Source organism: Gopherus evgoodei, chromosome 1 (genome assembly GCF_007399415.2).
Source record: "Gopherus evgoodei ecotype Sinaloan lineage chromosome 1, rGopEvg1_v1.p, whole genome shotgun sequence".
Lineage (NCBI taxonomy): Eukaryota > Metazoa > Chordata > Testudines > Testudinidae > Gopherus > Gopherus evgoodei.
Window position 1 is genome coordinate 331,694,944 of NC_044322.1, and position 72,089 is coordinate 331,767,032.

The 72,089-nt window shown below is 42.0% G+C and overlaps 1 long non-coding RNA gene across 1 annotated transcript; it reads right to left on the reverse strand.

Annotated features, from left to right (window-relative positions):
• Positions 1 to 34,041: 34,041 nt before the first annotated feature.
• LOC115647522 lies at positions 34,042 to 50,934 on the reverse strand. Its single transcript, XR_003999343.1, has 3 exons — positions 50,799 to 50,934; positions 37,798 to 37,805; positions 34,042 to 34,052 (listed from the first exon to the last, which is right to left on the reverse strand). It is a non-coding gene; the product is annotated as an uncharacterized LOC115647522 (long non-coding RNA).
• Positions 50,935 to 72,089: the final 21,155 nt, after the last annotated feature.

Consider the following 72,089-nt stretch of genomic DNA (forward strand, 5'->3'; position numbering starts at 1 on the left):
AAACGTATGCTTCAGTAGCTAGATAACACTGTGACATGCTATGTCTTTAAAGTACATTAGTTATATAACTGGAAAAAATAGTCCATGATGACCAGGTAATGATGTCTTCTGAACTTGCATAACTCTGCGGCTAGCCTCTTTCAAGGTCTGTCTGGTAGTGATGTTCTTATTAGAGGTTCTTTGTGTTGTTTTAGTTTGTTAGTTCTGCAGTTTTAACATTGCAGATATTTTATTCTTTATATCCTTGCTGATGCCTGGCCACCACAACTGGTGGTTCATTCATGGTAGTTAGTTAATCCCTGAAGTCCTTCATGGTTGATATTTAAGATTTCTCTTCCCATTTCATTTGGAATTATAATGCAGTTGCCTTAAATCATGAGTTCATTTGACTTAATTGTCCACGCACCACAAAATAGTCTCTTGTCACTTCCTTAATGTCCTGTATATACTTAGGCCAGCTGCCCCTAGTGTAACTAAGAACTCCCAGAAGTTGCATGTCTGTCAAGGTTGCTTTTTGTACCTGGAATAGTCTCTTTTCTGACACTGATTTGTATGTGCCCACAGCATCCACACATGCCTTTACATCATCTTTGAACTCATGACACTTCTGACACCATGTCATGTACTTCTATACCTGATATGGATTGGCTACAGAGCTTGCTTATATGCACAAGATTTGTTCATAATATCCTTTAATGCTCTGCCAGATAGGGTGAGGTTTGTTTATAAAAAGGGTATTTTACACACACTGCCATCTAGTGGATCAACAGGTACACATTAGCATTACATTACATAAGGTAATGCTAAAGAAAGCTCTACGCTGATTTCATCTGAGAGAAGAGTAAATAAGTGCAACCATGCATGGGCATAGAGAACAGCTGTTATAACCAGCAAATGAGGATGTTAAACATCAGCTCAATACAAATATTGATTTAAAGCAAGACTAAAACAGTGGAATGTGGTTCCCAAAGAAGCTGGTGTTCATCAGGGAGTGACTTTGGTTTATTTAGTTGCCTTTGATGTACAACCAGGGGAATGATATATTAAGTAGTAGGACATAGCTTATATGTCAGCCAGAAATGGCAGGTGGCTTGTTCTGCAGGATTAGTTGCCAAGGAGCGGGGATGGGTGGGGAACAGGAGGAGTTGTGTAATGCTGTGAGGAGATAAGGCCAAACATTATTTATTGGTTTATTTATCTTAGTATAGCTAGCAAGTGAACAATCAATATGGTTAGTCAGAAGTGAATTGAACACTAGTTACCTCTCACTATCTGAGCAGCTTGTGTGGAGATAATCAGCACAACCTGTCTTAACTCAATTAGTGTTTAAAAGAAGATGTAGATAGAAGAAAAGAGCACATTATTTTCTCATATTATCTTGCTCTACATCATGGTATCACACACACACACCGAGAAAGTTCACTACATTGCTGTGGTACGGTTTTATGTACATTATTTTAAAAAAGTGTTAGAAAAGACTATAATTGAAAGAATATGATAAGAACTAAATCTACAAAACCAAACATTATAAGACCAGCAATAAAATAATGAATGACAAAGAACTATTTCTCTATGGCTACCTGAAAAGTTTTATACCTAATGAGAAAAAAAGTTTTACATAAATTCTTTGCTAGTTCAACAAAAAAGTTTTTAAAAGTAGAACAGTGTGGTTTCCCTCTAGTCTGGAATGGGCCAAAATGAAAATTGTGTGACACACAACAGAAGGCGGGTTTGATCCATCCATAAACACTAAGAATCATGCTGAGGACAGCAGAGCAATGTGCAATGCAAAGGAAGCCATTGAAGATACATCAACAGTGGAATAGGAGATTCATGGCTAGCTAGGGTCACCTGATGTGGGCTGCAGAGCTAAAAATTGCTGTGTAGACATTTAAGCTCAGGCTGGAGCCTAGCATCTGGGACCTTCCCCCTGTTGTGGAGTCACAGAGCTCAGACTCCAGCCGAAACCAGAACATCTACACAGCAATTTTGCAGCCCAGCAGCCCGAATCAGCTGATGCAGGCCAGCTGTGGGTGTTTAATTGCTGTGAAGATGTACCTGGAGACTGCCTTCTGCTGTGAAGAGGGAGTGTGCGATCAAAAGAGACATTTGTCTTTTGTTTTCATGAGATGAAATGATCCTTTACAATCAGTAGTGCTTAGAGTGAAAGAGGAAGGGAATTCAAACGGATTATCAAGGCAACGGGAATGATGAAAAATACTTACAAAATTCAGATCACAGAAGGGGCTAAATCTTCAGTCATGAGCTGGCTGCCTTCTGCCATTCCAGTAGCGCAAGACTGCTATGACGGCTGTGAATCTGCCCCTCTGTGGATTCCCTTAGAACACCCCTATATTCACACTATTGCAATAACCCTCTTACAAAGTATGCCTTTCAAGGTATCATTTGAAAACTGATAATTTGCTAATCAGTATTATCCTGGTAAAATGTGTGGCAACATTGTATAAGTTATAAGATACCTCTGTATGATGTTATTAACACATATTGCAAACTCCACAGCCCTGCCGAGGCAGAAGTCAGGTGTGTGATAAATAATGGAGGGAATTGTGTTTGCCTTAATTTGTATTTAAGGAGTAAATAGAGTCATCAAGCAGAGAGGGAAAATAAAGGAGGTGGGAATAGGTAAATGACAGCAGGAAATATCCTTCCACATAGACTCTTTGTCTTCTGGGTCCCAGCTGGCAATATTTTTCAAGAGGTGGGCTGAAACTATAAAAAGGACGGACAAACACCCCAAGACACTCACCTCTCTCTCCCTGCCCATTGCGTTCACTGCATCTGAAGAGACAAAGGAAGTAGCTGTTGGGCTTTAGGGGAGGGGTCCTGACCTAAAGTTTGGTTAGTAAGACTGCTGATGAAGCATGTGATGAGAAAACTTCACTTTGTTAAGTTAAACATCAGTAAACATTTTACTTTTATTTTTCTTGTATCCATTTCTGATTTTTATGCATCACTACTTGTACTCACTTAAAATATATTTCTTTGTAGTAAATATACTTGTTTAATTGTTTTACCTAATCCAGTGTCTTTGAATTGAAGTGTCTGGGTAACTCCATTTGAGATAAAAATTGTGTGAATATTATTCTCTTAAAAGAATAGCAGACTTAATATATTGGTACTTCCCAGGAGAGGACTGGGCTGTAAAGGACATAAGTTTCCAGAGGTGGTAAATCTGAGACTAGGGGTATGTTGGGGTCACCCTGTGATAATTTTATTGCTAATAAGAGCCAAGGTGTGATTGGCTGGCTGCAGCACACACAGATGTAATTGGGAGTGACTTACATGCTGGAGGCTGTTTGTGAGCAGCAAGGCATTGTAAAGGGCACACTAGGTTATGGGCAGGGGTAACACATCTACTCATTAGTCTGGATTGTACCCTAGTAAGTCACAATAGAGACTACATCACCCCATCTGCTGGCTCTCAGCACTGGTAGTATTCCCAGTGGAAAGAACCCTTTCACCTTGGTGATCCCCAGGGAGTGGAATGGCCATTTAGGTCTGTTGTAATTTACAACAGAGACCAGACCAGTTCTTGGAGAGTACAAGGATTTAGAGACTATAAATGTAACTTGAAGTATTTTTTGCCCCTACAGTCACAGAGTTCAGCAAGCCTGCAGGATCAGGTAGTGAACATCACCTAGTGTCATATACTCAGGAGAGATGAGCACACAGTTACAGACAGGTAACTGAGATCCAGTTCCTCAGAAGTATTTGCGTGCTTAACTCTCATTGATTTCAATGGGAGATAGGCATCTGACTAAGGGAGATTTAGGTTGGACATTAGGAAAAAGTTCCTAACTGTCAGGGTAGTTAAACACTGGAATAGATTGCCTAGGGAAGTTGTGGAATCTCCATCTCTGGAGATATTTAAGAGTAGGTTAGATAAATGTCTATTAGGGATGGTCTAGACAATATTTGGTCCTGCCATGAGGGCAGAGGACTGGACTCGATGACCTCTCGAGGTCCCTTCCAGTCCTGGAGTCTATGAGTCTATGAGTCTATAACTTTGTGCATCTGGCGTGAGCCCACAAATTGTGAAATATCATTTTATCTGTTTTATCTTTATGTAAGCATGTCCTGGTGGAAAAGCATCAGCCATCATATCATCCTTTCCTTAGAAGCTCATACTCTGGCCACTTTTGCCTAGCTCAGGCTTTCTTGAACTTTAGTTTAAAGTTTGTGGCTAAGCCTCTTCGACACCCCAAAACCACAAACATCAACAAAGACTGAGTTGATGCAATCTAACACATACCCTGAAAATCTAGCTACATGGATATAATATATTGTGTAAATATGCCCATTATAAATGGGGAAAATATTGAAAGTTATCTTGTTAATTAATTCAACCCTTCTTTTACCAAAGTCAAAGCTCCACCTTAACAAGGCTATACATTCATTTCTTTGTTTTTGTTGTGCTGTTTGGTCCCATATATTTTCCTTATAATCCTCCAGTGTCATTTATTGTTTGCTTGTGGAGAAGGACCATCAGCATCAATCATATCACAAAGTAGGAACTATGCATGGGTCTGGCCCTGAGTCTAGTTGCAATTATAGTCTAAGTCACACACTGTAGGCAAATTCCTGCTCACAATTACACTAATATAATCCATTAAATCGAGTGACTTCAGAAAATTTTGCCCCAATGCAAGTATAAAAGTTGTCCTTTTATCTCTAAATCTTTTTCTATCTTGTTATGATGACACAGAACAGCTTCTGGAAACAAACCTTGTAGTATTGTCAGACAGTTTACTTAACAGCACAGATAAACTGAAATTAAAGAGATGTATTTTCAGAGCCTTGTGTGGTGATTTGGCTATAGGACTCCCCTGCATTTTAATGGGCGTTGCACAGGAAAATCCATGGTGACATGGAGAAGGCAAGCAGAGATAAAAACATGCATTTTACATATTGTAATGTTTTGCTTTTTACAGCTAGTTCTGCTTTATTAATGATAATAAATATTAGTGAGATCCCTCAGGAATTTGGAAACCTCTCTTGTTTGTACTTCTTGAAAATGAGGAAATATGCAATTATTAAAGTATGCTGATGACTTCAATGCTGGCAGTAAAACAAATAATGGAAAAAACAGTACACGCGTAGTTTTGATATTTTAAGTGACTGAATCAGCAAATAAAAGTATTTTAATTAGGTAAAAAATAAATATTGAGACAAATGAAGAGTACACATTAAATAGAACCTTTGCAGGCATATTAATCAGGAGAAATACTAAAGAATTGTGATCAGGGTTATGATAAATATACAAACTGTTTTCAGTTTGTACATAAATCCAGATATTAACCCAGAAAAGTGTATAGGAACTCCCAGAGCTGCAGTCTCATGCACTGTGTATGATACTCATAGATTTACCCCCTGCTATCACCATGAAATGGCACACATTAATAAGGATTGATTACTTTCTGCTGCAGCTTCTCTTTCAGGTCATTAGGGACTGTAGCATCAGCTATAGTTCAGACAATAGCAGCTACCTCTCATTCTCCCCTGACCCAGCTCTCCATGCCTATGCTATTTCTCACACACCTGCCTTCTATAGGAAACTTAAAACACTGAGAAACTCTCATTTTGGGAGCTGTGTGCATGCTTGTCTTCAAGTTTCTCATTCTCATGTTACCTAAAACCCTATAATTGTTCTTTGTAATATCAAGGAAACAACATATTCCTCAACTGTAATGGCTCCAGAAAAGAGTGTGTTTTGAGAGCTCAAACAGGAGCCATCTCTCTTTCATGGGGCTACTCCATTCTACATCATGTTCACATCTGCAGCACTAGAAAACCCGAGGTTTTCACTACCACATATATGGTATGTCTAAAAATCATGAGATTGGCCAAAAAAATATCAGGAGATTTTAATAAACTTCACTTTGAGAATTAACAACAAAAAAATGAATTATCCAGAAAGAGGCAAGAGACTTGGCATTTAGTCTGCAGCAATCTGGGGTGTGAATCTATCCCACACTAGTCTGCAGTAGACTAACTGTCCAGATGAATACTAATGATACACATTAAAAGTTAGTTTGTGTGCTTTGATCCAGTGCATTAACTGTTAATGAGTGTCAGCAGGGTCCACATGGGCAGTTAGTCTGCAGCAGGATACCGCAAGGTAGATTCATACCCCATTTTATCTGGAACTAAATGTTCAAGTAGACAATCCCATACTTTCTCACTAACACTCATCCACAATATAATATTGCAAGAGAAAACAATGAAGAATCTTGGATGGAAACTTGTAGAAGAATATAAGATTTATATAAAAGTGGGAAATGTATGTCCACGGAAATTAAGAAACATTTTAATCTGGGAAATACTAATGTTAGATATCACAACTTCTGATAACAAACACAAGAACTTGTTTTGCTCTAATACCTTGAAAACACTGCCACCATACTGTTTTCTGAGCCCTACTGATCTCCTTGAGTGCACTCCTCAGGTGTTGGTCCTCAAGCTATTACATGAGAATCACACTATTCGTATTTTCGTACTGGGCCCTGGGCTATAGGCCCCTTCAATCAACCACAATTTTTTTGAAAAGGGAGGAAGTGCTTCCTTGTATAGCAAAGATATATATACTTGCACTGAGGTAGAGATAGAAGTGGGAGTAAGGCCTATTGAAAGTCTCAGGGTAAGGATGAAAGGGGTAAAAACACATGGGTGATGTAATGGTAGGTGCTTTCTCTAGAATAACTAAGCAGGAAGAAGAGGTGGATGAGGCTTTTTTTGAATAACAAAATCATCCAAGACATAAGACTTGGTTGTGATGAGGGACTTCAACTAAACAGACATCCATTGGGAAAATAGTACAGCAGGGCACAGATTATCCAACATCATCTTGGAATGCATTGGAGACACCTTTTTATTACAAAAGGTGAAGAAAGACACTAGGGGAGAGGCTACTCTAGATTTGATTTTGACAGCAAACCGCAGCCAGTGGGAGCTGTGATCAGCGGAACCTGCTGATGGGGCAGGTAAACAAACTGGCCCAGCCTGCTAGGGGCTTTCCCTACACAAGCGGTGTCCGAAGTATGGGAAACATCTGCCTAGATGAACCTACTATAAAGTAGGTGTACAGCTGGTTGGAAAAGCTGTCATAAACAGATAGCTAAGGGTTAATGTTCTTTTACCTGGAAAGGAGTAACCTGAAACACCTGACCAGAGGACCAATCAGGAAACAAGACTTTTTCAAATCTGGGTGGAGGGAAATTCGTGTCTGAGTTCTTTATTCTAGTGTTCTGCCTCTCTGTCCCTCTCAGCGATAGGAAGGATTTTTCTGCCTCCTGCTTTTCTAATCTTCTGTTTCCAAGTTGTAAGTACAAAGATAGGAAGACCATAGGTTTTTTTTGTATTTACATGTGTGTAGTTGCTAGAGTGCTTTGAATTGTATTCTTTTTGAATAAGGCTGTTTATTCAATATTCTTTTAAGCAATTGACCCTGTATTTGTCACCTTAATACGGAGAGACCAATTTTATGTATTTTTCTTTCTTTTTACATAAAGCTTTCTTTTTAAGACCTGTTGGAGTTTTTCTTTAGTGGGGAACTCCAGGGAATTGAGTCTGTAGCTCACCAGGGACTTGGTGGGAGGAAGAAGTCAGGGGGAAATCTGTGTGTGTTAGATTTACTAGCCTGACTTTGCATACCCTCTGGGTGAAGAGGGAAGTGCTTGTGTTTCCAGGACTGGAAATAGGAGAGGGTGGAGTCCCTCTGTTTAGATTCACGGAGCTTGCTTCTGTGTATCTCTCCAGGAACCCAGGGAGGGAACACCTGGAGGGGGGAAGGGAAATGGTTTATTCCCCTTTGTTGTGAGACTCAAGGAATTTGGGTCTTGGGGTCCCCAGGGAAGGTTTTTGGGGGGACCAGAGTGCCCCAAAACACTCTTATTTTTTGGGTGGTGGCAGCTTTACCAGGTCCAAGCTGGTAACTAAGCTTGGAGGTTTTCATGCTAACACCCATATTTTGGACGCTAAGGTCCAAATCTGGGAATAGGTTATGACATGGTGTGCAGTGGTGAGATAGATAGAATCCAGAAGTCAGTAGGAATATTATATTTTTCTTTTCTCTGCTAGGGGCTTTTTCTGCTCTCTCTGGCAGTTGTGGCTTGCATATTAAGCAAGGAACCATTAAGGAACTATTAAGGGTCTTTTGTCACACAATAGCACTCCCATTGTGAGACAAGTATCCAGCAATACACATGCAAATAAAGTGGTTTTTCTGGTTTACTTTACATTTAAAAGATTAGCTAGAGGAAGAAAGGGAAAAAGGCACTGTTGCTAGGCAGACCCCATGAGGCAACAGAGAACCTGCAGTTCAGACAACAAACACCGGAGGGCACCCCAACACAAGAAAACAGGATGTCATGAAAACCAGACGCAGTACAGCTCGAAGCAATGGAAAAACAGATAGAACTGCTCAGAACACAAATGGCCAGAGATGAGGCAACTCACAAACAAGAGATGGAAAGGCTACAAAAAGAACAAGATGCCAAAAATGCAGCCCACCACAGGAAACAAGAAGAAGAAGAGGCAGCCTACAGAAGACAGATAGAACTCCAGAGGGAGACCCACCGACAGGCCATGGAATTAGAAAAGGCTAAGCAACAGGCTCCAGCCAATCCTAACAACCCTTCGCCAATTATGATTCCACATCACAGGAAATTTCCCACCTACAAGGCAGGTGATGACACTGAGGCCTTCTTGGAAAATTTTGAAAGAGCCTGTCTTGGGTACAACATCCCTGAAGACCAGTACATGGTAGAATTGAGGCCACAGCTCAGTGGACCTTTAGCAGAGGTGGCAGCTGAAATGCCTAAGGAGAACATGAACGACTATAAACTTTTTCAAACCAAGGCCAGATACAGAATGGGGATAACCCCAGATCATGCCCATTGGCGTTTCAGAACCCAAAAGTGGAAACCAGATGTGTCATTTCCCAAACACGCCTACTACGTTGGGAAAAATTATGAGGCCTGGATATCAGGACACAATGTTAAATCATTGGAAGAACTGCACCTCCTCATACAAATGGAGCAGTTCTTGGATTGTGTTCCTGAGGACATAACACGATAATTTCAAGATGGAAAACCCAAAAATCTCACCGAGGCGGGGGAGATTGGAGCCAGATGGATGGAAGTGGCAGAAAGCAAGAAAGCTACTGTTGAGGGGAACGAATACCCCAGAGGGCACACCGACAATAAACCCTACAACCGAGGGCAACCAAACACCCCACCTACCACCCAAGGAAAGCCACAGACACACTATTCTTCCACCTCACCAGTCTCCAGTAACCCACCTCGACCCAGTGACCAGTCAGATGGAAGATGCTTTAAGTGTAATGAACTGGGACATATCAAGGCCAACTGCCCAAAGACCGCCAACCAAGTGCAGTTCATTACACCACCATCACCCAAAAGTTCCCCAGGCCCAGATGCCTCTCAAATACCCTTGGAGCGAAGGGAAAATTTGAGAGTGGGCAGAAAGAAGGTTACTGCATGGAAAGACACGGGGGCACAAGTGTCAGCTATCCACCAATCCTTCATAGACCCCAAATTCATCAACCCAATGGCCCAAGTGACAATTTACCCCTTCATGTCACAAGCTGTAGACTTGCCTACAGCTGAACTGCCTGTCCAGTACAAAGGCTGGTCAGGAATGTGGACTTTTGCAGTCTATGACAACTATCCCATGCCCATGCTACTGGAGGAAGACTTGGCCAACCAGGTGAAGTGGGCCAAGCGAGTGGGAATGGTTACACGTAGCCAAACCAGGCAAGCTTCCAGGCCCATTCCTGTTCCTGAGCCATCCACAGACGCCCGGTCTGTGTTACCAGAGCCCCAAAAAGAGGTAGTGGACCTGGATACCATGCCAACCACTGAAACAGCCACAGCACCTCCAGTCCCAGGCCTGGAACTGGAACAGCAATCAGCACCAGCAATTGCAACCACATCTTCAAACTCAACGCCAGAGGGCACCAGCGAGCCAGAACTGGCAGAAGCAACAGACAGCCATACCCAAAAGGCTCAGCCAGAGCCTGAAATACCTTCAGGTGCACCAGCAGAAAGCGGAACACCAGCAACGGAAACAATCCCATCACCTACATCGCTTCCAGAAGGACCAAGTCCAAGTCCCCAGTCTGAGGAAGAACTGGTGACCCCAGCCTCAAGGGAACAGTTCCAGACTGAGCAGGAAGCAGATGACAGCCTTCAGAAAGCATGGGCGGCGGCACGGAGCACCCCACTGCCTCTCAGATCTTCTAATCGATCCCGGTTTGTTATAGACGAAGGATTTTTATACAAGGAGATTCTTTCTGGTGGACACCGGGAAGAATGGCAGCCGCAAAAACAATTGGTGGTTCCAACTAAGTACCGGGGGAAGCTCTTAAGCTTAGCCCATGATCATCCCAGTAGCCATGCTGGGGTGAACAGAACGAAGGACCGGTTGGGGAAGTCCTTCCACTGGGAGGGGATGGGCAAGGATGTTGCCAAGTATGTCCGGTCTTGTGAGGTATGCCAAAGAGTGGGAAAGCCCCAAGACCAGGTCAAGGCCCCTCTTCAGCCACTCCCCATAATTGAGGTCCCATTTCAGCGAGTAGCTGTGGATATTCTGGGTCCTTTCCCAAAAAAGACGCCCAGAGGAAAGCAGGAGGTACTGACTTTCGTGGACTTTGCTATCCAATGGCCGGAAGCAGTAGCTCTAGGCAACACCAGGGCTAACACTGTGTGCCTGGCCCTAACAGACATTTTTGCCAGGGTAGGTTGGCCCTCCGACATCCTTACAGATTCAGGATCTAATTTCCTGGCAGGGACCATGAAAGAACTGTGGGAAACTCATGGGGTGAACCACTTGGTTGCCACCTCATACCACCATCAAACCAATGGCCTGGTGGACAGGTTTAATGGGACTTTGGGGGCCATGATACGTAAATTTGTCAACGAACACTCCAATAATTGGGACCTAGTGTTGCAGCAGTTGCAGTTTCCCTACAGGGCTGTACCACATCCCAGTTTAGGGTTTTCACCGTTTGAACTTGTGTATGGTCACGAGGTTAAGGGAAATAGGAGAGGGTGGAGTCCCTCTGTTTAGATTCACGGAGCTTGCTTCTGTGTATCTCTCCAGGAACCCAGGGAGGGAACACCTGGAGGGGGGAAGGGAAATGGTTTATTCCCCTTTGTTGTGAGACTCAAGGAATTTGGGTCTTGGGGTCCCCAGGGAAGGTTTTTGGGGGGACCAGAGTGCCCCAAAACACTCTTATTTTTTGGGTGGTGGCAGCTTTACCAGGTCCAAGCTGGTAACTAAGCTTGGAGGTTTTCATGCTAACACCCATATTTTGGACGCTAAGGTCCAAATCTGGGAATAAGTTATGATAAAAGCATATTCAGAGAGTAGTTCACAATCAGGCCAGAAAGGCATATCAAGTAAGGTCCCACAGGGATCTGTCCTGCTTCCAATTCTATTCAATATTTTCAGAAATGAGGTGGATAATGGCATAGGGAATATATGTAGAAAGTTTGCAGACAATACCAAGCTGGGAGGGGTTACAAGTACATTGGAGGACATGATCAGATTTCAAAATGATCTTGACATAGAGAAATGGTCTGAAATAAATAGGATAAAATTCAATAAGGACAAATGCAAAGTACCACATTTAGGAAGAAATAATCAATTGCACACATACAAAATGGGAAGTGACTGCTGAGGATGGAGTACTGCAGAAAAGGATCTGGGGTTATAATGGATCACTAACTGAATATGAGTCAATAATGTAATACTGTTGGAAAAAAGTGAACATCCTGATGGGATGAATTAGCAGGAATGTTATAAGCAAGATTTGAGAAGCAATTCTTCCTCTCTACTCAGCACTGATAAGTCCTCGACTGGAGTATTGTGTCCAGTTCTGAGCACCACATTTTGGGAAAGATGTGCGTAAACTGGAGAAAGTCCAAAGGAGACCAACACAAATGGTTAAAGGTGTAAAAACATGACTTATGAGGAAAGACTGAAAAAAAGGGAGTTGTTTAGTCTAGAGGAGAGACATAACAGTTTTCAGGTACGGGGGGTGAGGGATAGCTTAGTGGTTTGAGCATTAGCCTGCTAAACCTAGGTTGTGAGTTCAATCCTTGAGAAGGCCACTTAGAGATCTGGGACAAAATCAGTACTTGTTCCTGTTAATGAAGGCAGGGGGCTAGACTCAATGATCTTTCAGGGTCTCTTCTAGTTCTATGAGATAGGTATAGCTCCATTTATTATACAGAAAAGGTTGTTGTTAAACAGGAAGGTGACAAATTCTTCTCCTTAACCATTGAAGACAGGACAAGAAGTAATAGGCTTAAACTGTAGCAAGGTAGATTTAGGTTAGCTATTAGGAAAAACTTCTTAATTGTAAGGATAGTTAAACACTGGAATAAATTACCCAAGGAGGTTGTGGAACCTCTGTCATTGGAATTTTTAAGAACAGGTTATAGAAACACCTCTCAGGGATGATCTATATAATACTTAGTCCTGACTCAGTGTAGGGGACTGCACTAGATGCCTATGGAGGTCCCTTTCAGTCCTACATTTCTATGATTCTATCTTCAGTCCCTGAAGTCCTTTCACCTCCAGCAGTTATGAGAATGGTATTTAGTAACCAAACAGACTTATTAGAGAAAAGAACTATTTATTTAGAAAACAGATATTATAACAATCAAACAGTCTATATTCATGCCTGCCTACCCCTAAAGCTACCATCCCTGGATCTATGGAACATTCAACTTCTCTAGACTCCCTCTGCAGAACTTGTCTCTGCATCAGTCTGTCTTCCTAGACAGCCCTAACAGTTGGCCCAGCCTTCACCTCCTGAAAGGGTCTATTTAATTGATCGGTGCTCTTTTGCTTTCTGTGCTCCCAGCCTGGCAAAACAAGACTTGCATCTTCACAGGGGAGAGAAGACTGAGGCTCCTCAAAGCTTTCCTCATTATCTTCAAAGTGTGAGCCAAGATTATTATTTTTTAATCTGAGGAGCCACTATATTGACTTCCTGCTTGTTTTTACAACTGCCTCAATGAATTGGCATATAATTAACATTCCACTAACCCTTATCTAGTTATACAGTATATTTCAATAACTAGGCCAAATACAGTTTTAATAAAACCAGTACATAGCAACATTGCAGTTTCATGGTAACTGCACCTGTATTCCCAACAATGGTCCACTTTAGGAGTGCCCAGTCAAATTTTAGGACTCCTTCAATCCCTCAGCAAGTTTGGGAACCCCTTGGAACTAAAGTTCCTGCCCATTTGCTGAGTTGAGAGGAAGACTCCAAGTCTGTTTAAACTCAGCCTTTATGTATTCTAAGTTATTTCTTTGTCTCTTAGGGCTTGTCTTCAGTGGTGCCGCTGTAGTGCTTTAGTGAAGGTGCTCCTATGCCAACGGGAGAGTTTCTCCTGTCAGCATAGTAAATCCACCTCCCCAACAGGAGGTAACTATGACAATTGCAGACCCTCTCCTGTCAACACAGCATCGTCTATACAGAAGGTTAGGGCCGGTATAACTATTTTTCACACCCCTTAGCAATGTAGTGTAGACTTGGTCTCTTGCAATCACAGTTTGAATCAGTATATGCAAGCCAATCCAAGGATGGTAACTCTCTGAAATAGTTTACTGGTTTAGCGACTTGCCTTAATCACACAGTGACAATCAGAGTCCAGGTACCTCAAGGGGAGAACAGAGGGAAACCGCAAAGAATAATCAATTGAATCAATTGGTTGTATACAATGTTATTGTGTGTTTATATAAAATCAGGTGCAGTCTTTTATGAAAGCATATAATGTTATGAACTTGATGGTCATTAGGAGATATCTGTACAGTTTATGGTTACAAATGTACACATGTATATATGTGTAGAAAATTGTAATTGTAACTAGGGTTGTCAAACAATTAAAAAAATTAATTGTGATTAATCATGTGATTAATCGTGCTGTTAAACAATAATAGAATATCATTTAAATATTTTGGATGTTTTCTACATTTTCAGATATATTGATTTCAATTACAACATAAAATACAAAGTGTACAGTGCTCATTTTATATTTTTATTACAAATATTTGCACTGTAAAAAAAAAGAAATAATATTTTTCAATTCCCCATTACAGGTACTGTAGTGCAATCTCTTTATCGTGAAAGTTGAACTTACAAATGTAGAATTATGTAAAAAAAAGACTGCATTCAAAAACAAAACAATGTAAAACTGTAAATCCTACAAGTCCACTCAGTTCTACTTCTTGTTCAGCCAATCGTTCAGAGAAACAAGTGTGTTCAATTTGCAGGAGATAATGCTGCTCGCTTCTTGTTTACAATGTCACCTGAAAGTGCGAACAACATTCGCAAGGCACTATTGTATCCAGAATCATAAGATATTTATATGCCAGATGCACTAAAGATTTATATGTACCTTCATGCTTCAACCCCTATTCCAGAGGACGTGTCCATGATGATGATGGGTTCTGCTCGATAATGATCCAAGGTAGTATGGACTGACGCATGTTCATTTTCATCATCTGAGTCAGATGCCACCAGCAGATAGTTGATTTTCTTTTTTGGTGTTTCGGGTTATGTAGTTTCTGCATCAGAGTGTTGCTCTTTTAAGACTTCTGAAAGCATGCTTCACACCTCATCCCTCTTAGATTTTGGAAGGCACTTCAGATTCTTAAACCTTGGGTCAAGTGCTGTATCTTTAGAAATTTCACATTGATAACTTCTTTGTGTTTTGTCAAATCTGCAATGAAAGTGTTCTTAAAATGAACAACATTTGCTGGGTCATCATCCAGACATCTATATCATGAAATATATGGCAGAATGTGGGTAAAACAGAGCAGGAGACATACAATTATCCCCCAAGAAATTCCATCACAAATTTAATTAGTGAATTTTTTTTTAATGAGCATCATCAGCATGGAAGCATGTCCTGTGGAATGGTGGCCAAAGTTTGAAGGGGTATACAAATGTATAGCATATCTGGTACATAAATACTTTCAATGCTATCTTCAAATGTGCCATGCGAATGCCTGTTCTCACTTTTAGGTGACATTCTAAATAAGAAGTAGGCAGCAATATCTCCCGTAAATATAAACAAACATGTTTCTCTTAGTGATTGGCTAAAGAAGGACTGAGTGGACTTGTAGGTTCTGAAGTTTTACATTGTTTTGTTTTTGAGTGTGGTTATGTAACAACAAAAAATCTATATTTGTAAGTTGCACTTTCACGATAAAGAGATTGCACTACAGTACTTTTATGAGGTGAATTAAAATACTTTTTCTTTTATAATTTTTACAATGCAAACCTTTCTAATAAAAATAATAATATAAAGTGAGCACTGTACACTTTCTATTCTGTGTTATAACTGAAATCAACATATTTGAAAATGTAGAAAAGCATGCAAAAATATTTAATACATTTCAATTGGCATTCTATTGTTTAACAGTGCAATTAAAGCTGCAATTAATCACGGTTAATTTTTAAAATCATGATTCATTTGTTTGAGTTAATCATGTGAGTTAACTGCGATTAATCAATACCCCTAACTGTAACCAAGGTGCAGCTACAGCAGGGGTGGGCAAACTATAGCCCAGGGGCTGCGTTTGTCCCTCCAGACCTTTTAATCCAGCCCTTGAGCTCCCACTCGGGAATGGGGTCTTGGGCTTGCCCTGCTCTGGTTCTCCAACCAGGGAGCAGGGTCAGGGACTTACCCCACTGCGCACGCCTCCCGGAAGCAGCAGCATGTCTCCTCTCCAGCTCCTACATACAGGGGTAGCCAGGTAGCCAGGGGGTTCTGCATGCTGCCCCCGTCCCAAGCTCTGCCCCTGCAGCTCCCATTGGCTGGGAACCACAGCCAATGGAGCTGCAGGAGCAGAGCCTGCAGACAGGGCAGCGCACAGAGCCTTCTGGTCATGCCTCCTCACTGAAACAAGAGTGGGGACATGCCGCTGCTTCTGGGAGCTGCCTGAGGTAAGCACTGCTCAGAGCCAGAACTCTGACCCCCCTCCCATGCCCCAAACTCCTGCCCCAGCCCTGATCCCCTCTTGCCTTCTGAACCCCTCGGTCCCCAGCCCGGAGCACTGTCCTGCACCCTGAATCCCTCATCCCCAGACCCACCCCAGAGCTTGCATCTCCAGCCGGAGTCCTCACTCCCCACACACATACATCCCAACCGCCTGCATCAGTCCAGAGCCCCTTCCCACATCCGGAACCCATTTCTGGCCCCACTCGAGAGCCAGCACCCCCAGCCACAGCCCACACCCCAACCCCCAATTTCGTGAACATTCATGGCCCGCCATACAATTTCCATACTCAGATGTGGCCCTTGGGCCAAAAATTTGTCCATCCCTGAACTACAGCATCACCTCACAGCACTGTGGGGAAGCAAACAAGTGGGGACAGGGGAGACATTTCCAAGGCTAATTATTTACACTACTCCAAGCATCTAATATTGTACCACCTGGGGAAAGACCATGAAAGTTATTGGTAAAGGCATTGAAATTGAAAAGAAAACCCCAGTCTTGGAAAACTAGCAAAGGAGAGAGTTTCTCCTATTCTGTGGAACCATGAATTACTATAGTCTGAGAGAGAGAAAAAATCTGCAAATCCTGTTAAAAGGGCAGAGATTGTAAATGAAGGCTATCAGAAATGCAGTCTGGGAAACACAGGATCCCTTATAGGACAGAGGGGACACTGGGGAACTGTTAAGAGGCAACAAGTAACTTGTATGAGAGAAGGGAATTTAGCTTATATAGAGGTATAAGCCTGAGGTTGCGTCTTTATGGCTATTTTCTGTGTAACTTCTATGTGTTTGCTTTTCCTTACTATTTTATCTTTGAATCTGATTTTACCCTAAGCCAAGGGCTCTCAAACTTCATTGCACTGCGACCACTATGACCGCAGGAGGACGGACCGAAGCCTGAGCCCCCCGAGTTCTGCAGCCCCAGGCAGGAGAGTCAGAGCCTAAGGTTGAGCCCTATTGTTCCGGGCAAGGGGGCCAAAGTCAAAGCCCAAAGGCTTCAGCCCCAACTGGGGTCCTGTACCCTTGAGCCCTGCCACCCAGGGCTGAAGCCCTTGGACTTTGGCTTTGGCTATGGCCCCGGGCCCCAGCAAGTCTAACACCAGCCCTGGTTATCCCATTGAACACAATCATATATAAACCATTCATACATTTAATACAATAGTCCCCAATTTCATGGAATTGAAATTTCTGTCACAAACAGCCCCACATCCTCCACAAATCTTATAACCGCTTAAGAACCTCATCCAACTTCCAGTGAAGTCACTTAAGACCTATATATCTGCACAATTATTACAAATAGAGGAAAGAGGATTGGTAAAAGCTATTACAATTAATATTGATGTGTAAAAATAACTCGGTCAAAACTGAAGGACTGATTCTCCTCCAGTATTTGAGTGTTGTCCAAAATCTGGGATATAGAAAGCAATTGAACATCACATAGATAAAAGAAAAGGCTGAGTCCTGCTGTGACTAGTTTACTTTTCCAGCCCATTAAGTGTTGGTGGAATTTAAATTGGGATTTCCTTCCTTCCTTCTGTAATCCTGATGGACTCTAACTCAGTCATGTTTATCAGGATTTTCCACATATTTGAAGTTCTAATAATCCCATAATGCATTCAATCTGAAATTGAAATTGTAGGCTTATTTATCTGTGTGTATTGCAGTAGCACCTAAAGGCATCAGGGCCTTGTGCGGTAGTCACTGTACTTACTCACATACACTGAAAATATGGTACATGACTTAAAGAGTACACAATCTGAAAATAAGACAAGACACAACTAATGGATATAATTTCACACAACACATAGTCAACCTGTGGAACTCTTTGCCAGAGGATGTTCCGAAGGCCAAGACTATAACAGGATTCAAGAAAGAACTAGATAAATCCATGGAGGATAGATCCATTGAAGGCTATTAGCTAGGATGGGTAGGAATGCAAAACCATGCTCTGAAGTGTCCCTAGCCTCTGTTTGCCAGTACCTTAGAATGGATGATAGAGGATGGATCACTTGATGAATACCTACTCTGTTAATTTGCTCTGAAGCACCAGAAATTGGCCACTGTATTAGGACAGGATACTGGGATAGATGGACCATTGGTCTGACCCAGTATGGCCATTCTTATGTTCTAACAAACAGGTGGAAAGCAAGGCCATTAAGATTGGTGGAATAAGCAGCTGTTACATGAAACCATCTGTCAGGCATTTTTAGGCAGCATATCAGAAGTGAAATTTAAGGAGAGATTTCAAGGATAATGCAGTGGCATCATGGAGTTTTACAGGGGCCGTGTTCTTTTCAGCAGGAGAAAGTGCAACAGTGCTTGGGACAAAATGTAACTAATGGGCAATGAAGGCTAGCATCACTGGTGAAGCCAAGGTAGGTGCCACTGGCTCAATAATTTATGAAAGATGATAGGTAGGCTAGAATGTTAAGCCGCAAATGGCCTTAAAAATGAAGACAAGTAGTTTGTGTTTATTAGAGTGAAAAAGGGGAGTCAGCAGAAGGGGGCCAGGAGGGTCAAAGCAAAAAGCCAGGTTGAAGACCTTTTGCCAGAAGCAAAGGCTGCAAGGAAATGTTATTTTATTGTGATACATTTTATGGTTCGTAATGCTTTGTTTTAAATCTTGGCTTTTTTACATAAATTATTGTGTTGATCGTTGGAAACATTAATAATAAATTCAAATGGCTGACATGGGAATTTTTTTTCTATTACACAAAAAAAAATATTTGAAGGAAATGTATCAAGATGGCAAAAGTTGCATTTTTTATCAAGTCCACTTTCAAGCTATTTAGTACAAAATCCCATTATACCATTCCTTTCGTTGAATAAAATGGAATGACTCGATCACAGCGAGCTTTGTAAGATCTTGAGATAATTCCCTGTGTAACAACAGTGCGTCTCCATGCTGAAAGAAGAACAGAAGTACTTGTGGCACCTTAGAGACTAACAGATTTATTTCAGCATAAGCTTTCATGGGCTACAGCTCACTTCTTCGGATGCATAGAATGGAACACACAGCCAGGAGATATTTATACATACAGAGAACATGAAAAGGTGGAAGTATGCATACCAACTGGAAAAGCTAAGAGTGTATTCAAGTTTATAAAGAGTAGTGATTGTTTATAACTTGATAAAGTGTTCATACTGGTGATGATGTCAAAAGCCAGGGGACAATGTGTGAAAGTTAGGAAGTTAAATAAAAAAATAGGGTTCATATAATTTATGTTTAAAGCATAGTTAATATATGGAGTACATTGGCAAATAACACATTACATAAAAAACACCACCCATGGATTTGAAAGATTGCTGGATATTGGTATAGAAGGTATGGACTGAAAAAAGTATTGTCAAAATTAGAAAGGTATAACTGAGATAAACTGGTCATTATAAGTTTGTATAGACAAATGATCTTTTCTTCCCAGGACATTTTAGATGCCTTTATCCCTGTATTACCTCTATAAATATCACAGTCTTTGTGCACATAGAGATAAAAAGAAAGTTTTATTCATTTATTGTTTCCTGAGGTGATTCTTACTAAATCTAAGCAGCCATTACAATGTCGGTGTTGAAATAATGGAATTAAAGTGTCATCACAGTCCACGTCTATTAATTCTCTCTTAAAGGGTCAGTGCTTTTCAACACAGAAATGACAGGTACAGCTCTTGTCTTACTCATGGTGTTTTAAACAGAGTTGATGCATTTCACACAATATTATTCAAATGTAACCCAACTATGCTAACACTGAATTTATGATGGGTCAATACAATACTTATTCATACAATGCTACTTCCCTCTTTTTGGTTTGCTTAATTGAGAACAAAAGAAAGGAAACAATTTTGCTGAGAAAATATATTAAAGTCACTCTTTAAATGGACTACATATAAATGAACCATTGATATAAAGTGTGGCAGTATATTAAAGTGGAATGCATTTCCTTTCAAAGTGAAGCTGAGAATTTGGCCTCCCACACCAAGAGACTGAAATGTTTGTAGAATATGTTTATTTTCTTTTCTAATTTTTGTGTGAGATTATCACTGCATCTGATGCCCATTGGCTGTCTTCCAACGACCCTCCACACAAGCCCTGGCATAGGAGTTATGACATAGATGTATCAGCAATGCTGTGGGAATTCTGAGCTGCCCATAGGCAGCGAGGTTAAGCTCCTTCCTGCAACTTAGACAGCCATGTAGAGCTGCCTGTGTTATTTCAAGAGCTGTTTTGGCCCCAGGAGCAGCCCAGAACCAGCCACTTTATCCCCCTCTCCCTGGGATGGGACTTCTGTACTGCACCTCTTAAAAGGTGCAAACCAGAATCACCCCCTTTATTTTGATACATACTGTTTTTATTACCATCGTCAGTGTGTTCATCCCTGTACAAAGCATTATTAAACATCCCAGACTCTGACCCAAAAGTTTACGATCTAAACTGGATACAGACAATATGTTCCCAACATATTACACATAAATACATACTATACTTAGGCTGAAAGTCAAACAATTATTAGGTCAACATACTTTCCCCTATATATTAATTTATACTCATGACTATGTTTATGTGGCAGGTCAGTATTAGGAGAGGTGGCTCTAGGCAAGTATGTTAATGAGAGAAATTTGAAAGTTGAGAAGGAGGTAGCTCTGAGTGCGCTATGGAAGAAGGTGAAAAAATTAGAGTAGAAGGAGACAATGGCTTTAGGTGAAGAATCTGAGAGAAGCAGAGTCAGTAGCTAGGGGGCAATAGGCAGGGACTCTAGAGTCTATTTAACATCTCTGACTTGAGTGGTAGGTGCTCAGGGCTGCTGAGACTCAGGCCATTTATTTAGGTGCCTATGTATAGGTGACAAATCATGTTTTTTCCACAAGCCCCATTTAAAGGGGCCGCCTGAGCAGATGTGGAACTCACTCACAGTCTAGTTTCCAGACTCCTATTGCTCTAGTGGGAAGTAACGTGTGACAGTCCTAAATTTGACACAGATTTCTTCCCTTGGAATGCTGGCCAATGTGTTTGGGGTATGGGGGGGGGAGAGGGGAGCACAGAGCCTTGGATCTGTCCATCCTCCACCCCTGCTTGTCCGCATGTGCGAGAGGGAGTGGTGTGTGAATGTGTGTGTGTGTGGGGGGGTGGCCCTGGAGATGATGCATTTTTCCCCCATTGTTGTTGCCAGTAATAGGGGTAGCCAGTTCAGGGAAGTAAGAGGTTACCTCATGCTCGTCTATGCCACAGCTAGTCACATCTAGCCCAGACTTAGGAGCCTAATGTTAAGTAACCAGGTTTGAATTTTTGGCCATGATAACAGTGAAATTCATTAAGAAGTTTCAATACTTTATGTTTAATCCATGTAAACTCAGTGTTATGTATATAAATATTTAGGGGCCAATTCTGATCTTATTAAAGGCAGTGATGCATTTTACATTAAGTACAATGGTAACAGGATAGGTCCCTAGAGATATTCAACATTCTTAATTTTTAAAAATAATTCCCCTTGAATAAAACTGTTCAGATGATTAAAAAGATATTTCTTCTTTTGACCTTCGGGTGGGAGGGCAATAGTGTCTATTAGTTGTCATCACTCACATGTGCTGTGTCAGTTTGAAAAGCACTACCAGTAGCAACAAGTGCCAATTACATACCTCCTGACTCCCCCTAGAACAGGGCTTCTCAACCTTTTTCTTTCTGAGGCCCACCCAACATGCCATAAAAAATCCACAGCCAGTCTGTGCCACGGTTTTTCTGCATATCCAGTAGATTAAAATCAAGGGCCAGCATTAGTGGGGCAGCAGGAAGGGGAATAGCCTGGGGCCTGACACAACAGGCAGCCCTGCGAAGTTAATTTGCTGGGACTTTGACTTCAACTCTGGGCAGTGGGGCTTGGGCTTGGGCTTGGGCTTCAATCCTGGGCGGTAGGGCTCGGGCTTCAGCTTTCTGCCCTGGGCCCCAACAAATACAATGCCGGCCCTGCATTCTGGTTTATTTTGGAGGACCCCTTGAAACCTACTCAGGGTCCCCAAGGGACCCTCAGACCCCGAGTTGAGAACCACTGTCCTATACAAAGATCCTCAAAAACGTATTGATTGCTTCCAGCGTCTCTGCAGGCTGGGTCGGATGTTCACTTGGCAGGAAGGGGAACTCAGCTGGAGTCACAACCTGAAACGATTAAGGGAAGGGTGCTTTGCTGCCCTGCAATGACTATTTAGCACTAAGGTGATGGGTGCATAGATTAGAGAGGCACTCTTTCTTAGTAAATTCCTGCTGGGGCTAGGCAGAAGCTGCACCCCCACATGCTGCCCCTTCTCAGCCCAAGGCAGCTCTAGCTGGAAGGACAAACCTCCAGAATTTTCCAGTTCTCCCCTGAACATTGCTTCTGCTTTGGTAAAGCAGCAGAAGGTGAAGGCAGCCCCAATGAGTACAGACTGGCTCTGAAAGAACGAACCAGGGCGGGAAATAGCCCCTGTGGAAAAATAGTTCTTTCCATTTTGTAATATTGCCCAGGCCTTCAACTTCAGGCAGGAGCTGTAACATAGGAACTTTATTGACTTTCAAGTAATATTTTAAAGCTATTGTCCTCAGTCACTATTTGTATACTGTACATTTGCTGCAATTGATATTGAGTGGCATTCATGTATTCTTTAAGGAACCACATCCAGTCTCTCAGCTCCAGAGAGCTTTACCTTGAGGTAGGCCATTTATTGAGTGTGGTGATGGTGAATAAAGCAAATGAAATGGAGGGATTATCTCCTTCCACCTCCAAACACTAAACATATATAAAGTGTCAAGCAGTAAAATTTCCCAACGCAAGGCTGGGGAAATGTTGCATATTTACTTGCTAAAGCCTCAACGACTGAAGAAGCATCTGGATTCTATGCACCTGGGTGCCTTACGTCAACAGTATATCCGATCATTTTGGTTCTTGCAGCTATTGTGGATAATAAAATTACACACACATCGCCTAAACTCTTCTCATCCTGGAGGACAAGGATAAGTATAAAGTGCATCAATTAAATGTAATGAGTGTGGGAGAGCTTCAGTTCAAATATTGTACAGTCTCTATCTTTGCATGTCACAAGAGCACACAAGGAAAAAAAATAAAATCTTACTTTTTCTTCTTTTTAATAGCATGATATAGGCAACAAAAAAGTGGATCTTCAGTTAATTTCTCCCTTGCTGCTTCTACAGTATTCTTATAATGAGAGAGATTAGTGTTTTTATTTATTGTTATTTGCTAAGTATCATAACTGAGGTAAGTGCTCTACGATTTATAAAAAGAAGTTAGCGATGCCTTTAGAAGCTTACAGCTTAAATGGACAAAAACAAAGAAACAACGAGAAACCCAGAGAATGAGGTGAGCTGCTTAATTTAATGGAACTGTCATAGCTTTTGTTGCAATAAGTTATATTTAGAGATCTTTGGAAGAAAGGATTTTTCAGGAAGGTTATCAGTGAATATCATGTGGATCCCTGGAGACTGACCAAAATACCCTTTAAAGTGAATGGAAGCACCGACTTCAATGGACATTAGATCAGGACAATGGTGCACAGGAATAGGAAAAGAGGCCCAGAATTATGGAGAAGCATAGAAAAAAAGTACAGAAATGAGGTTTGGAAAAAGAAAAAAGGGTTTGGTGAGGCAGACTGTATTAATTGAATGATGTGATAACAAGAACACAGAATCCAATGTGGAAGATGTGTGGAAGAGCAATGGACAACAGAAGGGCATAAAAAAGTAGACATAGCAAATATCAGATGTATGATATACATTACTTTTATTTACATTAGCAAGCAGATATGAAAAGTGGTTCTCATTCACTTTGTCATCTTGAACTAGACAAATAATTTGTACAGGGAAATTATTTACATTTTTGCACTTTTTTATTTGCCAATATTATGCTTTTTCTTGTGTGTTTACAATTATTCATTGAATAATTTAATGCAAATTATTGGCATATAACTCAGAACTCTTCTGAGAAGTGGGAGACCCCTGTTCAAATCCTTCCTTCCCCTCTGTCAGAAAGGGGGGAAATGAATCTGAGTCTCCCACATCTCAGGCAAGTGCTCTAACCACCAGGATAAAAGTTATAAAGTGCACAGCCACACTACTACCTTCTCCTCCTGCTGCCACCATTTTGTGTAGAGTGAATGAGTGAGACAAGAACCTAACTCATTTCCTCACAAAGCATCCTAGGCTCCTCAGCGCCTAACTCCAAGCAGTGGTTTCCCATCTGTGAATCACTATGATGATCACTATCTCTGAGAGGGGGTGGGGATTAGGACACAACCCTCTCATTAGCATCTCCTACTGGCCATTTTAGGTGGCTCCAAACTTAGCATTCTGGCATTTGTGGATTACATTCTTAGGTTCCTATCTCTCCTATTTGTTGCATAGGGAGCACAGGCACCTAACTCAGCTTTGTGGATCACAGCATTGTTCCTGTGGTTTTCTACGAAATAGGGCTCAGCGTTGCAATTCCTGAGTCACTTCATGGTTCTCACTCTGAGTATGGTGACTAGATATCCCATTTTTAAAGGGACAGTCCTAGTTTTGGGAACTTTTTCTTATATGGGTGCCTATTGCCCTCCACTCCCTGTCCCTTTTTTTCACGGTTGCCATCTGGTAACCCTAGCTCTGAGTGACCTGCCCAACAGGGAAGTTTGCAGAGGAAGAAGGAACTGAAGCCAAGTCTTGTAAGTCCCTAGCCAGTACCCTAACCCCCAGATCATCTTTCCTCTCAGCTACTATGAAATATAAGTTTTGGAATACTTGATTATGTTCTGTATTGATGTTACCAGGCCTTTGCAAGCTTAACCATACCTTCTTTTATAGTGTTTATATGGTTTAAAAAAAATCTCTATCACACACATACATACATACTCGCACACACACAGAAATAATGGATCTTGTCTTATTTCTGTCATTTTCCCCTCTCGCTGATCTAAATGAATCCCAACCCCCCAATGTCCATGCTACACTTGTGACATCATAGTCTCACCTCTCATTTTATAGATTTCTTATATTGTTTTCTTGAGAAACACAATGCTCATTCTTCAGTTATTTTCTTGCTCTCTTTTACACTTATTTTCAGTTTTCCATGCAAATAAATGAAAGGAATGTATAGCAGGAAAGGAGAAGGACAATCAGAGGACAAACTGTAATAATTACTTACATTAACCCATAATGTGCAAACAATATATGCCAACCCCCCCAATATCCCACTTCACAAACTGATTTACCAAAATGCATTAATGACAAACCTAAACAAGCCTATATTCTTATTTGTGTTATTTTTTTTCATCAGACGTCTGACCCATCTGTCTTGTGTTTGCACTCGTCACTTCCATTTTTAAAAGTGGCCTGATCATTCAGTCCCACAGAAAAATGACTGTGAAGGGACAAACATAAGGGAAGAAACGTTCTCTGAAGTGCCTTTTATAGATTTCCCCCTATTGCCCTATTTAGATTAGCTTCCTCCCGTGGGACGTACATGGGTTTCAGTCTCCACAATCCGCAGATCTCCAAGATGAACCCTGGTGCTTATTTATTTTTTCTGTAAAGCATCCATCACCCTGAATAAATAATAAAATTTCCTTCTATTTTCCTTCAAATTCATTGTATAACATAAGCCAAGTATCCACTTTATTAACTGGACCTACCAGTCTTCTGCCTGTGCCCTTAGATTCCAAATTTCTGAAACACTTTCTCCAACTTATTTGTGAAGCTGAACAAGTCATTCCCAGTTATCACAATCACCAGGTGGGTGGCTGAGGCAGGAGCAGCCCAAGCCTGGAACAGCATTTGGCTAGTGTGTGATCATGCAAGAGCAGGAGAAGGAGCAATGGCCAGTTGGAACTGGAGCAGTCGGTTTAGAACTACTAGGCAGTAAGAATGTTCCCAGCCCACAAATGACACTGAGTGGAGTAGAGAGATTGCTTACATTACGAGCCCATATCTCAGCATAAGGATCATCTGGCTGAGTACTTGCTTGTGGATTAGCGGAACCCTGGTTGAATGGCATGGGGCCTATCACAAGACCTGCAGGTAATTGCCTCTGATGACTCATCACGCTCTCCGGTTCAGGGATGACTCATCATGCTTAAACAGACTCAGTCTCAGAGGTCATTCAGGTTTAGGAAGGCTCAGGCTTAGAGGTAGTTCATCACACCAGTTTACTTTCATCTCCCGTGGCTCTACTTCCCAGTTTCAGTTCCAGTCTTCTCTCTTGGAGCCACATCCCAGACCCAATCCTCTATCCCTGAATCTGTCCACCCCTCAGCTCCACAACCCAGACCCAGAGCCACCCTCCTCAGCTGTATGTCCCAGCCTTCCCCCCAGGTCCCCAACATATCCTCAGCTCCAAATCCGAGGCATAACCCCCACCCTGCTCCACTGGATCTTCAGATCCTCATCCCAATCCCTGACTCTCCCCCAATTTTTTTCCCAGTTCCCCAACCCACTTGACTTTATGACCCAGTCCTTCTGCAATCCCCTATTATTTCCTCATTCCAGTTTCCACACACCCTGGGCTTTTCATCCCAGTCATGTCCCTGGCCACAGTCACCTCCCTCACCCCATCTCCAGGCCCAGATTCTTACTCCTCTGCATTCATGTTGCTGCTTCCTCCATGTTCTCCATGTTGTCTGGGTGTCACTAGTGGGAGCATTTAGATCACTGGAAAGACATTCTGTGAGAGATTCACAGATTCCAAGGGATGTGCTGGCCACTGCTTCCCACAGCCTCCATTGGTCTGGAGCAGCGAGACATGGCCAGTGGAAACTGCGATAGGCCAAACCTGTGGACATGGCAGGTAAACAAACCAGCCTGGCCTGCCAGCCCTGGCGAGCCGTGTGACAAAGGTTGCCGATCCCAGATCTAGTCTGACCTGTTCTATACCACAGTCCATAGAACTTTACCAAAACAACTCCTAGACCATATCATTCAGAAAAACACAGCCAATCTGGATTTACAAAATGCTAGTGATAGAGAATCAGCCATGACCTTTTGTAAAAGAGACAATTTTGTGTTTCTTGCCACCATAATTCCCAGGAGTTTGGAGAAGCAATTTCAGGGAAAGTCCTGCTCAGACCCTGCAACGCTGGGATTGAGCATGATCAGTAGGGTCACCCTTTGATGGAATCTTTAGAGAAATAACTGCAAAACCACATGTCTCTATTGAGCATGTGCAAACTCAGATTTTTAGAGGCTCATAAATTGGCCAAATTTGGACAGATTTTCATGGGGCCAGCCAAAGGCACATCCAGACTCCAGGATAACCCTCCTGCCAAATTTCAAGTCATTGTTCCAAGATAAAGAGGTGCTAGATTTTCTCTACAAAACAGTATTTTATTGCAGCAAAACATCTTTTTCTTTAATGTCATTCTGGCATGGAAAAATTAAAGCCTCAATGTTTAAAGTGTGCAAAGTTATAAGCAATTGAAAATGGGATCTTGTAATGAAAATGTCAGATAAAGTGAGCTAGAAATTTTCCTACCTGCTCTGCTTGTAATGTGTCTGACTTTTCATTCACAGACTGAAATCAGAAGCTCATGTATCTACTATTAAAAATAAACCTGTCAGATAAAGGCTATATTCATATAAGTACTTCAAGGCAACATAGAAGTTCAAAACCTAAAAGTCTGGTAATAACTTAATGGGTTTGATATTTCTTGGCAGCAAAATTAATGTTTCACAAGCCTGCTACCACTAAAAGAAAAGTTTGCACAGATAACTTATTCTTACCATTACTTTAAATTTCTGACATTATAGTGATTTCCATACATAGAACTAAATGGTTTATATGTCTTGCTGGTTTAATGGTTTGTTTTTATCACTTCCAAAAATAAATTTGTTTTTCTGTGCTTGTGGAAGTGAAGGAGTAACAGCACTGTCCAGAGCCAGGCACTGGGTGGGCATTTATTGTGCCAAGTATGCACGTAACTTTTGCCAGTGTAGTTCAGTCTTGACTTACATATTCTGCAATTCCAGTCCTGGGTTTCTGTTGAGCAAAGGCTGACAAAGTGTTTGGTTGTGTTAAATTGAAAGGCCTAAACATGCAATGAAATTTTTAAAATGTGCATTATATTTTTAGGAAAATTAACACTCAATATAAGCAAATAGATGACGTTAACTGGTGACACTTAATGATTTAGGTACTGTCAGGTACAGTGGCTGCTTCCTGATGCAGACAAATGGGGACAAAGAACAGACTAGTAAATTTATTTTTATTTATGATTTAACACAGGTTCAAAACCTACAGAAGACAAAACCAAAAAAACCAAAAAAATCCCTTAGTATTAACACCTAATGCCCTTTAAAGTTGAGGGAAATACAAATTAGTTCAGGATAAATAAGGAACTTCTTCAAAAACTTGTCCAGAATTTGAACCAACCCAAACCAAAGTTTATTTGAGGTTTCTTTGTTTGGTCAGGTTTTTTCTATTTGTATTAAACGAGTTAACTTTGGTCAGTATTTTTCATTTTCACACACGTCTGAAATTTGAGGTTTCTGCTTGGATCAGAAAGAATAAGTAAAAACTAGTGCCAGTGAGGATATTCTCATAACATTTCTAGCCAGACCAAAAGCAAGCACCAGAAATCCCACTAGCAAACCTGCTTTCATATGATTTACAGTCTAATTTTCCTGAGCTAAGAAGTTCAGATAGATCAGATAAGCATTTGCAATTTTGAGCATTTATCTAAACCATACCTCTAAGACTTTCAGGATTTGCCCATACTTAGCAGCTGCACATTTATTACAGTTTGTGCTTCATCTCAAGCCTAAGTGGCCACGTTTAATATCATCATTGAAAAGAACAATCCTACCAGCTGAAAGCTGTAATCCTGTGAATTTGGAGGCGTATATTTGCCAAAGCAGTTTATGTCAACCTAGCTGTGGATGTATCTTCACTTAAACTTGGCGCTTGCTGATGTAAGTGCCCCACTACACTGACTTAATTACACTACCTCCCTAAGTGGTGTAGCATCACGGATGATGTAATTAGGTTAATGCAATGATACTGTAGGCACTACATTACTTATATTGACTGTTACTGGCCTCCAGGAGTTGTTCCACAATCACTCACACTGACTATTCTGGTCACCATTGTAAACTCTGGAGGACAGGTAGACAGGAAGCCCCCCTCCCCTTTAAAGCTATGTGAATTTTTGAAATTCCTTTTCCTGGCTGCACAGCTTGGCGAGAATACCTAGAAGTGCTCCATTACTGTGTGCAATTTCCCGTCAGATCATGGCAGCTACAAGCTGCAGGCACACTCCTGTCTGGAGTACAAGCCAGGTGTTGGATCTCCTGGGCTTGTGGGGAGAAGAGGCTGTGCAGGTACATCTCTGAACCAGCCATAAATATGTGGCTATCTATGATCAGATTCCTCAGGAGATGAAGAAAAGGGAATACAACAGGGACAAACAGCAGTCCGTGTGAAAGCTGAGGAGCTATGGCAGGCCTACCAGAAGGCCAGGGTCGCCAACAATTGATCCAGTGCTGAGCAGAAGACCTCCTGCTCTTACAAAGAGCTGCAAGCCATCCTTGGTGGAGACACTACCACCACCACCCCAGGAACACCATGGATACTTTCAAGGAGTTCAAGTCACAGGTTCCTAGCATGAACAGCGAGGAGGAGGAAGTGGATGAGGAAGAGGAAGAGGCGTATGGGGGACAGGCGGCCAGGGGATCCAGCTGCACAGTGAGCCATGACATGTTTTGACTCCACGGCAATCCAGACAGTCCCAACAGTCGAGCATGAGTGAGCTTGATGCAGGGGAAGGAACCTCTGGTAAGTATGCAGTTTGCTTTGAAATTACAGAGATGTATAGTTTAATCTGTAAATTTGAATAAAAATGGAAAACCAAACAAAAAGTACAGAAAATCAATTCCCCAGAAAGAAAAATAAAAGTATATATATTCTTAGTGGCCTGAATAGGAGGTTGAAAACTTGGCAGGGTCTCTCTGAAGTAGAAACAGAGATCACAATTAATATATCAGCATTTACTGACTTACTTGAGACAGTACAGTTGTTTCCTATTCTAACCATAGGGAAATATTAAGGCACCAAAGATTCCACTGTGTTGTAACTGTTGGCAATTGCAAATGTTTTAATGGGTGTGATAGTCTCAGACTATCTTGTTAACCTGTATACAGGACAGACCCAGACCAGTGGGGTACAGAAGTCTGGTCCTATCGGTATCCAGGAGGTGGGCGGGCTTTGCCCGCCCACTTCTAAAGGACCTCCCCGCAGCCTAAGGGGAGGACCCACAGGTCTGGAACACCAAGCAATTACCGGGGACAACTAATGAAAAACAGGATCGGGAGTGAGGTCATAGGGCTAAACGAAGGGAACCTGATGGGGACACTGGGCAGAGAACCCAGGACAACGCCCACTGCTCCTCGAAGGCGTCGAGGGAGTTAGTGGACGTGGCCCAGAGGAACTCTGCCCGTATGCGTGAACAGACGGAGGAACGGAAATAGGCCCTGCAGTCGCAGGAAATCCCGTGGGCCAACCTCCTCACCCTGGTGTTGTAGATGGCCAGTTTGGCCAGGGCCAAGAGGAGGTTGAGAAGGAGATCCCGCTACTTTGTGGGGCCACAAATGAGGAGCATGTAGATAAAAAGGTGAGGGGAAAAGTGCAACCAAAAACGCAAGAAAATATTCAAGAGGAGCCGAAACAGGGGCTGCAACCTGGCGCACTCCAAATAAATGTGCGCCAAGGTCTCCTTCTCACCACAAAAAGGGCAGGTGCTAGGGACAGGGGTGAACCGCGCCAAGTACACGCCCGTGCTCACGGCCCCGTGAAGGAGCCGCCAACCGATATCCCCGGCGGGCCTCGGGATCAAGGCAGAGTACAGGCTGGCCACCGGGGTTTCTCACCCTCGAGAGGTGGCAGGAGGTCCTGCCATTTGGTATCGGGGCGGGACGCGAGGGTGAGGTAATGAAGGGTATGGAGCATGAGAATGTACAGATGCTTCCGTGGTGCGGTCTGGAACAGAACCGGCTGCAGATCATGCAGCCGGCTGGCAGTGAAAGGGTGAGGGGGCCGATTGGGTCCATGGGGCAGGGGCCCGATAAAAATGTCCATGGGGCCAGGGTGGAGGGTGAGCGAGGCGCGCCCTCTTGCAGGACCCGGTCGAGGTAAGCCCGAGCAGCAGGCAGTAAAGCGGCCTTCACCTCCTGAAGTACGCGCTGGGAAGTACGAGGTCTGGAGAGCCCCATGCGCTGAGCGAGTGTCAGGGGATCCAGCCAGTCGCCCCCATTCATAGTCCAGGAGGTCTCCGACCCTGGTGACTCCCACCAAGACCAGCCTCTGGTGCACTGTGGGGGACTCCGCCACCTGCACACGAAGCTGGGGATTGTGTAGCAGGGGCTCCGCGAGGAGGTCAGCCCCCACGGTGGCCGCCACGGACCTGGTCGTTGAAAAGAGCTTCCAGGTCCGGAGAAGGTCTTGGTAGAAGACCGGCAGCCCGGAGAGGTCTCACGGAAGACCTCTCGGATGGAGGTAAAAGAGCTGCCGGTCGTATCGGAGCCCTCGGAAGCAGCAGAGGAAGGCATGCGCCAATACGCTCCATGCCGGACTACCCGCACCAAAGAGGAGCCTCTGCAGGGCCTGGAGGCAGAAGATATGGACCTGAGTGCGTAAGCACTTCAGGCCCTGCCCCATCTCCTCCAGGGGCAGGTGGAGGACCCCTGCAGAGACCCAGTGCGTCCCTGGCCAAAAGAACTCCAGAATCGCCATCTGGAGGTTGGCCAGGAAATATGGGGCCAGGACCAGGGTGTTGAGCCAGTACCAGAGCATGGACAGGACCAGTTGATTAAGCACCAGTGCCTTCCCCCGAAGGGAGAGGCACCGGAGTAGTCCCGTCCATTTCCGGAGCCGCTCCATCATCCTGCCCTGCAAATCTTGCCAGTTCTCCGGCAGAGACGGATGCGTGGCAGAAAGGTAAACACCGAGATAGAGCAGCGGACCCGCGCTCCACCGGATGGCCTGAAGTGTGGGTGGGAGGGAGCTCGCCTGCCACCCGTCCCCGACCACCAGGCCAGAGCTCTTGACCCAGTTGACCCGGGCGGAGGAGGCCTCCGAGTACACAGCCTGGCAAGCCTCCACCTGCGTCAAGTTGTTCGGGTCCTGGACCACGAGGAGCACATCGTCAGCGTACACCAACAGGACCAGCCGCAACCCCAGCTCCCGAAGCACCAACCCCGTCAACCTCTTGTGGAGGAGACAGAGGAAGGGCTTGATCGCCAGAGCATACAGCTGGCCCGAGAGGGGGCACCCCTGTCGCACTCCCCGCCCGAAGCTGACCGGCTCGGTCAGGGTCCAGTTGAGCCTGACCAGACACTCCGCAGAAGCGTACAGCACCTGGAGAAAACCCACAAACAGGGGTCCGAAGCCGAACGCTCGCAGAGCGCCCAGGAGATACCCGTGATCCATCCTGTCGAACGCCTTCTCCTGATCCAGGGACAAGAGGGCGAACGACAGACCATCCCTACACCCCAATTCCAGAAGGTCCTGGACCAGATACAAGTTATCAAAGATGGTGCGGCCCGGGACAGTGTAGGTCTGGTCTGGATGAAGCACGTCTGCCAGCACGGACCCTAGCCACATCGAGATGGCCTTCACAACAATTTTGTAGTCCGTGCTGAGGAGCGAGACGGGACTCCAATTCCGTAAGTCGCGGAGGTCCCACCTCTTCGGCAATAAGGCCAGCATGGCTCGCCTGCACGAGAGAGGGAGGATCCCGCTCTGCAAAGACTCGGCCCAGACGGTGACCAGGTCTGGGCCTAGGACGTCTCAGAACACGCGGTAGAACTCCACGGTCAGCCCGTCCAAACCCGGAGATTTATTGGTGGGCATGCGACGGAGGGCTTCCGAGAACTCGGCCAGAGTGAGAGGTAGCTTTAGCCGGTCCCGGTAGCCCATGCTGACCGTTGGGAGTCCGTCCCAGAGCACTCTGCAAGCATTAGGATCGGTCGGATCCGGAGAGAAAAGAGTGGCGTAGAAGGCCCTGGCCCTCTGGCACATCTCAGCCAAATCCATGAGAGGGGTGCCATCCTCCACTAGGAGGCAGGTGAGGTGCTTCTTGGCCCCCTCCTTTTCTCCAGGGCGTAGAAGAAGCGGGAGCCGCTATCCATCTCCCGAAGGAAGTGGATGCGGGATCGAACAAAAGCACCCCGGGCCCGATGGTCTTCGAGGGCCCAGAGCTTCTCCCACTTCTCCCGGCACGCTCTGCAGAGGGATGGATCCTCGGGGCTGGCGGCCAGATGCCTCTCCAGCTCCAAGACCTCCCGCTCCAACTGCCCTATCGCCGCATCCCTCCGTCGGCTGGCGCCCCAGGTGTAGTCACGGCAGAAGAGCTGGGCGCGCACCTTCCCCAGATCCCACCACCGCCACGCCGAGGAAAAGGCACACCTCTGCCCTCGCCGGGCCAGCCAGAACTACCGGAAGGATGCCACGAAGCCCGCATCCTCCACCAAACTATTATTAATGTGCCAATAGGCCAGCCCCGGCCTCTCCGTGCAGAGAGAGGCCTTCACGGTGGCAAGGTGGTGATCCGAAAAGGGGGCCGGCCGAACGCTGGAGGAGTGGGCCTGTGAAAGATGGAAACGCAACAAGTAAATACGGTCCAGCTGGGAGTGGTGCAACCGATGGGCCTCTGCCCGGACGAAGGTGAACATAGAGACATCGTCCTGGTGGTGGTCGCGCCAGACCTCCACCAGGGAGTGGCGTTCGATGATCTCCCGGAGGACGTCCGCGGCAGCCTGGCACTGCTCGGTCCCCAAGCGGTCCTGTTCCTCGAGGGTGGTGTTAAAGTCCCCTCCCAGGACCAGGCACTCACGAGAATCCGGGGAGCTGAGGAAGGCGGACACCTGCTGATAAAAATGCAGCCTCTCCGGGCCCGATGTCAGGGCATAAACATTGACGAGATTAACCACAAGCCCCTCCATGCGGACCCGGAGATGCAGCAGGCGACCCGGCACAGCCTCAGCGTCCCCCAGCATCTCAGGCTATAGGTCGGGGGAGAACAGGGTCGGCACTCCAGACGCGCAGACCGAGAAGTGGCTAAAGTAGGTCCCGTCCCCCGACTCCAGCCGCCAGCTAGCTTCAGCGGCTGGATCCATATGGGTCTCCTGCAGGAAAACCACAGAGTACCCCCCCTCCCAGAGGAAGGAGAGTACCTCCCTCCTTCCTCTACAGCAGAGCGGTCGAAGGGAGAGCCAGTACTGGCCCCAGGAGAAGCAGGCTTCTGCTCCCTGAGGGACCAGAGCAGGGGCTGCAGTAGAGTAATCAGGAATCTGCTAGATCCAATTAAGTCAGACAGGCTGATTAAAGCAGCAAAGAATCCTGTGGCACCTTATAGACTAACAGACATTTTAAAATATCAGCAGCAAATCAAGGCAGGCTAATCAAGGCACCTGGGTTTAAAAAGGAGCTCACTCCAGTCAGGGCGGGGGGAGCCAGAGGAGAGGAAGTGTGTGTGAGGAGCTGGGAGCAAGAGGCACAAGGAGCTGAGAGTGAGGGTGTGCTGGTGGAGAACTAAGGAGTACAAGTGTTATCAGACACCAGGAGGAAGGTCCTGTGGTGAGGATAAAGAAGGTGTTTGGAATAGGCCATGGGAAAGTAACCCAGGGAGTTGTAGCTGTCATGCAGCTGTTACAGGAGGCACTATAGACAGCTGCAGTCCACAGTGCCCTGGGCTGGAACCCAGAGTAAAGGGTGGGCCTGGGTTCCTCCCAACTCCTGATCAGACACAGGAGAAGTTGATTCAGACTGTGGGGAAGATCACTGAGGTGAGCAAATCTGCCAATAAGTGCAGGACCCACCAAGGTAGAGGAGGAACTTTGTCACAACACCTGTAGTTTAGTCAGCAGTCTCTTCTGTGATGGCTTTGCTTAGGCCAGGTTTTTGAGAGATCCTGTGTGGTGACCAGAAGTGGAATAGTTATGTCTAAATTGCCCATTATCGAAAGCTTTGAAACAGGTGCTTGCTTTGAGACCTAGAGATCCATCATGAAATTCTGTACAGGGTATTCTCTGTGTTCAATAGACTCAGTCAAATCTATATATTCATTACATCTGAGTCTTGCCTCTTGTCTTTTCTGAAGGACACTGCATTATATCTAACTGGGACATTGTCTAACAAGGCCCCCATCTTTAGGGATACTTAGAAACTCTGTGAGATGAAGCTATAGAGTAAATGGCCTTCTGACCTTCTTCTGCAGGTTTTTGTAAGATTTGTGTGTATGCCTGCCACTGACATATCTCCCACTTCCCCTGACATACCCTCTACACAAGGTTTGAAAGGTGCGCCTGGTGAACATAAAAACTCTGCCATGTTTATTTACACTGGCAGAATTCTCTGCTAACTATTTATCCAAACAATGTTTGCCTCCTGAGCTGGGCAAATCTGCCAATTTGTGTTAGCAAACAGGAGCAGCTAACAGGGAGTTTTGCAAGGGAGTTTGGAAGGGGAGTAGGAAGGGAGGGGGGGTCCCTTGTCGGTCTCATCTGTGACCCATTGGTCCCCTGAACCCATAACCTGAGCCACATCAAAAACCTTTCTGTTTACAGCAGAGAGGAGCGGAGAGGGAGCTGTAGACGGGAATTTGCGCGAGTTCGACGGAGGGAGGCTTACAATGGTGAGGAGGACCCGCAACACCGGTGCCAGCACTGCTTCTGTCTCCTCCACCTGCGCCTGTAGCCAGACAGAACACCAAAGCATGGATGCTTTTACCCAGATTCTGGTGTGGGCTTGCAAAGACTGTAATTTGCAATTTCCACTTACTGATATCCAGGCTGGGGGTGGCATCCAATGTGAAAGGTGCCTGCTGGTGGAATCTCTCAGGCAGCAGGTGGGAGAGCTACAGGAGGAGGTGGCCAGGCTGAGGAACATCCATGTCCATGAGCAATTCCTGGACAGTATCCATGTGGAGACAGCTGACGGTGCTGTCCCAGTTGACAGGACTACCGACACTCCAGTGGAGGAGGAGATGCCTCAGGGTGTATCTGACACACCAGTGGAGGAGGAGGCTCAGGGTGGACACAGCCAGCTGGTTACTTCTAGCAGCAGGCTGTGCTCCACTGCTGCTGCGAACCCCCCTGTTGTGGTAGAAGATAACCATTATGCTCTTCTTGATACAGGAGAGAAGGAATCATCCCCAACAGTTAAGGAGGTGAAGCCTCGTACCCCTAAGGCTGGGAGGTCTGCTGCCACCACTGATAAGAAACGTAGGGTAGTGGTGGTTGGAGACTCTCTGCTGAGGGGGACGGAGACACCCATCTGTCGCCCTGACCGTTCATCCCGGGAGGTATGCTGCCTGCCAGGGGCCCGTATCCGAGATGTTACAGAGGCTTTGTCGAGGATTATCCGGCCTTCTGACTACTATCCCATGCTACTCATCCATGTGGGCACAAATGATACTGCGAGGTGTGACGCTGAGCAGATCAAGAGTGACTACAGGGCTCTGGGAGTACGGGTTAAGGAGTTTGGAGCGCAGGTGGTATTCTCTTCAATTCTTCCTGTCGAAGGTAGGGGTCCGGGCAGAAACAGATGCATCGTGGAGGTGAATGCCTGGCTGCGAAGATGGTGTCGCCAGGAGGGCTTTGGCTTCCTCGACCACGGGATGCTATTTGAGGAAGGACTGCTAGGAACAGATGGCGTTCACCTTTCGAAGAGGGGAAAGGCCTTATTTGCGCACAGACTGGCTAACCTAGTAAGGAGGGCTTTAAACTAGGTTCGACGGGGACAGGTGAGCAAAGCCCACAGGTAAGTGGGGAACAAGACCTGGGAGATGGGTTGGAAACAGGAGGGAGCACAGGCTATAATGGCAGAGAGGAAGGAGGGTCAGGGCGAAGCTGGGAGGCAAGATCAAACCAGTATCTTAGATGCCTTTATACAAATGCAAGAAGTATGGGTAATAAGCAGGAAGAACTGGAATTGCTAATAAATAAATACAACTATGACATTATTGGCATTACTGAAACTTGGTGGGATAATACACATGACTGGAATGTTGGTGTGGATGGGTATAGTTTGCTCAGGAAGGATAGACAGGGGAAAAAGGGAGGAGGTGTTGCCTTATATATTAAAAATGTACACACTTGGACTGAGGTGGAGATGGACATAGGAGACGGAAGGGTGGAGAGTCTCTGGGTTAGGCTAAAAGGGGTAAAAAACACAGGTGATGTCGTGCTGGGAGTCTACTACAGGCCACCTAATCAGGCGGAAGAGGTGGATGAGGCTTTTTTCAAACAATTAACAAAATCATCCAAAGCCCAAGATTTGGTGGTGATGGGGGACTTCAACTATCCAGATATATGTTGGGAAAATAACACCGCGGGGCACAGACTATCCAATAAGTTCCTGGACTGCATGCAGACAACTTTTTATTTCAGAAAGTTGAAAAAGCTACTAGGGGGGAAGCTGTTTTAGACTTGATTTTAACCAATAGGGAGGAACTTGTTGAGAATTTAAAAGTAGAAGGAAGCTTGGGTGAAAGTGGTCATGAAATCATAGAATTTGCAATTCTAAGGAAAGGTAGAAGGGAGTACAGCAGAATAGAGACAATGGATTTCAGGAAGGCGGATTTTGGTAAGCTCAGAGAGCTGATAGGCAAGGTCCCATGGGAATTAACACTGAGGGGAAAAACAGCTGAGGAAAGTTGGCAGTTTTTCAAAGGGACGCTATTAAGGGCCCAAAAGCAAGTTATTCCGATGGTTAGGAAAGATAGAAAATGTGGCAAAAGACCACCTTGGCTTACCCTTGAGATCTTGCGTGACCTACAAAATAAAAAGGCGTCATATAAAAAATGGAAACTAGGTCAGATCACGAAGGATGAATATAGGCAAATAACACAGGAATGCAGAGGCAAGATTAGACAAGCAAAGGCACAAAATGAACTCAAACTAGCTATGGGAATAAAGGGAAACAAGAAGACTTTTTATCAATACATTAGAAGTAAGAGGAAGACTAAGGACAGGGTAGGCCCACTGCTCAATGAAGACGGGGAAACAGTAACGGGAGACTTGGAAATGGCAGAGATGCTTAATGACTTCTTTGTTTCGGTCTTCACTGATAAGTCTGAAGGAATGTCTAGTATAGTGAATGCTTACGGGAAGAGGGTAGGTTTAGAAGAGAAAATAAGTAAAGAGCAAGTAAAAAATCACTTAGAAAAGTTAGATGCCTGCAAGTCACCAGGGCCTGATGAAATGCATCCTAGAATACTCAAGGAGTTAATGGAAGAGGTATCTGAGCCTCTAGCTATTATCTTTGGGAAATCATGGGAGACAGGGGAGATTCCAGAAGACTGGAAGGGGGCAAATATAGTGCCCATCTATAAAAAGGGAAATAAAAACAACCCAGGAAACTACAGACCAGTTAGTTTAACTTCTGTGCCAGGGAAGATAATGGAGCAGGTAATCAAAGAAATCATCTGCAAACACTTGGAAGGTGGTAAGGTGATAGGGAATAGCCAGCATGGATTTGTAAAGAACAAATCGTGTCAAACTAATCTGATAGCGTTCTTTGATAGGATAACGAGCCTTGTGGATAAGGGAGAAGCGGTGGATGTGATATACCTAGACTTTAGTAAGGCATTTGATACGGTTTCGCATGATATTCTTATAGATAAGCTAGGAAAGTACAATTTAGATGGGGCTACTATAAGGTGGGTGCATAACTGGCTGGATAACCGTACTCAGAGAGTAGTTGTTAACAGCTCCCAATCCTGCTGGAAAGGTATAACAAGTGGGGTTCCGCAGGGGTCTGTTTTGGGACCGGTTCTGTTCAATATCTTCATCAACGATTTAGATGTTGGCATAGAAAGCACGCTTATTAAGTTTGCGGACGATACCAAACTGGGAGGGATTGCAACTGCTTTGGAGGACAGGGTCAAAATTCAAACTGATCTGGACAAGTTGGAGAAATGGTCTGAGATAAACAGAATGAAGTTCAATAAAGATAAGTGTAAAGTGCTCCACTTAGGAAGGAACAATCAGTTTCACAAATACAGAATGGGAAGAGACTGTCTAGGAAGGAGTATGGCAGAAAGAGATCTAGGGGTCATAGTGGACCACAAGCTTAATATGAGTCAACAGTGTGATACTGTTGCAAAAAAAGCAAAAGTGATTCTGGGATGCATTAACAGGTGTGTTGTAAACAAGACACGAGAAGTCATTCTTCCGCTTTACTCTGCGCTGGTTAGGCCTCAACTGGAGTATTGTGTCCAGTTCTGGGCACCGCATTTCAAGAAAGATGTGGAGAAATTGGAGAGGGTCCAGAGAAGAGCAACAAGAATGATTAAAGGTCTTGAGAACATGACCTATGAAGGAAGGCTGAAGGAATTGGGTTTGTTTAGTTTGGAAAAGAGAAGACTGAGAGGGGACCTGATAGCAGTTTTCAGGTATCTAAAAGGGTGTCATCAGGAGGAGGGAGAAAACTTGTTCACCTTAGCCTCCAATGATAGAACAAGAAGCAATGGGCTTAAACTGCAGCAAGGGAGATTTAGGTTGGACATTAGGAAAAAGTTCCTAACTGTCAGGGTAGTTAAACACTGGAATAGATTGCCTAGGGAAGTTGTGGAATCTCCATCTCTGGAGATATTTAAGAGTAGGTTAGATAAATGTCTATCGGGGATGGTCTAGACAGTATTTGGTCCTGCCATGAGGGCAGGGGACTGGACTCGATGACCTCTCGAGGTCCCTTCCAGTCCTAGAGTCTATGAGTCTATGAGAATCTGGCCCAAATTGCCAGGATTGTACAACATTTTGAGTATTACTCTATAAGAAGTAGTTATATTTGTTTCTGGCTATCTATAAATATACCATAGTTTGGTTTGCTGTTTATTTAATCAGAACACTGGTTTCTTTGGATCCCCCAGATTAAGTGTTTTCTAGGTGTTGTGAAGAATTACTTCCCTTAAGGTATAAATTTGTTGGTCAACTTGGCCTGTCTTCATCTTTAATTTTTGGTAGTACTGGTTCTACAAGATGTTTGCTTGAGATATGGAGCATCTCAATGATATTGCTTGAGTTCAGCTCACTGTCCAGTTGTCTGATGTCTGGAAAAAAATAAGTTTGATATTTATCCTGTTGTGAAGTTAGGCAGATGGAAAAGAAGTACTTTTTTAAAAAAAAGTACTTCCAAATTGCTTTTTCAGGCACTGAGCATCTCCAACTTATTTAATATTTAGAGCCACTCAGATGCTGGAAAACAAGTTTTAATATTTAAAACTGTAAATTTATGCAGTGGCTGACAAATTTTTTACACGTAACTTATTTTTATATAAATACAATATATTAGAGCTACTCATTTCCTAAATAAGTGAATTTGAAGAATAAATCTTTAAGACTAAATGGAGCTTCAAAGAAGTCATTAGAGTTCCTTCAGAGATTAATTTGACCCAATAGCAACTAGAAAAGAAACTGCTTTCCTTTTTTCTTTATTTTTAAACTACTTTAGTGGTTTGAAAAGAAGATTTTTGTTAATATTTAATGAAGACAAAGAAGTAAGAAGTTGAAAAAGCAAACTTTTTTGTTAATCCCATTGAGTTCTGAATCATTGGGCCAAATTATCTGCAGCCACCACTCTGTTAAACAAGTTATACTGGCAATGAATCTAGCCCATAATGTAACCTCATGAGCTACTTCTTTGCACTGTGGCACCATCATTTGAATAAAAGGAACATGGTAAGACACAAAGTATCTCCATTAGTCCATGTGGATGTTACTTTGTTGGAACTGTATATCTTTAGGGGATTGACAGTTAATATTTATGATTTATTATTTTTTAAGTGAAAAAAGTAAACAACTCTTGTTTAAAGCTTAAAAATAGTACTGAGAACAACTCCTATATGTTGTTTTGAACTTCACCAGACAGGATCATGGTTGATAACACAGCTCTTCAGGATTTAAGTCCAAACTCTTATAAATGACATGCCTAATTAGGTTTCCAATTCCTGCCCATTCATTTTAGACCCTAGATCTGCTTAAAAACTTGTTTCCTTAAACATACCATGAATGAGCCACCATAAAAAAATTAGTTGCTAAAAAATAGAAATGTAAGGCCAGAAGCTGTAAATTGTTACACCTCAGCTGGTGTAAATCGTTTAATTTCTTTTGTCAAAACATTTTGTTTATCAATGAAATATGGCTCTTTGGCCAAACTACAGTTTTCATAACCAATTTTCATATTGATAGAAAAAAACTATTTGATAAAACTTTTCTGTAACTATTTTTATTTCTAAAAACTGAAAATTATTACTTTGTTTTTAAGTCAGAGCCCAAAAAGGTTAAAGCAAAGTTGTTTTAGTTTTTGGTTTTAACTTTTGATAACAAACAAAATATGTTTTCAGGAAATTTGTACTTTTTTGAGGGGGGGGTCAAAACTGCCCATGTTTTTTTACCCACGAAAGCTTATGACCAAATAAATCTGTTAGTCTTTAAGATTCCACTGGACTCCTAGTTGTTTTTGTGGATACAGACTAACATGGCTATCCCCTGCTACTTCTCATTATTCAGCCAGCTGTAGGATATAGACATGTCTCCACTTAAATAGTCTAACCCACTAAGTATATTCTTCACTAGAAGAATAAAATTAGCAATTAACAGTTAGCCATTATTTTAAATGATGCTTGAGCATTGCCCCATCTGCTTTCCAAAAGACGTGCCTGGGAGTACTTGACCTTTTACTGTTGAAATACAGGATAAAAGACTTCCCAATTGATTTAGTACGGGACAGGCAATTTTCTATTTAAATAAGGGATATCCCTTTTTGGCAACTGTTGGCAACCCTACTTGTACCTTCTCCCAGGGAGAGACTGTATCCTATTGCTCAGCAGCCCTTTTCTGCTGGCAATTTCTTGCCTTCATAAGCCCAGCCCAGCTCACTCTTCCTCAGCTGGGCACCTTCACTCAGTCAAGGGATTACCTAGCCACCTGATTCCTCTCAACTGTGGCCTGTTGGGTTAATTATCCCCTTCTCAATCTACATTAAGCCCTTCAGGGCAAGTGTGGGGTGAGCACCTCATAACATTGCAGTAAGTAGCAACAACTTTATTGCAGCTACTACCTTGCTGACAATATTACTTATTCTTATCTGCCAGTAGATGGTGCTGTATTAACTAGCTGTCCATATATTTCTAGACATATCTCTTGCATAGAGCACTCCCATAACAGACTGTTGGAAATGTGACAGATGTAAGACCTACTGAAGGATTTAAAGGTGGAGGGGACAAGGGCCTTGATGGGCTCAGGAAGGTTGTGCCACACATAGGGCTCTGTGGGAGCATGGAGATATTTATGTGAGAAGCTGCTAAGTGAGTGGTTAAGAACACTGACAAAGTGGATAAAATGTATTTGTGCGTGCCAAGGAAGACAGAAGGGGAGGACAAAGCAAGACAAGTTGCTTATTAGTTGCTTCAGAGCAGGGGTAGGCAAGATGGTGGCAGGTTCATTATGCTTTACATTGAAAAGGAAGCCTAAAGAGCAGCATCTTGGTGACCAACAATGAATTAAGCTTGGATGCTTTGTGCATAGGAAACCTTTATCATTCATTCAACAGCTGGGTAAAGAGTTCTCTGCTATCAGTAAGGATGCTTGTTGTCTTCAGACAATTTGTACTTCTCACAACATCTTCAATCACTGCCCTCATCATCTTTGTGTGCTATGTGACCTGTGACTTCATCTTCTTCAAAAGATAGTTAATGTGATGGGATGCGGTGATTGTTGGACTTGCCTATCTAAAATTATTCAAACAGAATGCTGACAAATCTTTTCTATTCTGCATGAGATACTCTCTGCATTTCCTCTTCTGCCCTTGAGGGGATGGAAGCCCATTAACTGTTCGTCTGAAAAATATCTTGGACCATGGGACATATGTTCTGATGTTCGCTATTCTCAGGCCTTGGAACGCTGTAGCTCTCATGCTGCTTGATATCACATTTTTTTTAACTTTCACTTTTCTCCTTCTATTCATTCTTTATTCATTTTGTTGATCCTATAAAGTTCTGAGTGTCCTCCTGTAAGATGCTCGCTCACACATTAACTTAATTGAGACATAACAGTGCTCAGCATTGAAAGAGAGGCACTGACTGCTATCACTGACTTGCGTGACTCAAGGGGTGTCTTATGAAGTAAGCTCGCCTAGTTTTCAATAGTCTACTGATATCTAAACTCAAGTTGGCCCTCCCTGGCCTCCCATTCACACAGAGTAACTAAAAAATGTCTCTGTGACTTAAACACAAAGTGTGGTCAACAATAGGCCCTGAACAAGCCTGGTTTCTTGGGTTATGGTCAAGTCAGATCCACCTTCCCTACACTGGATTCATGCAGGAACTGCCATCTGATAGGGGAAGCCAGCCTTTTTATTTGGCCTGCTGTGTACTGATTGGCTTCTGCCTGCTCCCAGTACTTCTAGCTGCTGGAGGAACAAATCTCACTGGTTTCATCAATGGATGATCCGGGAGGCCTTTCTAGGCAACCCTGGAAGTCCAAATGCACTGCCTTTCTCTTCTTAAAGGGCCACTTCCTGGGGTGGGGTGCACCAAGGCAGTGGGGTATGTATGAATGAACGTTTAATTTTTAGGTCACTTTCATTCTGTCAGAGCACAAGGATTTTCTTTTTCAGAATTTACTCATTTCAGATGGATCTCAAACTCACCATCATAATATATTCATTATAATCTTTTCTCTGTAATGTGTATTCATCCATAGAAAACATGAATTGAGGTTGGTGTCATTCTGCATTGCAATCTACATCTTTTGAAAATCCAAGTAGCTCACAAACTGATTCCTTATGAGCTAGATGCCTCAAGGTACTGAGCATTCCTGTGAGGTGCTGATAGTTCTTCGTCTCTGCTGACTTCAGTAGGAATTGGAAACACACCAGCATTTACAGAATTTAGTCTATTGTATACTTGTGGCAGCTACCATCAGCACAGTTTCAATTGTACAAAGATAATGGCACTCAGAAATTGGTATCAACCCCCACAGTGCAAACTTCTGTTAATTGCTAATTTAACAGTCAACATTCTGTGTATTTTCTTGCACTTTCATGACAGTGCCATATGGGAAAAGCTATGGAAATTAAATGTATTGCAATATCTTTACAGCGTGCCAGGTGTTGCGTAGAAGTTTCTTTACCAGCTTTGTCCAGCATGTGTGGGTGTGTGGTGGCATGGTGAACTGCATTTTGAGTTTGACAACGGATTATCTGATGGACATGCTCACCTCCTAAATAAACATTGCAGTATGCATTTGGGCTTCAGCCTCCCTTAGCATCTTGCATCTTTTCTTCATATCATTTCTCATGTAATTTCTGTTGGACAGCTGTATGGAGCAGCTCTGTTGCTATTCCAAGGAAGCTGTAGCTCTCTTATCATAGTAATCACATGCTATCTTTTCATGCCATAAGTCACAGCGGCTGAACTGTCTCTTTCATTTGCTTAGTTATTAACATTTGCCGTAACAGTCTGCAGTATGGTATATAGTTCTGTACAGTGATTTCCTTACTCATGCCATGAAGAATGCTGTTGATGCTATGTTTGCAAAAGGCTGAGTTCCTATTCTTTTTAATGTTAATCGGTGGCACTTGCCGCATACCTCCCCTTCTTATTACCTACTTTATTTATGATTTTATTTGTCATGCAGTACTTCTTTCAGCAATTAGAGATAGACCATGTGTACTCCTAGTAATGCCTCTATCTCTCTGGGACAAATGCAATGTTCATGACTCCTTACAAGGGTCCATTTCTTTTAACTATTGTTGTTTCTGAATACACTTATACAGCTCTGTTTATTGTGCAATAAGGTGTTCCTTCCTTCCACATCTCTGTGGCTTCTCCCTTCTTTTCTTCTCAATGACCGGTTGAAGCACTTTTGGTTTTGTTGACTGGATGATGATACTGATTTTTAACCATTCCTAGTCATATAGTAAGCAGACACAAGGAATAATTAACTCATGGTGTGGTATCTCACTATGGTGTGCTAATATTTGCACCAAAATGTTAGTCCAAAAATTGCTGAGACCTGCTTTGGTCTTGAAGAACAGAGTATAGGGACTTCTTGCTTAAGAGGAAAGGTTTAGTTTTCCTCCACTATGTAGAAACACATTCAACAGAAATCATATGACCCACAAAGTACAGTTCACAAACAGGACAGAAAGGGATCAAACATAAGGAGGGGAAAATCTTATATTGATTATTGCCTGTGATTTATACAACACAATCCAAATTGTAGAGATAAATGATTAGAAGGGTTAAAACGGTAAGATCCAGCTTTTTTTCTGAACCCTGGAACCTCAGGTTGATGGTATGCTGAGAACCCAGTTTTCTTTTGCACTCCTCACTCCCTGTAGTGAAGTGTGTTGCACAGTATTTGATTACTGAGTATAATACAGTGCTTCTCAACAACTAGTCCATGGACCAGCACTGGTCCCTGAGATCTCCCTGTCACAGTTTAGGAAGGCAGCAAGTAAGTTCCTGGTATCAAAAACAGTTGAGAAACACTGCAATGTATTGCAACATTTGAGTGAATAATTCACAATGTGTCATTTATCTGACAGATTTTGCCTCTTTCTGTTTGCCAATTGTGAAGAAACAGATTATGTACTCAGATATATTCCTTATTTGAATTTATTTGTTGAATAACTTCTGCAAATTATTCTTGCCCTGCACCTCAGCTGTAAGCAGTTTTTTATGATTATTCAGTATTGAAAGATAGCATTGTTTTTATTTATTGGACACACAGGTCATAGGAAATACTTTGGTTCCCCAAAGGGATGACACTTACAATCAAGCTTAAGATTCAAAATTCACTTTCCACCAATATTCTTCAATGTGTGCTTAAATTTGTTTTTGTTCACTGAATATTCTATCACTAAGCTCATTTGCTTATTAGTGTAAAGTACACAAGGGCCCAGTCAAAGCAGATTTACTTTAAAATGCTTTGTGGTAGATTGTTCGCAACATTCCCCTAGTCCTAGCAATACCATATGGGCTATTACTTTCCAGTGTTTCAGCTAGAAAAACCTCATGTGCTGTGTACTGTTTTCCATTGACAGTAAGTCATGTACCATATTTCTCATTATTATTTTGCTGTTCTGTACTAGTCAAACACTATGGGCCCAATTCCACCAACATTTATGTTGAGTAGCACGTACTCATGTGATTAGTTCCATTGATTTAAAAGGCTCCTCTCACGCTATTAAGTGTGAGTAATTATGACAGCTTCATATTCTATAGTGTCATACAAAATGCTTTTAGGATAAATGTATGTTGCTCTGTGTTATTCAGTAAAACAGCTTGGGTGATATTCTGCCCCCATTAAAGTCAATGGAAGTTTTGCCATTGATTTTAGTGAAGCTAGGATTTAACCCCTTGATCTTCTATATATCTGTGGCTACCCCTCTGTTGCTCTAACAATAGACAGAATCTTATTTCATAGTTGCATATTCCACTTCCATTGTTGGTTTGGCTTTTATTGTAGCTAGCTGTGATGCTTCTATATGAGGTTGAGAACTGGTGAAATGCAACACACAAACACTACAGAAACGTAGACATCACATTAACATAAAGCACAGTCTGGTAACTGGTGTTTTGTGGTTCAGATTGTGATTTGTTCAGCTAGTGAATGCACCCAGTTTATCCCCTGGGACAGAATGAAAAGTGGCTGCTGAATACCTTAGGTGATTTTCTGAACTGAAATATCATAGTACAGTACAGATAGCATAATGACACCTGCTTATCCTGGAGTGAAAGTCTTGAATTACTAGCATGCATGTCACATGACTTTCACTCCCCTTATGGCCAACCTTCAGTTTAACAGAAATGACATTGTACTTTCTATCATTGATTTCCACTGTAGCAAGCACCTAGTAACAGCATTGATCAGTAATGGATGCATTCAAGGAGAAGATCACCTCCCTCTTCTCTTCTTTGCTCTCTGTGTAGAAATGGATTAAAGATGTTAGCCCATGGGGTTAAGAAAAGTGGGATCCATCATGTCTTGCTGCAGCTGTTCTTGTCCGACCTTGTCTTTTAGCTCCAACAATAATGGCTGATAAACCTGTATAAGGTCCGGCTAGTAGAAGAGAACAGAAAGGCACACTAAGTGGCTTTTTTAGAAAAAGAAGAGGAACTCATTTTGTTACAGGTGCATACAGCAATCAGTAGAGATTGTGAGGGTGCCCCCTCCTCCATAACACAGCTGCCAACACTTGGCTAAGGTGTTTTGTATTGTGTATTCTTACTACATGTTGCCATGCTTCCATCCTGCTTCTGATGTAATGACATCACAATGCATTGGGAGATGCAGACACGGAAGGTGTGCAATAAAAATAAGGCAAAGACTTCAGGGGTGAGCTCATCCCTCATTTTAATGCCATTAATATTGTAGCTGAATTGACATCCAGTATAGTGCCATATGACTGAGTAAAATAGGCCATTAAAAACAAATCTATCATTAAACCAATGGGTAAGATATTAACCAAGTCAAGAGTTGGACATCTGAATCAACCAATATCTAAATATTTGATCACAGTTTTAGGGGGAGAGATGCTACCATATTAGTGCTATTGTGATTTATTGTTTCTGCACAGAGGTGAGTAATGCCCCGGATTTGTAAAGTATGCTAGGAAAATAACAGTTTTCTTCTGAATATACAAGTAGATACAATACAGAGCAAAATAAAATAAAACAGATGCAGCAAAAAATGTTACTGTAGCTTCAGTGCTTCAATGAACTAGGGAGTCTTTGGTAGCTATCTGAAGGAAAAGAGTGAGAGTAACTGATGAATATTAAAACCTAAACCATGCACCACCAAAATTCGTAGCCAAATCTGGATCTGAATTTTGCAAATCTCCCTTTATCTCTAAAATGTCCAAATACAAACTCTTCATTCTTAATGGTAAAATTAGCTGTATTTGTTTTATTGTATATGGATAAGGAGAAAAATGGAAGTATATTCTCCTGTCTCTACCTAGTCCTCAGGCATCTGTACACACTACACTAATGGTCCTCAACTTTATTTTGTATAAGGCAAATAGACAATTATTTAAGTAGTCATCACTAGCTGCTGCTGCAGAACTGTGCCCTTCCCTGCACAGTTATGCCCTCTGCATTTTCTATTACTGTACCCACAACACATCCATAACTGCCTCTTCTGTCAGACTGGTAATCAATCAAATTAATCAATCAATGAATAAATCTTGTCCTTTGCTTTGCATGAGCACACTTAATCTTGTTTTCTGCAAGCTCCATCAATGACCCTCTGACCCTGAGTTGAATGTCTGAACCACTGCAATAGGCCAGACTACTCCAGTATTTAATATTACTTTAAAAAAATCAAAAGATTTTTGGTGGTGTTTGTTTTTTCTTAGAAACAGATTCTATACATATTTGGAAATGAAAATTGCCACATTCTCCCATGCTAAAATGAATACAAATCTTCTAACTCTTTTACACATTCTCAGGGCTTGACCGAGAAGCCTGGTTGTTGCCACTTTGCATGAGGCTATCGTAATCCTGCTTCAAACTGCAAACTGTGAATTTCTCTTGTGTAAGAGAAATCCCACCTAGCACATTGGTGCCACTGCCAGCTCTGCGCCTCTACTAATTACCCTTGCACGGTATAGGGCGCATGTTTTTGGTAGAGAGGTGGCAAGGTGGAACTTAACTCCACCAATTCTCTGCTGGTGGACTCTACATCAGTGCCATAACTTAGAACTGCTGCTTGGCAGCTCTAAGTGATATTGAGCTCAAGCTGATGCTCTGAATCAGTGAACCAGAACCTGTTCCAGAACCCTCTCTCTCTCGAACAGAGTGGAGTTATGGGACAAAAGAATAACTGAAAGTACAGAACTTATACAAGGCCAAGAAATCAGTTCCTTTATGCTCTTCATCTGCCATGATGATGTCATTTTCTCATTGGAAACTAAATACACTGTCAGGCATTCAATATCTTCTGTATCACTACCTCTACTTGCATTAACTCGGTAGGGCAGGTGTTTTTCTTATTGTTTGCTTACTTTTGAGTCATTGTTGCTATGTTCCCTTTCCCTTTAATAGTTTTATTTCTGTTATACACAGTCAGTGCTTGCAAAGGGGGAAGTATTGACTATTAGAGACACCCAGGGGAGGTATTTAGTTTTCACAGGTTTCTGGGTGGCAGACTGAGTCTGTTTTTGTTTTGTAATTTTAAGAGGAACCCATAGTCACTGAACCTGGCTCTTGTTGCTGCTGACATCACCTGGCAGAAGAGTTACATATATTTATGATCCAGTGAATTCCATAAGCTGCAGACAGAGAGTTGCAAATTGGTGAGTACTGAGGGAGTTCCAGAAGTGAAGTCCTGAAATGCAGAGGCTGCAATGTCTGGACATTTATAACAACTGAAGGAACTATCTTAAATATACCACGGATATATAATTGGCATAGATGGAGTACAGCCAGTCTGATGGAGAAGCTGTGCAAAATTCATTTTATTAAAAACCAAGGTAGTCTACATATATAGCAAGTACAGTAGAACCTCAGAGTTACAAACATAGTTACAAACTGACCGGACAACCACACACCTCATTTGGAACCAGCAATATGTAATCAGGCAGCAGAGGCAAAAAAGCATATACTGTACAGTACAATACTGTGTTAAACGTAAACTTAAAAATAATGGGAACATTTAAAGAAAGATTTGACAAGGTAGGGGAAACTGTTTCTGTGCTTGTTTCATTTTAAATTAAGCAATATTTTTCTTCTGCATAGTAAAGTTTCAAAGCTGTATTAAGTCAATATTCAGTTGTAAACTCTTGAAAGAACAACTATAATTTGTTCAGATCTACAAACAACTTCCATTCCTGAGGTGTTTGTAACTCTGAGGTTCTATTGTATAAGTTGATTTCTGGGATATATACTGGGGATATTGAGGAAACAAAGATGGATGAAATACAAAGGAAGGGATCATTGAAACAATGCAGAGTGTGAGATCATGAATAATATGATTATAAAGGGACAAGAAAGCAGATAGAATAATGTAGCAATTGGGAAGAGGAATAAATAGAAGATAGGGAAAATGTCTATGGAGGCTTTCAATCTAAGAAAAAATGGATGTTCTGAAAAGAAGGAAGAATGCACTGAGAACAGGACAATTACTGACCAGTAACCAGGAAGCAGGTACTGAAAAGAAGTTACCAGCAATGGCCAAAATCAGATTTATCATTTTTCCTGTCAGGGCAGTAAAACCATTTTACCTTTAGAAATTAATGTAACCAAATAGGTTACAGAACAGACTACTCTCTTAAAGGTCTTGCAGAGCTATGTCTCTTGCTCTTCTCTAATGCTATAGTTACTCTTAAATGTTCAGTTTTTATACCATCCTCAAATCAAGCTGGTAAACAGATGACTGGTGATAGTTGAAGACTGTGGAGAGGATACTTGAGATCTACGAGGGTGGGTGGGAAATTATGCTTTGAATATGTTCCCATATATATCAAACAACCACAATGAGGGAAACTAAAATGTAGCGTCTATTAAATCCCAAAGAATGGAACCACTTCAAGTGATGAATCTGAATTGTTTCTATTTGCTAATAGCTCAAATGTATGTCACTCTGAGGAATTTTCCATTTTCCTTGCAGAGATTGAGTAGATTCAGACCAGACTAGCTGCCTCTGTGATATAGTGGAAGGATAAATATGAAACTTGATTGATTTTAGGTGCTTCAGTTTGGGGGTACCCAATTTCAGAGACATCCAAGTGACTGTAATGATCATTAAACAACAAACCAATGAATGAGAAAGGAATAAAATTTTTAATTAAACAAACTAGAGAGCTTCTGTGGTGAACTGCAGTACACAGCTACCATGTATTCTGAACCCCAGCTTCCAAGGCACATCTTTAAATCCCTACATTCATAATATTATCCCTTATAAGGGAGCATCTCTATACTATAATATTCCACAAATATAACTCTACAGGGTCTTCAGATATCAGGTGTTCACTGCTTTCTGAAATTCAAGTCCCTTTATGGTGTCTCAGGTACGGCCCCCAACAAGTGAGGCACCAAAAATCACTAGTCACTTTTGAAAATGCTGGACAATTTGGGTTCAGTTTGGGCAAACCTTACCATAGAGGTTGTAGATTTTCTGGGGAAGTAATGGACTCATCTGCTTCATAACTGGAGAAAATGGAGTATGAGTCTGATATTACTGGAGATTATCAATGCCTATTTTCAGAATGGAAAGAGATATCAGGCAATTGGCACATGAGATGATGTTGAAGAAATTATGATGGTAACAATCTTGCTAAATATTGTTCTGTCTCCATCTCTCTTTCTTTGGAAAATGTTCCTGAGATTATATTGACAGAGCAACTTTGGCATCATTTGGGGCCCTCTGTCTTCCTTGGACCTTTCAGACTTACTTTAGGCTTAGGCGTGCATATCATGGGGGATTACTCTGATTTTACTGACTAGGGATCTCGTAACGAATAAAGATGAAGGGTTGATACTGATACTATTGGACCTCTTGGCAGTATTTGAGAATATTGAGCATTGGGCCAACCTGAGTTGAATCAAGCTCTCAAGATATTTCATCTCTCACAAGAATTTTCCTCTTAATCTGTGTCTGACTCCTGTGTGCATTTTTATCATTAACAAAATACCTTTTAGAAACATAGGACCTAATTTTCAGCTACATTGAATCCCCTTTATGCCATGTTGACAGCCTCTTGAAACTATTCCCTGCACAGAGGGCCTCTCTGGAAGGTACAGAGCTGGTATAAGGAATGTACACAGGCTCTACTCCCAGCCATCAGTGCAGGAGGTATGTTGCAGTATGTAGTGCACTGCACTACAGCTATTCTTACCTTCACAGGATGATGGAAAGCAAGTGTAAACTAGAGCAGATTACAACAGGAACTATGCACCTAACGCCAAACAAGCGCAGGAACAGAGTAACTAAGAATCACGTCCATAGCACTTAAATTTCTTTACAGTGCTGCTGAACAACAGAATATAAGTAGATATTAGAAAGGTGATCACTATCCATTTTAAGCCATAAAACAAATTCTTAAACGCTCATTCACTGTTTCACACTCTAGATTGGACGTTCTTTGCAAGAAGAATCTTGTTTTTGTTTTCTGTTTTTATATCACCTAACACAATGGGATACTGGTGCATGATTATGGCTCTTAAGTGTGACCATAATTAATTAATATCAGTCCACTTTGCAACCGCAAGACCATACTATTACAAATAATTAGTATAGTTTGAAGGCCATTGAATTGTAGTTTCTCAATGAATTAGCATAGAAAATTAAGCACAGGTGTTTCAAAGACTCTTGTTTGTTGTCCAAGAGCCCAACATTTATGAACAGAATGTTTATATCCCCTTGGAAAATTTCTGTAAAAAATTCCAAAATTGTTTCCAACAAATGATAAGTAACTGACATAACTGGAATTGACAGGTCAAAACTTGCTCCTTCACCCTAATTCAAAATTGCAGATTTCATAAAGCTTTAACCATGTTTAAATATGCAAAATCTCAACAGGAAATACCTGGTTTAAAGCATCTGTATCCCTCCCCTTAACACTCAAAATGTGAAAGAAGTGAACCTTTAAAATGCATTTCTTGAACCACATTAATAACTGCTGTTCTCATAAAACTATAGCCAAAACCATGTTCTTAAAATTCAGCCATTTTACTTCACTGATAGGATTGTCTGGTATTTTATAATTCAACATCTTTTCTTATAAATTTTGCAGTACATTAAATAAAAATGAACTTTCTTCATATACAAACCAATATTGTATACAGAAAGAAAAGATCACAATATAGATTTCTGTGGATGAAAAATGAATGCAAATAGGCAATACTTCTTTATCAGTAGAGCTTGGTAAATACTGCAAAAAACAAACCAAACCCTCTGAATGGTTACTCAAATATTTAAGCCAATTAACTTTGACTGACTTCCTACTCATTTGTATTTGTTTCTGTGGTGATTTTAGCAGAAGGGTTTACTGGCAGGAATGTTTGCTGAAGCAGCAAATTCTAAGCAAATCATTTCGAGTAGACCGAAAAGTGAATTTGAATTTCTTTTCTTAAGTACTGTATCTGATTTTAAAGACCTGATTGTCTTCCTTCTTGCAATATTTATATGCTAGATGGTTTCATTGTTAGGGCTCAATATTGAGAAAAAAGAGAGATCCCCAGAAAAATATTGCTCAGTTTAGAAGGGTATATTGTGGTGAGGCGACGAATCATCAGCATGGCACCTCCTACTGGTTTCCTGGGAATTAGCTCTTTTTCCAGCTCCAGAGCGCACTCTGCAGGCTGGTGTCCCACTTGCTGCTGGCCCCCATGTCCTTCCCGGATCCTGGTGTCCTTTACCCAGGGGTTCTGCCCACCGCAGTAATCCCTACAGATCTGGGTCTCCCCTCCCCAGATAACCCCCAACCCTCTATCCCCACCTCACCTCAGGGGCTACTGCCAGTCACCATCTAGCTCCCATTCACTGGGGCAGACTGCAGTCTGTAAAGGCCACTCATCATTGGCAAGGGGAGTTTGGACCTGCTGCCTTGGCCTACCCTGGGATGCACTTCTGCAACCCCAGTACCCTTCCTGGCCTTTCATCAAAGGCCTGCAGGAGCTGGAGCTCCCCCAGCTCCTCTAGCCTTCCCCCCAGCCCTGCTCCACTCTAGGTACTTTGCTCTGCTCCCAGGCAGCCAGGCCCATCTCTCTCTACTGTCAGAGAGAGAGAATCTGACTGAGCTCCTGGTCCACAGACTTTTATAGGACCAGCAGTGGCCTGACTGGGACATGGCCCCAGCTGAGGCTGCTTCCCCAATCAGCTTAGGTTTTTCTCTTCCCTGAGCAGCCCTCTCCCCTGGCTGTTTTAACCCTTCTGGGCAGGAGCGGGGTTGACCACCCTGCTACATATATCAAACACCTGTGCATCTGTTCACCTTTATGCTCTGCATGTAATACAGAGCTTGCTGGAAACTGGAATTCGTATTCCATTGTAAACTTCAAAATTTAAAAAAAAAATCTCCAAATTCCCCACAGAATGGAAATTCCAAAATGTCGTTTTGAAAAAGTCAAGATGACATTTTGTTTGGGACTTTCCTAAAGGTTCCGAAGAATGAAGCCAGGCAGCTTGAGGAGACTGGAAGCTCTTGGAGCTCAACTGCTGAGGAGCCAGGAGCCTGAAATCTGGGGTTCCCCCACAGTCAGCCCAGTGGGTGATTGAGGAAGTAGTCAAGTGAACTGGCAGACAAAACAGGCAGGTTTTGAAACTTACCAAGCAGACAGGGTTCCTTCAGAAACTGGTTTAAAATGTCAAGTATCAGAGGGTAGCCGTGTTAGTCTGGATCTGTAAAAGCAGCAAAGAATCCTGTGGCACCTTATAGACTAACAGACGTTTTGGAGCATGAGCTTTCGTGGGTGAAAGCTCATGCTCCAAAATGTCTGTTAGTCTATAAGGTGCCACAGGATTCTTTGCTGGTTTAAAATGAAATTTCACAGAACATTCAGATTTTAATGAATCACCTTTTTCTGATTGAAAAATGCTCCAGAAGACTTTCTAACCATCTCTGGTGTGAAGATAAGCAAAGGTGTAAATCTTTGCAGGTTTTAGACCTTATTCATTAACCACAAAAGCTCATAGTACACAGTATGGCAGCTGGCTCTCTCAGAGATCCAGAGTGGCCTGGGCCACTTCCAGCTTTTGAGGCCCTAGCTGTAAGAAAAATAAAAAATGACACATGAAAACAAAATAAGGCACCAAAAAAGAGAGACACATAATTTGAATATTTTTTATTTAACAAATGCTTTTCTAGCCTTTCTGTGCAAATGCACTAATTAAGAAAAAAAATCTAATTTTCATACAATATCACAATTGATATTAAGCATGGCGAGCCCATTCAAATGCTCTCATCCCACAGTTGAATGGTGATAGTTCTTTACCTGCTCCAATATGCTGAAGGTACATTCACATCAAGCATCTGATGCAGGCAAACTGACAAACATGCGCAATGCAATTGTGATATTAGGAAACACCCTAGAGAGTCCAATTCTAGTATTTCTTGAAGCAATTCCTTTGACTTGCAATCCTATTTAAAGTTTGTGGAATATATTCATTTGAGGAAGATGACTTGTCACTGAGATTTCTTTGTTGTACTGTTGCTGAAATTGTTCAGCTGGAGAAAGTAGATCTTCATTACTCAGTCTGTTGAACTGCCAAAGAAACCCCAAAAGGGTACATATTAGTCACAGTGACTCAAGTGGACATGTAAGTCTTGATTGAATAAAGTCAATGATGACAAGGAAGACATTGACCCTATAATGCTGCTAGCAGGGGCAGCTCCAGGCACCAGCACAGCAAGCACATGCCTGGGGCAGCAAGCCATGGGGGGCGGCCTGCCGGTCACTGTGAGGATGACAGTCAGGCAGCCTTCGGCAGCATTTCTGCGGGAGGTCGCCAAAGGCACGTAACCGGCAGACCTCCTGCAGAAATGCCGCCAAAGGCTGCCTGACTGCCATGCTTGGGGAGGCAAAAAAAGAGCTGCCTCTGGCTGCTCAGCATTGGATTCAGTAGGTAAGTTGCAATTGGTGGAGAACTTTATTTTGAGACAGTTTGACCCAAATCAAAATGTTTTGTTGAGTTAAACTTATCCAGAAAGTTTTGTTTCAAGGCATTTCAACATTATATTGTATTTCCTTATTGTGGTTCCCCAAACTACAACTGCCATGATGCATGGACCACTATAGGGAAACACAGTTCATTGTTGTACTGACCCAAACTAAATGTTTCAGATCAGTCTAACGAATAAAAATATTTTGATTCAGGAAATGTTTCATTTGGTCTGAAAATGCTGAAATAAAATGATTCACCTTTTCCAGATCAAAATTTATCTGAATTTTTGTTCCATGAAAAGGTTTGATATTTCAACTTTTTATCCTGGTTTGCGACAAAGACAAACGTTGATATATTGGAGTTATTCAAAAGATGGAAATTGTGACTTTTGCTTAGTACTAATTGGTATTTCTCCATGACCTTTGAATTCCAATGTTTAATTCTTGTCTCTTGTATTGCACTTTATGGCGTTTCTTGATCTACATCTGCATAGAACTGGAAGGGATCTTGAGAGGTCATCTAGTCCAGTACCCTGCACTTATGGCAGGATTAAGTATTATCTAGACTGGGGTCGACAAACTTTGGCATGTAGCCCATCAGGGTAATGCACTGACAAGCCGCAAGACATTTTGTTTACATTTACTATCCACAGGCATGGCCCCACGCAGCTCCAAATGGCCATGGTTTGCCATTCCTGAAGATGGTAAAAGTAAACAAAATGTCTTGCGGCTCACCAGCAGATTACCCTGATGGGCCACATGTCGAAGGTTGCTGACCCCTGATCTAGACCATCCCTGACAGGTGTTTGTCCAACCTGTTCTTAAAAATCTCCAATGAGGGAGACTCCACAACCTCCCTAGGCAATTTATTCCAGTGCTTAACCATCCTGACAAAGTTTTTCCTAATGTCCAGCCTAAACCTCCTTTGCTGCAATTTAAGCTCATTGCTTCTTGTCCTATCCTCAGAGGTTAAGAAGAACAATTTTTCTCCCTCCTCCTTGTAACACTCTTTTATATACTTGAAAACTGTTATGTCCCCTCTCAGCCTTGTCTTCTCCAGAATAAACAAACCCAATTTTTTCAATCTTCCGTCATAGGTCATGTTTTCTAGACCTTTAATAATTTGTCCACATCTTTCTAGAAATTGTGGCCCCCAGAACTGGACACAATACTCCAGTGGAGGCCTAATCAGTGCAGAGTAGAGCGGAAGAATTACTTCTCATATCTCGCTTACAACACTCCTGCTAATGCATCCCAGAATGATGTTCACTTTTTTTGCAACAGTGTTACACTGACTCCTATTTAGCTTGTGATCCACTATGACCCCCAGATCCCTTTCCACAGCACTCTTACTTAGGCAGTCATTTCCCATTTTCTATGTATGCAACTGATTGTCCCTTCCTAAGTGAAGTTCTTTGCATTTGTCCTTATTGAATTTCATCCTATTTACTTCACACCATTTCTCCAGTTTGTCCAGATCATTTTGAATTATATTATCCTTCAAAGCACTTGAAATCCCTTCCAGCTTGGTGTCACCCACAAACTTTAAGTGTACTCTCTCTGCTATTATCTAAACCATTGAGAATATTGAATAGAACTGAACCCAGAACTGATCCTTATGGGACCCAGCTCATTATGCCCTTGCAGCATGACTGTGAATCACTGAAAACTGCTCTCTGGGAATGGTTTTCCAAACAGGTATAGTAGCTCCATCTAGATTGCATTTCCCTAGTTTATGAGAAGGTCATGCAGACAGTATCAAAAGCTTTATTAAAGTAAAGATATACCACTACCGTTGAAGATCTCCTGGTTATGCCAGCGTGGTCTCTTGCCATCTTTCCTATGCTGCAGGTTAATTGCACTATAGCAGTTGCAGTTAGCATGGCATTATCTTTTTTCATTGTTTTTGAATATTTTTAAATACATTTTTTCATGACATATCTATCTTTAATTTCTGTATATAATATAAAGTCTGATTTTCCAGGGACTCACAATCTGGCTTCCTTTTGTGAGTACAAGTATGTGAATGTACTTTCTTGGGAGGTAACATCTGCACAGGTGAATCCTAGGAATTCTTTGTGGAAAACCCATTTGGTGAACTTTGGTGAACACGCACAAAAGTTGTTTTTATTTAAGGTACAATTGTATAAGAAACCTGATCCATTGTATTATAACAACAAATGAGATAATGGGCCAAATTCTCACCTTAATTACACTCCTCTGATGTCAACGTTGCATGGGTCCAATTAAATCCAGACTTTGGCCATCTGTTCACTATATCAAACAAACATTTAATTGTCATAAATAAAAAGCAAAACTCTGTCTATGCTTTAGTATCGTTTTCTGTTGATGTACATTCGTATATGTTCCTAATATGCATTTAGAGTTAGATTCTGCATCTAACTGACCCTCTGAAAACGTCAACCTTAATATTTTACATAATTCATTATAATCAAGTATGTGTAACTCTTTTACCTATTGCTCAACAATAACAGGAGGAAAGAAGCCCTTTGATACTACAGTCTGAGGCAAGCTTCAATCAGAGTGCTGAATACTCTAAACTCTCACTGGAACCAAAGGGCATTTTGGGTGCTCACCACCTCACAGGTGAGTTCAGCATCTTGTACAATTAAATATAGGAAAATGTATCCTCTATCAATGCTATAAAGGCTTACATATTTTAAATAATTGGTATTTTAAAATTTTACATTATCTCTAGCAGCCTGTATAATCTCACGCTGAGGATGAAATTGCAATTGACATTTGAATCTCTTTTACTGAGTTCAGTCTATTTTTCCTGGCACTTGCTTTAAAATCACTTTGGTTCCTTAGTGCTACAGCAGTTACCAAATGAAGAATTCTAATGTATAACTGATTTAAAACACTTCATTCGTAGTAAAGACCAGTGAATAACAATCTCACTACGCCTTAAATATAGAGTGTGTTACTTTCAGAAAGCACAAGAAACTCAACTATTTCATCCAATATGGGACTTACACTTTAAAATGGTTTGGAGAGAGGGAAAGCTACAACCCCCTTATTGAACTACCATGTTAATGTATATTCATCAGGGTTGTGTTCACTCAGTTCAGCTCTCCACATGTTTAAATCACACTAATCACAGAAGTACCTATCATTTAGAAATCCATATTATGATAAATGAGATGAATGTGTTTGTCTGTGATGATTGCATGTGTGTGTTTACCTTTTCCTTATCAATAAAATATTGATTCAGTAAAATGAACCATATCTTAGTCACCTAATGTTCTACATATAAGCAGTATTCCAAGCATATTGGTACCAATGCTGAATAAAGAGGCATTATTCTCTTTCTTCAAGTGACGTCTCCATCTACATAAGCTAGCATGATATTGGATATGGACAAAGTTCAGATCTTGGTCTGAACCTTTCCCACAATGTTTGGAGCCAGTGTTTTTATTTGAGTGCATCTCTGCGTGCTATGTTCTGTTATGTTATCTCGCACATCTGTATAATATTATTTTAAAGGTATTAATTTGCTAGATATTGACAAGAGTACTGTGTAAAATTATTAAAGAAGCCATAGTTTATGTCCCAAAAAACATACAGTCTAAATAGAAAGACAACACAATACATTGAGTGATCAAGAGAGAGGCTCAGTATTGGAAGAATTTTGGTACTAGTGGGTGGATAATATTTTATAGTGGGCTTTTTGGAAGAAGAGTTTTTCAAATAAACAAAAAACAAAAAAAAATCAAACACATGCTTACTTAATACAAGGCACATTTACTTGTTAGTTGTATAGATACCAATGGAGAATATTTGTTTAACAGATTTTGTTCTTTGCTGGATTTATTTTTACCTTGTTTGGCTTTTTGAGATAAAACTAAACTTAGTGAGATTTTTTTTGCTTAAAGAACATGTTCTTGATTTTTTTTAATGTTATATTTCTATTAAAATGTTAAAATAATAGCTGTGGAAGTATTCTATAGAGGATTCCTATTTTTATTACAGAAACCATTTTTAATCTCCAGAAAGATGCCTGACTCCCATCAATGGGATAAATCAGTGTGATATAAAAGACAGATTGGCTTAATAAAGCCTTTATTTTATGCTCTTTGATACTAATTTCAAGCAGAATATTCATTTATAGCAAAGAACTATACAATATTTCTTGATTGTAAAAGACAAGCAATATAAAAAGACCAGTGTGGCTTGCTGCAGAGAGTTCTTTATGGATCAGCAATTTCTTCATAACCACGTTTCTAATGGGCCATCACAGAGGAATCTGTTGAACTGCATTACAATCTAATTAGATGTGGCATCTGTCAAATGTGCCTGATTTAGTTCTACTATTTGTATATGACGGGGTATGAGTTAACCAGTTAACCACAAAAAACCCAGAGTAATCAGAAACACGGGAATTCAAGAGATACACTGAAAGAGTTGGATAAAACTCTGGTATCTGCTAACATTGGAGAACTTGCCCAAGCACTAGTATTTGGTTATCTTCCACTGGCAGAGAACTCAGGCTATTACCTAAACAAATCTGATATTCACACCATTGTTTGACTTTTCTGTCTAAAGGCAAGGATGACAAGGTGGATGAGGTAATATCCTTTGAATCCCTAATATCCTCGAACCAACATGATTACAGCAACACTACAAATAAAGAAAAGCATGTTTCATTCTTCCGAGATTCCCTATTAATAAAATACAAAATCCCAGGGCTTCCAGATGAGTTTACCATATATATTGTGTAACAAAGGAGTATTGTCATGGGGTGTATAGACCCCATGCTGGCCTGACAACTAAGGAGGGAGTTAATGCAGCAACAATCAGTCAGCATGGATTGGCAGCCTCACAACAGCCTGGAGAATAAAAGAACTGAGAAGCAGAGGGGTGGGATGGCTGCCAGAGGAGTGAGCAGGCTTGAGGAAGAATGTCCTGCCAGTAAACTGATGAGAAGCCACCTAGAGAAAGGAAGCTAGATCTACAGGCTGGAACCAAGGGAGATAGGAAGGCGCTCAGGACAGAGCAAGAGAAGTTCTTGGGGACTGATTCTATCTACTGGTTTCAGGGCCTTGAATTTGAACCCACTGGAATGGGTAGGCCTGGGTTTCCATACTGATCCCTTAGAGACTTAAGAACCAAAAAGGTTTCCACACCATCTGAGGACCAGGAACAGCTAACCCCACTAAGTATAAGGGGAAACACCTGCACCCTGCTAGATTGTGACTCAGCCTATGCACCCACATAAGAAATCCCTTTAATTCCTACACAGTCTATCCAGATCTAGGGTCCAAATGCACAGAATAAATGAGGCTACTTGACTATTTACCTCCTCATGGAAGCAATTCATCAAGGAATGGTTGGGAAATGGGTGGAGCCAAGGCTCCACCCCTTTAGTCTCTGGCCTCAGTAAACATTTAATACTGGCATAGACCTGCAGTAAATTACCACCCTGAGCAATGAGGATTTGACTGACAGGGGCAGCACTGTTACCCAGGGTTTTCAGAACCCAAAGCAGTGGTAACTTTACTGTTTCTCTCCAGGTGATGTCAGGAATTAAATCAATGGAGGCACAGTTCCACTATCTGATATATGATTGGTAGAAACAATAGTGATACAAACAATAAAAAATACTTTATTTGGTCTCAAGCACACATACACACACACATACTCATGTATGCTGTAGTAGATTCATAGAATTCTAAAGCATTTATATTTACTTAATGTTAAGAGATGGTTTTGAAGAATCAGTAGTCAAGCTTCAGGGGGGCACTCCTTCCATCTAGCTGCTGGGGAACTTGAGCATCAAATCCTTTCCCAAAGAAAGCTTCCTCGGACTACTCGAAAGCCCACTTTCTAACTAAACTTTTTATAATTTTTTTTCCTGGACAACACACATAACATATAATAGCCCCTAATAAGTTAAGTTTCCCTAGCAACAGCCAATAGCAATTCATTATTCTCCTTATCAGCAAAGCATTTCTAGTCATAACAACAATAAAACTTACATATTAGAGACACCTAAAACCAAAGTTGTCTGTCCAAACATTCCTTCTATTTTCATGAAACCTTATCTCCCTGTCCCAACCTCCCCTTCTGATAGCAAAACTGCAAATGTGCAGCTGCAGAGCCTTGCCACTCAGAGTCCTAAAGCCAACCCTAGCTATGTGGTGTCGAGTTTCAGCTGGGCAGAGGTTCATCATACAAAATGGCTGACTATAGTACTGTCAAATTCTGGGGTACACATGGAAATGTCAAATTCTGGGCTACAGCCGTGCTCTTTCTTTGATGCAATTTATCAACCTTTCCTTGCTCAGTGCTGTGCCTAAACACAGACCCATCCAAATGTACAACTAAAAGTCTGCCTGTGTGCAGCACCAAGTCATGGGTACTCCATTGTATTCACAGCCCTAACTAGTGATGGCTACATCTGAAAATGTTCAAAGCTTAATTCAGTTCACTGAAGCATCCAAAATATATACACAGTTGGAACTTTTCTACATTAGTCAAAAAAGGAAGCTGGAAATCTAGATTTCTGGCACTCTACTTCCCACCATTGCTAGAATTCTCACAAGGAAAACCTCTCTCATGGTAGTTTGGCAAACCAGAAGTGGGGAGGAGGAGGTGACTTTATTTAAAAATTTCAAAACCTTAAAATTATTTGGTTTTCAGAAAAGGGCTAGAGCTCAGAAGTTAGGAGAGCGTTTTAATTACCAACTGGTTTGCTCTTGATAGTTAGATCCAAATTTGAGAAATCAGGGTGGAAAGCAAGAATACAGTAATCACTGACATTGTTACCCTAATCCCCAACCTACAACACAACAACAACCACACTGGGTCAGACCAAAGATCTCTCTAGCCTAGTATCCTATCTCTGATAGTGGCCAATACAAGATAGTTCTGGAGGTTTAGGGACACCTAGAGCAAGGGGATGCATATCCAATCATCTTGCCTAATAGCCATCGATAGACCTATCATCCATGAACTTATCTAATTCTTTTTAGAACCCACTTATACTTTGGCCTTCACATTTGCTGGTCATGAGTTCCACAGGTTGACTGTGTTGTGTGAAGGATTTTCTTTATTTGTTTTAAACCTATTGCCTATTAATTTAATCAGGTGACGGCTGGTTTTGGGGTAATTCATTCCCTATTCATTTTCTTCACACCATTCATGATTTTATAGACTCTATCACATCCCCCCCACCTTTAGTAGCCTCTTTTCTAAGATGAACAGTCCCTGTCTTGTTTAATCTCTCCTAGGAAGTTGTTCCAACTCTCTAATCATTGCCCTTCTCTGCACTTTCCTATTCTAATAATTTTTTTTTTTCAGACGGGGCAGAAATAACAGCAGCCAGTATTCAAGGTGTGGGTATACCATGAATTTTTAGAGTGGCATTATGATATTTTCTGTTTTATTATTTATATCTTTACTAATAGTTCCTAAGATTCTGTTAGCTCTTTTGAGTACTGCTGGACATTGAGTGGATGTTTTTAGAGAACTGTCCACAATGACTCCAAGAGCTGTGTTACATTAGCTATCCTTCAGTCATCTGATACAGAGGCTGATTTAAGTGATATACCACAGTTAGTAGCGCTGCAATTTCATATTTGAATTCCTTCAGAATCTTGGGTGAATACCATCTGGTCCTGGTGACTTATTACTATTTAATTTATCAGTTTGTTCCTAAACCTTCTCAACTGACACCTCAATCTGGGATAGTTCCTCAAAGTTGTCAGCTACAAAGAATGGCTTGATGCAAACATTGACGCAAAGTGAAGACTAATGGAAATAATTCATTCAGCTTCTCTGCAACTGCCTTGTCTTCCCTTGAGTACTCCGTTAGCACCTCAATCATCCAGTGGATCCACTGACTATTTAGCAGGCTTCCTGCTTCTGATATACTTAAAAATATGTTATTAGTCTTTATGTCCTTATCTAGAGCTCTTCAGATTCTTCCTTGGACTGCCTTATTATACTTTTACACTTGACTTACCAAAATTTATGCTCCTTTCTATTTTCCCCACTAGGATTTGACTTCTAATTATTAAAGGATGATTTTTTGCCTCTAGCTGCCTCTTTAACTGTGCTGTTTAGCCATGGTGACATTTTATGGTCCTCTTTATATTATTTATTAATTGTTATAATTATTATTTGAGGTATACATTTATTTTGAGCCTGTATTATGGTGTTTTTAAAAGTTTCCAGGCAGTTTACAAGTATTTCATCCTGGAGACTGTTTCTTTTCATTTCTATTTAACTAGCTTCCTCTTGAAGGTTAGCTACCCTGATTGCAGCTCAAATCTTCAGACATCATATTCGCAGACCAGATCTCTTTTCCAGCCTGAGCTCAACTCTTCAGCCTCCTTCCCTGCCATGTCTTTGTTTCTCAGCTATTTCCAGCCGTCATCCTGGGTGGGGATTCAGTGAAGAGTGAACCAAGATCAACTTACACCCCAGTCTTAAATAGAATTTACATAAGGCGGGAACCTTTTGTTTCCCAGTCTTGACCTCCCTCTCCTTTTAGTGGAAAATCACTGAAGTCCAAGATGCTGTTTAGTACCAGGTAACATGACCATCTGACCTTGTAGTGTCAAAGCAATATCCCAGGATGCTTCTCAGGAAAGAGAGAAATTAGTATCTTCAAAATATTATTGTTTCTTCCTAATGGCCCATCAAGGCTGATGGCCTGTTTCTGGTGGATATTTATCAAGTACACACTCAGTTATAAGTGTTACATCGCCAATATTCCTAACTTTAGATACAGAAATGATACATGCATACAAATTGGATAAACACATTCAGTAAATCAAAACCTTTCCAATGATATCTCACATGACCCATCTTGCATAAAACATATCTTAATTATGCCATATTTGCATACACCTTCTGCGTAAAGTAGATGTAACATCGCTGCATGAGATGGCTTCCCAGTATCATATAAAACCTTTTTCCTCTACTATATTATTATTGGGTTATAGAAATAAACCTGACTGATTGTTTATTTGGTCTCATAAGTACATTTTATAATGAACCAAGGGTGACCAAGTAGTTTCCCCTTTAAAAAATTCATCCCTAAAAGATGTCTTTACCCAAACCGTGTGCTCTTCTGCACCTGTCAGATTTTCCCCAGCTCCCAGTTTAAAAAATCCTCTGCAACTTTTTAAATTTTACATGCCAGCACTCTGGTTCTTTTTTGGTTTACATGGAGGCTGTCTTCCCTACATAAGCTCTTCCTTTCCCAAAAGGTTCTCCAATTCCTAATTAACCTAAATCCCTCCTCCCTACACCATCATCTCATTCACACATTGAGACCCTGCAGTTCTATTTATCTTACTGACCTTGAATGTGAAACTGGAAGCATTTCAGAAAATGCTATCGTGGAGGTCCTGGATTTTAATTTCTTACCTAGAAGCCTAAATTTGGCCTCCAAGACCTCTCTCCTACGTTTCTCTATGTCACTAGTCCTATATGTGCCATAACCATCATCTCCTTCCAGAACTGCACATACGTCTGACTAGATATCTCAAGAGATCTGTACCCTTCACATCCAGAAGGCAAATTGTCATTTCATTCTTCTGGTCATCACAAGCCCAACTATCTAAGAACATAAGAAGAACATAACATAAGAATATACGGATTGTGATACTGGGTCAGATCAATGGTTCATCTATCCCTGTATCTTGTCTTCCTAAAGTGGCCCCAATGTCAGATACTTCAGAGGAAATGAACAGAACAGGGCAATTACTGAGTGATCCAAACCCTGTCATCTAGTCCCAGCATCTGGCAGTCAGAGCTGTAGACTCACCCATAGTAAACTAGATACAATCAATTTAGGCTTAAATAGGGACTGGTAATGGCTGAGCCATTACAAACATTGAATCTATCTCCCCTTGTAAGTATTCTCACACTTCTTATCAAACTGTCTGTACTGAGCTTTCTTGATTATCACTTCAAAAGTTTTTTTCTCTTACTTAATTGGCCTCAGAGTTAGTAAGACAATTCCCACCTTTTCATGCTCTGCGTGTGTGTGTGTGTGTATATATATATCTTCTCAATATATGTTCCATTCTATGCACCTGAAGAAGTGGGCTGTAGCCCACAAAAGCTTATGCTCAAATAAATTTGTTAGTCTCTAAGGTGCCACAAGTACTCCTGTTCTTTTTGCAGATACAGACTAACATGCCTGCTACTCTGAAACCATAGCGTTGAGTTGCTTCCCTGACCATCTTGGCTAATAGCCATTGATGGGCCTATCCTCCATGAACTTATTTAATCTTTGTTTGAACCCAGTAATACTTTTGGCCTTGGCAATTAGTTTAACAGGTTGACTGTGCATTGTGAATTGTGACAAAGTTCCTCCTCTACCTTGGTGGGTCCTGCGCTTATTGGCGGATTTGCTCACCTCAGTGATCTTCCCCGCAGTCTGGATCAACTCCTCTTGTGTCTGATCAGGAGTTGCAAGGTTTGGGGGGAATCCAGGCCTGCCCTCTACTCTGGGTTCCAGCCCAGGGTCCTGTGGATTGCAGCTGTCTACAGTGCCTCCTGTAACAGCTGCATGACAGCTACAACTCCCTAGGCTACTTCCCCATGGCCTCCTCCAAACACCTTCTTTATCCTCACCACAGGACCTTCCTCCTGGTGTCTGATAAGGCTTGATTGTCTGATAATTCCTCAGTCCTCCAGTAGCACACCCTCTCAGTCTCAGCTCCTTGCGCCTCTTGCTCCCAGCTCCTCACATGCACTTCCTCTCCTCTGGCTCCTCCCCACCTGACTGGAGTGAGCTCCTTTTTAAATTCAGGTGCCCGGATTAGCCTCCCTTGATTGGCTGCAGGTCTTCTAATCAATGTAGCTATCTCCACTGCCTTCTAGAAAGATCTTAATTGGCCACAGGTGCCTTGATTAACCTGAAGCAACTGCCATTTGGTTACCACGGTACTAGGGGTTTGTTTAGCCTGGGGTTAACATACCTGTTCCTCAGTACTTTACTGTAGCCATCTGGCCTTGCCCCATCACAGTATATATTTCTAATAATTTAATTCCCCTTTTCTGTTACCTGGTTCTGACTCGTAACTGTGGTTCCCTCCCCAGGAGGGCTATCATCAGTGCTAAAGGATACCAGGACATCATCTGGAAGGAGAGTCCTAATTATGGGATCACTTCCCTCTGCTGCAGTTTGATATTCTTCTTCCCTAAACTTTCATCCTCCTGAACATAAAAGAAGCTGTCAGATGGAGGCTGGGGCCATTCTACTGTGTCCTTGAAAATCTCTTCTGTGTACCTCTCTGTCTCCATTTGCTCCTTCAGTTCAGCCATTCTGGCCTCAAAAGCCTATGTTGTATCTCTGAAGGCCGAGAGCTGCTTGCATGCATGCAGCCCTATTCCACCTGCGAACAAGGCAGGTAATCTTACAGTGCAATAAACTGGATATTCCCCACTCTGCTGCATTATTTTTACTCTTGTGGGGGTTTTTAGTTTTGTTTTATTTCTGGGGGATGGTTGTTGGCCTAAGTTTAGAGTATGTTTGTTAGGTGTATCTGCCTCTCACTCTTCCTCACAAACTCCCTGTTTGCTGCTCCTGTTTGTTAGCAACTCTGGTCATTTAGGAGCTGGCTTTTTAAACCCCTGATCTACCTGAGTTAACTGTCCCCCTACCCCATCAAGGATTCTTAAGGGGTTAGGGAACAAAGGGTAGCAGACTAGAGGCTGCTAGTTAGTTAATAAGCTTTCAACCTAGCTTAGCAGGCCCAATCAAAGATTTCCGAAATATCATTCTGTGATCTCCCCCATCCTTTTGTGTTTGACTGGCTCTCTCTTTCTCATATCTGTGAATCTCTCTTAATCCATTAAACCATTTGTATACTTCATGATTTCTTCATTTTGTATTTTATTAGCAATTTCAAGTAGATTTAAGTGCTTATGAAAAGTTCAGCACTAAAAGCTGCAGTTTTCTATTTAACCGCAGACTGTGTACAGCATGGTTATCAGCCAGGAAAACTTTCCTACTATACACCTCTGCCACTATACCTGAACCTTCACTGTGAGTGCGAGATTTTTTTTAAGTCTTTAAGATCTGTTCAGGCATTGGCCTCTGCTCAGACTGCAAGTGAATGTGCCAGTTAATGCCAATTGTAATCTAGATTCTTGTCCATTAGGACTGGGACTAAAGCCACTAACTCATTTTGCATAGGCCATTGCACAGCTGTCAGAGGGGAACACTTCCTGTCCCCACTGATCTGGTTAAGTCTTAAAGAAATGATCTAGAGGTCTAAGGCTTAAATCATATTACCAGCTATAAAAGTCATACCTCTCCCACATTTTAACTTGAATTAGTTTTCTATTTCTTTGTTTTGTCACAATTAAAAAAACTCCTAAACCATAAATGTTCACTGTTGTCCAAACCCAACCATGCTAGTAAGCTACTATATTTTAAAACAAATATTCCTGTAAGTGGGAGAATGAGTCAGTCTAAGCTATGCATTCTTTCCCCATTCTCAGATATAGGGGTAATAATTTTCTCTTTCATTTGTCTCTGTCTCCCTTCGTCTGCTCCCTTTTTCCAAGGAGTTCATTGTCAAGATAAGAAATATTATTGTTTCTATGTGGCAGGATGAAGACTTGTGGTGAGTGGGAGGACTGGATCATGTTACTAATGCCTGAGGATACAGTGGCTCAGGATGCTGACTAGTTGTAGTGGGCTTTTCCTTCTTGATCTCTGTGGTGGGAGAAGGATAATGGGGAGACAAGGATAGAACAGTGTATAATAGATGTTAGTCTAGATTGGGAAATATAGTTTTTATCCTGTCCATTTGCTTGATGTTTTCTGTCTAGATGATGATGCAATTCCTTTCCTTGTGCCATTTAATGCCCCTTCCTTCTTATCTATTGAATCTGTTTTTGTGTCACCCCCAAATCCTCCACTCCACCACTAGTACCATCCTCAACACTTCTTATCTGCTGTAAGCATCCATACGTCTTCTTCCACAAATATCCCCTACTTGTGAAACTCCCTTCTTGAGTGGAACCACAAGATCACTATCCTCATTTAAATTCCTCCTAAAGAGCCACTTTTACAGTGACTTCCATAATAAACTAACCAGTGGATTGCAGAAAAGTTGTTGGCATTTGAAAAATAATCTTATCCATTGTTTACATGCAGCCTTTCATATGCTGATGATGTTCATTTCTATCACTTTTTAGGGCTGGTTCAGCTGAGCAATTTATGTAGTGGTTTGCTGAGTTTGGGACTCTAATGGGGTAGAAGATTGGATGGCTGAACAATACAATCAGGAGAAATGGCAGAGATTCTATACCAGATTAGGACTGGCCCTTGTACAAGTGGATGAAAGTGCCAAGAAAAGGGGAGAACATGGCCTTTTATCCACACCCCTCGTCACTGGCTTACAGCCTGAATTCAGCCTGTGTACCACCACTGTGCAGAAAAAGCTCAGGTAGGATTGGGTCTCTCTGTGGCAGAATTCCTTCTCAGACTCCCCATAGGGAGGTGGCTTTCCAACATCCTTTAAACAGAGTTGTCCCTTAAAGATGTAATCTGAGTCAAAATCAGCTCACTGATGGTACCAGCCACGTGTGGTTCAGATTTGCAGTTCAGGGGGAGTGTTAAATTTGAAGGTGTTACTGGGTGGACAGTGTTTTGTTTTCCACTCTTCACTAGATGAGAAGGAGGCAACCATTGAAGCTGTTTTCAGCAAAGATGCCCCTTCCTTTAAAAGAATGAGAGCTGAAGAAGGAATTGGGTGAGGAGGAAGAGTTTCTGAGAAACCAGAAAGAGAGAAGAGTAGATTCCTCTGTAATGTCTAATATAGACCTCACTCTTAAGAACTATTTACCTGTGCAATATTTGAGTACTATGTTGATGAGTTTTTTAGACAATCCATCCATTGGAAAACAAAGTAGTGTCTTAAATAAGGCCCCAAAATTGTGAGTTATTACTATTTAAGAACTGCCCAGGCATCAAGGCTGTGTAGAACCGCTAGGAGAGAGGGTCAAGAGAAAAAAAATTGAGATCTAACAGCAAGATTTCTTCAGCTTGTCTGGGGAAACTTACAATCTCTGCAGTTTTCCATGAGAATGTGTTTCGGGGCAGCCAAAAGAAACTTTTTTCACCTATCTGTGAAGGAATTAAATTTTAAAATTTATATCAAACACTAAGATATTATACAATGTGTCAGATACCGTAGTGTAAAACGGGGAATATAAATGAAGTTATATTTCTGAAAGGGCAGTCAACTATGAGTGATACAGTGTTGGCCAAAATATTGTAAACTTTAATGACAGGTTTTACTTCATGGGCAATCCTGCTAGGGACAGAAAGGTGTTACATTCATATTGATTTCTTTTAGGTTAGTGACAAAGTGAAGAAGTAAGGCTAATATTTGCAATCAAGCATGCTTATGCTATCAAGTTGGTGAAATACACCTGTGCTGAAAGAGGCAGTAAATAAAAGGAACTGAAACCAAATAGTGTATTGATAAGGACACTTGATCACAGAGTGGAATAATCAGATTGTAACTGTTTTTTTAATAATGCATAGACTCAGCTCAGTCATAAATACCAAGGTCCCACCATTGTTGTTAAAACAAGGAGAACAGAAGTGGAAGATTTATACCATGGTTCTAACCTGCTAGAGAACAATAGTTCTTGAAGTGACTTTGCATCGTACAATGGACAGTTAAAACAAGTTTAAAGATCATCAAAGAATACAGAGGGACATTTTATGAATTATATGAACTTTTAAACTGAATATTTCAGCAGCTGATGAGTTGATGGAGAAACTGCAACTTGAGCAAACATAACTGCGAAGTTGGCCAAGGGATGCACTACAGAGGGCCCAGGGAAAATGACTTGAAGGGGTAAGTTGCTGACCTAATCAAACCAGCCAATGTCCAAGATATGTCCTAAAATGGTGCACAGACTCCAAGGGCAGAAGGGACCATTGTGATCATCCAATGTGACATCCTATATAACACAGACCATAGAACACCGGTGGGCAAACTATTGACTCTAATCAAGTCACCCCTTAGCCTTCTCTTTCTTAAGGTAAATAGATTGAGCTCTTTGAGTCTATCAATATACGGCATATTTTCTAATCCCTTCATCATTCTTGTGGCTCTTCTCTAAACCTTCTCCAATTTATAAACATCTTTCTTGAATTGTGGGCACAAGCGCTGGAACCAGTATTCCAGCAGCAGCCTCACCAGTGCCAAATAGAGAGGTATATTCCTCTACTCCTCCTTGAGATTCCCCAGTTTATGCATCCAAGGATTACATTAGCTCTTTTGACTATAGCTAAGGCTACAATTTAGGAAATCACAGGGTAATGGTGGTGGGGAACCCCCGAGCTCCCAGGTGGCAGGAGAACCCCCAAGCTCCTCAGTGCCGCAGATCCTCATTTTGTATTGAATATTTTTACTAAAAGTCATGGACAGGTCATTGCTTCTGTTAACTTTTCTTTTTGGCCCGTGACCTCTCCACTACTTTTACTAAAGGTATCCATGACAAACTCTTAGCCTTAACTATAGATTCATATTGGGAGCTCATTTTCAGCTGATTATCCACCACAAACCCCAAATCTTTTTCAGAGTAACATTTTGTTTGGACATTGTGAATCTTTGGCAGAAGTATGGGTCACCAACTGATTTGTCCACACCAGCACCTCCAAAATTAGGAACTAAATTAGACTACTCAGCAGAAATGGGCTAAAACAGCCTGTCTCCTTCAGCATACATCACTACCTGAAAGACAAAGACACCTGGAAGGGAGAAGACTGGGAAGGGGCTGGCCACCTAGAGTCCTCCTAGTGACATCAAATACCTTTCTCATCTAGGCACCTTTAACTGTCTTTTTCTATATTCCAACAATTTGGGTTGCCTGTTAGCTCACTAAAGACTAATCAAGTCTGCCTTTCACTCCACCAGTGCTTGCAGTGTCAAGGAAACTATGATGAATTGGCATACAAGCAATTGACCAAATTGTCTTATGCCGTAGCTTTGGATCATTTCCCCCCTCTGCTGTGTTAGCAAAACCAGAGTTGATAACCAGTTGGCACACGTGAGACCCAAATTCTTAGGGATTCAGTCAAAAATCAAAACAAAGTCACCTTCTCAAGAGAGTGATTATAGATCAGTGTTATTTTCTACTGTGGTTGTGTGATTTGATTCTGAAAACCTCAATGGTAATATCAACCAGTTTTCTAGGTTCTCTTAACAATTCATAGTCCAATACTATTTTTACCTTCTTATATCTTGTACTGTTAGTTGCTGTTGTTTAGGATACTTAATCAAACTGTTTAAAACTAAATTCAACTCTTGAGTTCTTTTTGAAATTAAAAGAAGCCTAAGATGGGTGGTAATCATTGCCTAACTGAGGTTTGCTTCATACCCTATTTTTCTTACAGTAGACAAAGCAA